Source organism: Engystomops pustulosus, chromosome 5 (assembly GCF_040894005.1).
Source record: "Engystomops pustulosus chromosome 5, aEngPut4.maternal, whole genome shotgun sequence".
NCBI lineage: Eukaryota > Metazoa > Chordata > Amphibia > Anura > Leptodactylidae > Engystomops > Engystomops pustulosus.
In genome coordinates this window covers 111,905,439-111,977,527 of record NC_092415.1, presented here as the reverse complement: position 1 = coordinate 111,977,527, position 72,089 = coordinate 111,905,439, and the positions used below count along the sequence as shown (strand labels likewise).

The 72,089-nt window shown below is 40.8% G+C and overlaps 1 long non-coding RNA gene across 1 annotated transcript; it reads left to right on the top strand.

Moving 5' to 3' along the window:
• The first annotated feature begins 23,509 nt into the window (after positions 1-23,509).
• On the top strand, positions 23,510-61,949 carry LOC140134172 (uncharacterized). The gene is made up of 3 exons (XR_011856092.1): positions 23,510-23,565; positions 61,175-61,233; positions 61,307-61,949. It is a non-coding gene; the product is annotated as an uncharacterized lncRNA (long non-coding RNA).
• The last annotated feature ends 10,140 nt before the right edge of the window (positions 61,950-72,089 follow it).

Sequence of the window (72,089 nt, the reverse complement as noted above, 5' to 3'; positions counted from 1 at the left end):
CTTCCTTAGGAGATCAGCCTATATAGGAAATGTCTGGGAAGAATAAACAAAACAAAAAATGTATCTGTCAGTGGGGTACAGGACAGGAGGTTGATTTACACAAACTGCTGAAAATAAGGTAGAAAGGCAGGTGTGAGACAGGAACATTTTTCTTACTGACCTATAGTATAGCGATTACTTTTATCATCTACACTATGTTAAAGGTTTAGTTACAGAGGGGATTGGGTTTTTCTTTTCCTTTTTTTTTTCTCCTTCCTCTTTTACTCTTTGGTAGATGTTATCCCTAATCACATGGAATGAGAGTAAAAAAGCGTATAGTATTTGATATTGTACAATCATATTTACCAGCTATAGTATGCTTGGTTGAAACCCACTTGAGCAAAGCAACAGTGAAACTGATGCAAAGAAAATGGGCTGGGGCAGCATACCATTCAGTTTTCTCATCCTACTCTAGGGGAGTAAGTGTGTATATTCATAAAAAAATTGATTTTGAAATATATTCCTCAGAGGGCAGATATGTTTTTTGCACGGTAGATTTTATGGTGTAATATGCACCCTTATTTTTGTGTATACCCCCCCCCCCTTTTTTCTTTAAACGTATTGGTGAAGGCAATGTTTTTCTTGGCTTCTAAGAGAACATGCCCCGTTTATGTGTGCGGCGATTATAACTGCACTATGGACTCGGAGTTAGATCGAGTAAACCTGAATAAGATACCAGGTTTAACACAAAATAATGGGTCCCCACTAGCCAAGTTCTGCCAAGAGACAGGGTGGATAGACATTTGGCGGCATTTATATGGGGACAAACGAGGATACTCCTGCATCTCGAGATCACATACGGTGATGTCGAGAATTGACCTAGCATTTGCCTCCCGGGATTCAGTCGACCACGTTAAACAAATGAAATATCAAGTAGCCAGCCACTCGGATCACTCCATGATGATTACAGAAATAGAGCTTCAGTGTAAGTTGGATAGCTGGAGAAGGCCCTTTAGACTAAATCCCCACTGGATGTCAATTATTACTACAAGGGACGAAAATTTTATTAATGAATTACTAGAATTTTGGCAACACAACGTTGATACAGCAAATATCGGCACTGTGTGGGATAACCTGAAGGGGGTATTAATAAAACTAAAGCCTCTTATAAAAAAAAAAGGAGTTGGGATTAAAAAGAAACATCCAACATCTAGAACTCCTACATCGTGAGCAACCCACACCATACAATAGCCAACAACTACATACACTGAAACAGGAATATGCAGAATTCTTAACACATAAAGCACAACAAGCAATATTTTTTAGGGGCAAGAACCAATTTTGTACGTCGGGTAAGCCAGGTAAATTTCTTTCGGAGCTCATTTCGGAACAGGGTAAGGGTAACAGGATTCAACAGATTCAGGACACATCGGGCGATATAGTAGCCGATGAGGGACAGATTAGACACACCTTCGAGAGATACTATGCAGTCCTGTATAGATCTCAAGATGGAGTTGGAGAAGCGGATGTCAATAGATATCTTGATGGAATCAAACTCCCTAAATTAACGGAGGAACAGACACAGATATTAGAGTTCCCACTGACGGTCGAAGAACTAAAACTGGCAGTGCGTTCCATTCAGGGAAACACCAGCCCAGGATCTGATGGACTCCCTTTTGAAATATACAGAAGATATGGTGACGTCCTCCTCCCCATGTTAATGGGAGTCTTGAACAAAGCAAGGGACGAGAACGCTCTCACGAGTTCAATGAGGGAAGCAATAATTATCTTGATACCGAAGAAAAACAAAAACCCGTTATACTGCGATTCCTACAGACCCAAATCATTGCTAAGTACCGACATCAAAATTCTGGCGAAAACCTTAGCCCTCAGACTACAGAGAGTGATAGGTGATAGGGATACATCAAGATCAAAGTGGGTTCATGCCGGGGAGGTCGGCAGTCAATAACTTCGACAGGCTGTTTATAAACATTCAACGACGTGGTCTGGGGGGTGACCACTCCATCCTGTCATTGGATGCCTCAAAGGCCTTTGATAGGGTGGAGTGGTCGTTCCTACGGGGCCTAATGGGAAGATTTGGTTTTGGTGAGGTTTTTTTGTCATGGACAAAATTATTATACAGTAATCCCACCGCCAGAATCGATGTCAATGGCAGATGGTCCGAGCAGATCAGGTTAGAGAGGGGCACAAGACAAGGGTGCCCCCTCTCCCCTATGCTGTTCAATCTATTTCTGGAGCCGCTTGCGTCACTTATCAGGGAAGATAAGAACATATGAGGCTTTGGTAGTGGGGATAATTATTCTATACAAAATTATAGTGGACAAAATTATATTATACGCAGATGACATTCTACTGTGTTTGAAGAGTCTTGAAGTCTCTGTCCCTGAGGTGATACGAGTGGTTCAGGAATTTGGCGGGAAATCCGGGCTGGCTATCAACTGGGATAAGACCATGCTTCTCCCCCTGGGCGACATCTCCCCAACAAGACATGGGCCTATAAATGGAATGAAACAAGAAATGGAATATCTAGGGCTCAAGGTCTCATCTAAGATAGAGGATTACGCTAGGCTTAATGTTGTCCCAGTTATCAACAAACTAAGGGGCAAAGTATCGATATGGACTAAACTGCCATTGTCCAGAGCAGACAGGGTGGGTCTTCTTAAAATTATCATGTTACCACAGTTGTTGTATGTGTTGTCGGCCTCCCCGGTATGGATTCATGATAAGTTTTTTCATTTAATCGAAAGACTGATAAACGAATTATATACAAATAATGAAACGCGTCTAGCCATAAAACACAGGATCGTGACCCAACCGATAGCCACTCACGGAGAGAGCACCCGTAAACGACTTTAAAGAGACTTGCAAACGAAATATCTCTTGCCACAAACTCCTAGGGATGGACGCATCCCGCTGCTTGTAACAAAACACTCACCACGACCTCAGGACAAAGAAGTTATAAAGCTGCAGAAACTCTGTCATCTGACGCAAGATCCACGCCAAAACAGGCGCCTTGAACGCCATTACGCAACATACGTGGCGGTGAAGACGACATTGTTCATACAACCTTCTATTATCCTCCGATACGGAGAAACCGGGGTTTGTGACGAGAACAAGCCAGAACCAACGAACCGTGAGTGCCTGTCCACATAACGCTAATTGCAACATATCATTGGGCCAATCCCACTTTTTTTTTTTTTTAGCCACATATACTGCAGATATAGGGCCCTATATCCTGCCAGTTGCAAAAGATACCTCCTGGATATCCACTTTTTTACCATATGCATATGAACGTTTTTATATAAAAATATTTTTTCTCTTATACCTCACAATATAAGTAAAATACTTATCCTTAAACCATTTTTTTTTTTTTTTTTAAACTTTATTTTAAACCAGTTGTTTTTTGTTATAAAGACCAAACTTTTATGTACAGACGTCTGTAGGTCAGTTTTTGCATTATCTTTGTATTTATTTGTATATAATTAGATTACATAAATTAAAATTTTCATATTAAGAAATCTGGCACCGGCCCTTATTAGTGCCCACCTATACACCAATTTCACAAACCAACAATTTTCTCTTTTCCCTTTTCTGGTGTTTAAGGGTTAAGGTGGTAGCACATAAGAACGGTTTTATAAGTCTGATAAGTGCCACTAAACATTTTTTCCATTGATAAACAAATTAATATGGGGACGTAAGCATGTAAGAATAAAGTTAGACTATCTACACAAAAAATATAACGAAGGGGGTTTTTCTATCCCCAATTTTAGACTCTATTTTCTAGCATCTAAAATATGCTTCTTGTCTAGATGAAAGGATACCAACGTGATGAATGAAATAATAGGTAAAGTTAGGGGATCAGGACAATGGATGGAAGTATTAGAGTCAGGTCAGTTGGGCACCAGCGAATTTCGAAAACCCCCCCTTTGTAACATGCTTAATGAGACATGGAGAACATTAAGGAAAGTAGGGCAAATAAAAGGAGCGATAGAACCCACCCCCTTATGGCATAATTTAAACATTAGAGAGTTTTGGAAAGCATGCGACACAGGGAATTTTTGGTGTACTTTGGGGATTAATAAGGTGGCACAAATATTCATAAATGGTAAGCCGATACCATTTGTAGACTTACAAAGGGACTACGGGATTGATAATAAATACTACTTACACTATATACAAATTATGGATGCATATAGGGGATCCACGAGTAAAGCTCTTCACAATTGAGGAAGACACTTTGATAGATAAGATATGGGTTAATTGGACGGGTGAATACACTATATCTAAATTATATAATATATTAAATAGTGAAAATACACGGAACATGAAATTTAAAGCACAAAGGCACTGGGAATCAGAAGTGGGGGACATGACCAATGAGCAATAGCACTGGGCCTTTCACAATATCAACCATGCCTCTATAAACATGAATCATAGAATGGTGTACTTTAACTATCTCCATCGTCTATATTACACACCCCGGAAAATAGCTAAAATGGGGAAACAAGACACTGCACGCTGCTGGCGATGCGGCGCCGCTGATGCAGGGTTTCATCATATGGTATGGAGCTGTCCGCAGATCCACCCTTTTTGGGTGGAGGTACATAAAAAAATAGAATACCGAGTGGACACTTCTATAGAAGCTTCTGCAGAGATATTACTGCTTAACGCGCTCAGTTGCAAACTACGTCCAGATCTGAGGAAACCTCAAATAGAGGCGATATGCAGACTCTCCCTAACAGCAAAGGTCATTTTGGCAAAAAACTGGATAAAGACGACTCCACCAACTATACAACAATGAGAGGCCTTATGTCGTAAAGTGGAACAATACGAGAAAACATATCATGCCCGTAGGGAGAAAAGTTCAGCCAGGGACAAGTCTTGGCTATTCCAAATAAAACCAATATAGAGGTTTTTTTTTTTTCCTCTCCTCTCTTTTCTTTTCTTTCCTCTCCCCTCGGCAATAATTTGGGAGAATCGGGAGGGGGGCGGGGGTTGGGGACGGAGGGAAAAAAGGAAAATAATGGATATGTATGAAATGTACAGCTCTGATTGTAAGTGAAAATGCAATTATAACTATGAAATTAATAACTGTACATGTACAACAAATTGGATTGTATATTTTTACTATGAATTTCAATAAAAGAAAAAGTTTATTAAATAAAAAAAAATAAAAAAAGGTTTAGTTACACTATAAAGGGGTTGTCCACTTTAAGCACATTCCATCAAATAATTGATATTGTTTTTGTAATGAAAAGTTATAACAATAATTCTACACAGGTTTTCTAGATATCTGCTTGCTGTCATGCAACAGGATGCTTCATTGTTTAATATCAGTTCATAGTCATGTTGTCATGATGTCACACAGGTGCATGGCTTGTTATATCATACAGTGTAATCAAAGCTGTGTGATGCCAACGAGCAGCTCACTTGTGTGATATCACATAATCATGGACCATTGTTTATCTAAAGGAAGTAAACAATGAAGTTTCCTGTTGCATGACAGTAAGCAGAGATCTAGAAAACCGTGAAGAATTGATAAAGAAATTATATTGGATAGCTGTATAACTTTTCATTAGACTTCATTAATTAATCACTTTCATTAATTATTTGCTGTAACATACTTAACCCCTTACCAACATGTGACCTAATAGTAGGTCACACATCAGCTCCCTCTGTATAGAGCGGGCTCACGGGTTGTGCCCTCTCCATACAAGGTGGGCATTTGCTACAGCACACACCCACTGGTAACACCCACAGTTGGGTTTACCAAAATTACTTATGCAACATTCCTGCCAATGCAAAGGCAAGGTGGTAGTTGTGAATAGCGCCCTCTCCATGTCAGGATCTGTTAAGGAGACTTATCACCTTTCTAGGAGGTCTCTTAGTACTGGATAACTTTGTAATTGCAGCTGTAGCCACTGACTGTTAAGGCAGGAGTTAACAATGCCAAATGGTATTATCCAATAGTGTTTCTTGTAATATTGTAAAGCAAGCTGAAAGCTGATTGGAGAGTGCTGCTACCTGATCAAGGGAGTATATAAACCCCTGGATGGCAGGAGTACATGGTCAGACCTCATGAGAAGAGTGAGAGACTCCATCTTGGAGCCATGTCAGCTCCAGTAAACAGAAGAGAGAACAGCAAATTTCAGCGCTGCAACAGACAGTGTTCTAATAACAGGAAACAGAGGTGCCTCAGGCCACTGCCTAGCACCCAGGGCAAGTACAGAGACTTCAGCCCCAGAGCAGAGAACCACCATCTAGTCTCAGCTCCCTCTCTACCAGCCAAGCTTAAAGCTACTACCAGGCAGTGTACAACCTTCTTGTGGACCAGCTCTCCATGACTTTTCCAGCTTGCTGAATGCTACCGTTTGGCCATTGCCTGCTGTTGAAAGTTGAATAAAGAACTGTAAGTTGATTTGCACAACATTGCTTCTGTGTAATCCCTAGATAAGGCTGCTTACCATCACTGGCTCCCCATCCATCACCCAGGGATTCATCCTACAGACACGTCAGGGGGTTGCCCTAGGGAGAAACCATTGCATCAGCCTCTCCCTCCATATTTCTTGCACACACCACCTGCTGGAGACCTGCCAGGCTGCAGCTCTCCAGTCCACAAACCAACCACCACAAGAAAAGGCTAGGCCCTAATGGGGCATGTTGCACTTATATTTGCCAAATATCAGAACAGTGAGAGAGATTTTTAAGGCATTTAAATTACATTTTGCTAAGTCAAAAGCTTACATAAACTACAGTTACCAGCCCTTTAACCCCTAGCCACCAAAGACAGTTTCAGCTTTCTGTCCAAGCCCTACTTTAAGAATCTGATATATATTGCTATAAGTATTTGTAACTTTAACATATCCATTTGATTTTGTAACCATTTTTGCCACATAGAGTACTTCAGGCTAGTTGATAAAATTTGGGTAATATCTTTTGTGTTTATATCTCTTGTTTAGTTGTAAAAAAAATATATTTGGCAACATTTTCTGAAAATTCTCAATTTTGAAAGTTCCAGGAAGTTAGTTATCAAGTTATTTGAGTTGCATGACTAACATTTACCGAATATCTAATTTTTGTTGGAATAGTTTTTTTTATGAGAGTCCTCTCATTTTTCTAGGATGTTATGGGGCTTAGAACCTGCTAAACTTTCAAGTAACTACTAAACGCCTAAATAATTGTAAAACCCCATAAATTATCCCATTTTGGAAACCAAGTCCCTCAATGTATGTAAAACTGCTTTTAAGACTGCTTTTAAGAGTTTTACAGTGGTTAAAAGGACATGGAGGTGCAATTTAGAAATTATATCTTTTACAATTCATCAATTTTGGCCCAAAAATGACACATTCAAATGGCAAAAATCTGAAATGACTCCAAAATATGCCATTACATGGCTGTAAACTTCTGTATGGGCACAGGTCGGAGCACAGAATGAAAGAAGCCCAATTCAGAGCAGATTTTCATTGTCACATTGTAAGGGCTAAAAAATTTTACATTTTTGGTAATGCAGACAAATTCTATAGAGATTTTTTTGTCTCTTTCTTGATGGAGGTAAAAAATATAATAAATTCTTGTTTAGAATTTTTAGCTTTTTTGATGTTTACTGTACCTAGAATAATATGGTTATCTATATTGTATGGGTTACTACAATTTTGGCAATACCTCATTTATACTGTATAGTTTTTATTTTTTCCCAATTTAAGTAAATAAAAACATTAAGAAAGTTTTTTTCCATCAACATATTTTCTGAGGCATAACTTTTTAATTATGTTTCATTTTGCAAGAAGAAGTTAAACAATTTGGGATAGCCCATATGATGCTGTCATGTCTTTGGAAGTTTACTAACAACATAAGAGTTTGAGACACAAATGTGGATTTATTTTAAGGCACACCTGAAACTCATTGATTATTTGTGTAATACCATGAGAAAATCTTAATAAATCAGCCAAAATATCAGAAAGAGATTTGTGACCAAGTCTGTGTGGTCCTTGAGTGCAATTTCCAGATACCTGAATGTGCATTGTACATCTGTACAAACAATGCACAATTACAAAGAAGATAGGAATCATCATATTGCTCAAGAAGGAGATGGGTTCTGTGTCCCTGAGACGAATGTGCTTTAGTCCAAAATGTGCATATCAACCCAAGAACAAAAGCAAAAGACCCCTGTGAAGATGCTGGCTGAAGCTCACAATAGTGAGTCATTATCCATAGTTAAACAAGTACTTTATTGACAAGGGCTGAAAGGCTGCCCTGCCAGGAAGAAGTCATTACTCCAAAAGAAACAGAAAAAAGTCAGATTAATGTCTGGAAATACACACAGGAAGAAAGACTTTCATTTTTGGAGATGTGGTTTTACAAAACTAAATTTGAACTGTTTGGCCATAATGACCATTGTTAAGTTTGGAAGAAAAATCAATAAAGTCTGAGAACACCATCTGAACTTAAAAACATGGGAGTGTCAGCATCATGTAGTGGGGTTGTCTTGCTGCAAGAGGGACAGGTTTACTCCACAAAGTAGATATCAACAAAGGAAAGAACATTGTATGGTAATACTGAAGCAACATCTTAAGACATCAGACAGGAAGTTAATACTTGGGCGCAAATAGGTGCTGCTGGCTTCTCCCAAGCTCTCGTGCTGGAATATGTATCATCACTTCTTATAACATCATATTCAGCTATTCCTGAAGTGTGTGGTTACTTCCTGGTATACATATGAATCAGAACAGCACGTTCACATGCTTGAGACATCACTCAAGCTCCTTTGCAAGAACACTGTGCCTATCACATGAATCAGAACAGAATGTTTGTAATTGGCCGACAAGAAAGATGTGATGAGTCACTCCACGTCCTATTTTCTTGCACCCTACTACTAGTATATCTCTCTAGTATCTTTAGCTGTTCTACATGGTTTTCCATGGTGACCCAAGCATGACAAATGGAGATTAGCCTGGAGGGACAAGGTAAAGCCTCTGCTAGCAGCTAAACACCTGCAGATAGCAGATTAGAATAAATTAGAGATTTGTTAATTTTTGCTTAGTGTACAGTTAGGCAAAAGTTTTTGCAGTAGTCATCACAAAGTCCTGATCTAAATTCTATTGAAGTACTGGCACATAATTTCTACCTATTGTGGGAAGCTTGTGGGAGGATATACAAAACAATTGACCCAAGTTAAAAAGTTTAACCACTTCAAGACCAAGATTTTTTTTTTGTGTGTGACTTTAAAGGGGTTTTCCCACTAACAAAACTTTGGCCCTATCATTGACACCCCCCCAGATCAGGGAAACGAGGGGTATCAAGGGGTCCCATGTACCTCCGTTGGACCCTTCCTCGCTCCGTTTGACTAATGGAGCAGACAGCCGTGCATGACCATTCTATTACACATTTACTTACACATTTCCAAAAGATAAAAAGAGAAAACCCATCTTAAAATTTGTTATGCAATTTCTCCCTACAGAGACACCCCACATGTTGATGTTATGTGTATAGGCACACAGCGAGGCGCCAAAGGGAAGGAGCGCCCTGCTGCTGCTAGTTTTGTCCTACAGACATTGCCACCATTTTGTAGGTTATAAAATTTTTAGTTTTTCTGTGGGTTTTCTTTTGTGGGTTGCGATATATTTTTCAGGTGAAACCCTTTTGGGGTTGGAATCCCCTATTGTTGAAAACATAAAAGCATAACTGTAAAGTTATAATGAGTTTACCAAATCAGTATATGCAATTCCCTCTTTGAAAACAAACAGAACAATGCCAACTTTGTGCTGCTCACCCTTTCCTTTCCAAAGTTATGGCATTTTCTGTTCTAAAAGTGCTTGAGAAGTGAAGTGGGTGGAGACTAATGTCTGTCTGTCTATGCTCTCAAGCTGAGACCCGTTAACTTGCCCACAGATCCCATGGTGCCTTGTATTCTCTCTGATAAAGGGGGGTTTGGGAATTGGGTTTTTGCTCAGTTCCTCTAGGCTTCAGTGGTTCTGTCCAGCCCCTTAGTCTGTGCTATTTACCATAAACAACTACTTCAGTCCTTCATATATCACAGGAATAACATACAACCCTCACATATACTTATATACAAAAAGACTTTACTAACAACATACATGTGACAAAGTAACTACATAAAATACAATACAAAATACATAGAGAACACAACAACACACAAACCTTCTTCTCCTGACCCCTCCTGGACACCCATTAATGTGTATGTATATACAATATATTCTAACACTATAGCAGCACCTGGATGTACCCTGAAGCAGGAGTCACATCCAGTACCTGACCATATACATGTACATATAGAGACTCATGCACAATAGCATCTATATATTTACTACACGTGCAGGGCACTGATCCACGTGTGAATGGGCTACGGCTACCGGTTGTACATGTAGTTACACTAATATATACACACTCATTGTAGACACTTAGTTATGTATATATGGTAAAACACAGAACACCTGGGATATCTATAGGTACACATATAAAGTCTACTATATTATAATAAGTACTATGTTATAATTACTCTTATAAAGTTATATACATACACAGAAAGCACACACAATATATGACCTGGTTCCTTAGTTAAGTGCTGCTCGTCCAGGGGGGCCAGGAAGCAAGAGAGATTGATTTCTGGTTCTTCCATCTTAAATATCCCTATGTGTAGTCCCTTCACACCCCCTTATAACTCCACCCTAAGACCCTCTCAGGATAGACCCCAGTGGGTGAAGGGAATCTCACACCTGGTTCATGGTGGCTTCTTACTGTTCAAAGCCTTCTGATATGTTAATGACCCAATGGCTTCAGTACACACACATCTCACCACAGAATATCAGTGCCTGCTATCAGTATGTACTGTATCCATTTACACTATATGTAATATATATAATAATAGAGCAGAGGGTCCAGTTATGAAGAATGTTCCCCTGTAACACTCTCTCAAAGTAATTTAGCATTAAATCCATTTAGTTTCCCACAAGTAAATCCACTGATCACTGCACAGTGCAAATACAGAATGCATATTGACCACAATGACCAGCTTGGAAGCTTCCATCACATGTAAGAGCAGGGAACATATAATATGTGATAGACATAATTAGTACATGAAGTCTCTGCCTGTGCTGTTTGACCACTATGGGTTAATAGTTAATCTTCACAGAGCTGATACCACCCCAATGATGATAAGGTGTGGGAAGGTAGCAGCATGAGGAGAGAGAGAAAGTTCTGACTGGGAAGGAAGGACTGATAGGGAACAGGGAGATCTTGTACCTCACTATTCTGTACAGGAGCCATCTGCATTCACACATTGAGCCTGCTTCATGCACAGAGCTCTGTCAAATGTCCTTCTTCTTTGTGAGCAGGGAACATCAGCTCTTCCCTTCCCATGAAACCATAGATTTGTTTATCTGATGTTCATACTATGGACTCCAGGGCTTTTCAGCAGAGGGAGAGGAAGCAGCAAATACAGCTCTAAGGTTATCTGAGGGCTATAGCAAAGAAACTGCTTTATAGGCAAAGTTGTTTTACATCCCACGAGCTATTGATGGAAAAAAAACCTTTACAGTTACTCATTAAATTTTTGATTTTTTACTTTTTTTTTGTGTTCACCATATAGCCTAATAAACATCTTATTTTTATTTTATGGGTCAATACGATTACAGGGAAATTTTACTTGAATATTTTTCTTACGTTTTACTAAATTTCTCAAAATAAAACCTAATATGGAGAGGAAAAAGTCCATAGTTTTTGCATCACCATCTTCCAAGTAGCATAGCATTTTTTTGTCTACGAAGCTGTTTGATGGAGACTTTTTTTGCGGGACATATAGTATTTTGCAACCGTATCAATCTGGAGTGATATGTTTTTTGATCACTTTTTATTGCATTTTTTGTGGGATGAAATAGGCATTTAATTGTGCGTTTATTTTGCAGGTTTAATACGGATGCGGTGATGCTACATGTATGGGAATTGTTGTATGATTTTGACCTTTATTGTTCACCTACTCTAAGCAGGCTTACAGAACAGGGGCCGGCTGTCTGAGGCCTGCAGTTCTAACGTCTTGTCCATTTTGTTTGGATAGTACTGTGTGTTGCGGGGGATGTGTAGGACCGGTCTGGAGACCTTTGCACACATCTATTTGTTAATAAAAGTGTTTTTTTTCTTTGCAACACTCTTCATAGTTTACCATGGTAGTGGTTCTGTCTAGTTGACGGTGCTCATTACCAAGGGTTGGCTTTATTGTTCACCTTTTTTTTTTGGCACATTCACACTAGTGCCAATACCATTACCTCAGTACCCACTGCCACCAGGGGGTGCCGGGAAGAGCCGAGTACAAACCAGTACCTGAACGTTTATAGATGGTCCAGTAGCGGAGAGGCTGCAGGCTGTTATTGTTGCCCTAAACTAGCCTCCTAACAGTCTCCCCACTCAGTAATTGCAGGCTGCTATTTTCTTGTATCTTGCGGATTTTAAAAACAGGGGGACACCACACATTTTTTTTCCCATTTCCAGATGAAAAAAAGCTGAGTGAAGATCCCCCTATTAATAGAGGGAAAAAAATGGGAAAAAATGGCTTGAGTTACCCCCTGTTTTCCAAATCAGCCAGATACAAAAAAGCAGCAACAGCAGACTGTCATTAATAAGCTGGGATAACCCACTTTCACAGCGCAACAACCCTACTACATGACCATCTATAGACAGTCAGGTACTGATTTTTACCCATCTCTTCTCAGCACCCCTGGTGGCGGTGGGTACCGGGGTAATGGTATTGGCATTAGTAATGAGCACTGAACTAAACAGCACCACTACTATGGCAAACTATAAAGAGTGTTGAAGAAAAAAAAACACACTTTTATTAACAAATAAAATTTTTTATTGAAACAAAAAGGCAGACACACTCTCGTTGACCATTTTATTTATTAATAAAATGCTGGTTATCATCGTAATCCTTCAAATCCGAAGTAGTCCACAGCAGGCATGGTCCTGGCAGACAAAAAAACAAACACACACAAAAAATGTCTCGTTGCTATAGGGCAGTGATGGCGAACCTTTTAGAGAGCGAGTGCCCAAACAACATCCAAAATCAACTTATTTACTGTGAAGTGCCAACATGGCATTTTAAGAAGTAGCTCATTGTTACCTGTTCTTTTAATCTTTTCATTGGCCGCCCGGAGGCCACCAATACAGTTGAAAGAAGGAGGGCAAATTCAGACTATCATTGTAGCTTCTCTCCAGGGTCTCCCTGTACAGGAAGAATGGTGGGTCCAACAGGATGACCTCCAAAGATCTTCTATCAAAACCTTTAAATTTTTCGTGCAGTTCCAAACAGTCAATGAATTGTCACTTTAAAATAGCGCTGAGAGCAGTTGTTTGGGACTTCAGGAATATTCTGTGGATTTGGTCCTGTTTGGTGAACTCTGTCCCGGGGCAATGGCATGAGTGCCCACAGAAAGTGCTCTGAGTGCCACCTCTGGCACTAGGGAATGTTTGCAGTAGGTAAGAGGTTAACTACACTGCACTATTCTTAATAAATGTGCCCAAATGTGTACACAGCTCCCCAGACTTTTGCTACACATCCCCGTAACACACAACACTATCCAAACAAAAAAATGCCTCGGACAGTCAGCTCATGCTCTGTAAGCCTGCTTAGAGTATGTGTATTTTAATGGCACCATAAGCGCTAGTTTAAAAAAAACAAACGCTGAAACAAAAAAACAAGCAAACACAAGGAAAAGAAAAACAGATGGGTAGATAGATGCAACGCAAAGGAGAAAACCAAGCTTGCGGCGGAAAAACAGCAGCGCCAAACTCCCCCCTCCCCCCCGCACGCAAAAATAGGAGCAAGTAAAAAAATTTCAATAAAGAAAATGTAAAAGTTTATTTGGAATTTTCTGTTACTGAGAAAAACCATGTATATGTGTCTTTTTATATAGTCAATGTCAACTTCTGGTTTGAACTGTAGTACAGGTTGTTTGTTAAAAAGCTATAAGCCATTAAGATAATAACTTGCCATATTTATTCTGGAGAACATTTTGTCTTGGTTTTCAGATTGGTTCAGTTCGATAGTAAAGTTTTAATTTTCACAATTTTGCATTCCAACTTATAGGTATGCTTCCCTGTATCTGTTATTTAAAGCAATACTTGAAATAAAAGAAGAAAAGACTTGAAGCTACAACTTTACAGTGTGGTCTACTTGCATTTCTTATGTTTTATTAATGCAGTCATAGATAGTATGGTATAACACATTGATGTTCAATAAATGCAAAATCTACAAGTAAAAAGTGTGAAATATTCCATGGGGATCAAATATCACTTTTACCATTTCCCCAATTTCTTAGTTGCTGTATCAATTGCTCAGGAAATGTAAGTGGTTGAACTAAATTCCTGAGAAGGATGTAGTCTGAAATTGACTGTTAATAGACATCTCTTTATTCAAACACCATTGCAAAGAGAAAGCCCTGTTTATGGTGGTGTTTTTACTTTGCCTACTCTCATGAATACAAAATGAATAATGCACAAAGACAGAAGGTTTTACTTTTTCTGGTGGGAATACTTCAGAAAAAAGCATGTCTTTGAGAGTAAAAGGAGACCTTTTGTAGGCTGTAAAGCGTGTGGCAAATGGTAGGTTGAGTTTATAGTTCCCTTCCATGCAATTCTGTCAGGTCCCTGTGTTTTGAAGCAGCCAAGATATGACCTTGGTGGGAAAGGTTAGAAAGAGGTCATGCGGAATGGTCTGCTTCAAGCTTCTCAATAGCCTGCCTCCTATTTACAACACCTTTTGACAGCGTTAAGTAGATATCTTTCTAACTGTTCAGTCAGCAAAACAAACTAAACAGAAGACTGTGAGGTGTAAAGAACTGCGTATGTTGCTCTTTTCATGGAATAATAGAAAAACGTTCCATTATTCTTAGTTTCAACTAAGCATAAAGAAACACTTTAGAACTAAGAATCTGTATCTTAAAACTATGACCAGTTAAGCAACAAATAAGATACATTAAAAAAAAACATATTGAAAAAGAAAAAGGAAAGTATAACCAGGAAATGCACGCCATCAATGAGAAGGGTAAAAATAAATAAATGCATAGACAGATAGATAGACAGATAGACAATGGCAATTCCTCAATGGCAAGTCCTGTCTGCTAGGGCATGGACACTAAAGTTTGATATTTAAGTTTCAAGATACATAAAATTTAACTTTTTATATCACAGATATATATTGTGGAACAAATTAGATCTGTTCTGCTCATTTCATTTCCCAAGTTCTTTTGTATTAAGACTACTTGCCATTTAAAAGGAGCTCAGTGGTTTCTAATTATTTAAGAGATTGTCTCATTACCCAAATACATGTTATGTTCTGTATAATGAAAGGTTTTTCCAATGCACTTTATGCATCAATTCCCCATTTTTATCTCTTCTGTCAATCAGTATAGGAACAATTTTTGTTTTCTTCCAGAGGATAGAATCTGTCCATGGTCATGTCATGTCATACAGGAGTATGGCTCGTTATATCACACAGTGTAATCAGAGCTGTGTGTTATAATGAGCCATGCACCTGTGTGATGTGACATGGCCAGGGACAGATTCTATCCACTGGAACAAAACAATAATTGTTCCTATACTGATTGACAGAAAACAGAAACCACGGATTGATACAGAAAAAAAATATTGGACTATATAACTTTTATAACTGGACAACCCGCTAAATTCAAAGAAAAAATTCTATAAGTACTGTTAGCAGAAGAGGTTGTACAGTGGTAACAGTTGAAATTGTCAATGAGTCCTGTAGAACCTATGCCAAGCAATCAAATAAAAAGAGAAAAATGTAGATGTTTATGATTATAATACAATAGAAATTATATCTAATTTGCTTTAGTTTCATAGGAGTTTGATTTCATTAAGGTAATCAAGGAATCTTGTGAATTTTTGGACACTTCAAGTGTTTTTTAGTAGGCTCGGCCACTCTTTAACATAAATTGCCTATGTGCCTTTACTGCCTTAATAATATTCCCTGAATGTTCATCAGTTGATTCATCATTTCTGATGCTTCCTTGTGCTGTGTGCAGATGCTTTGTGCACACTGTACGATCTTTGTTTACATGTAACTGCACTGATAAATAGGAGGGACCTAAAGCAGAAGATGATGACTCATCCTGCTCCCCCCTCTCCCTGTTTATGTAAGTGAGACAACTAAGGAAAAAAATATACTGGAGGCTGCAATTAGGACAGACTGAAGGAGAGAGAAACACAAAATTGTGTATATGGGGAGAACAGGGAAAGACAGGGAATGTCTTTTCTACAAAAAAAAAAAACATTTTGAATGAAACCTATCCATGGAGTTTTCATTTCGTTGTTACATTCAAGATTTTCTTTCTTTATTCTTTTATACACTCACCCGCCACTTTATTAGGTACACCTGTCCAACTGCTCGTTAACACTTAATTTCTAATCAGCCAATCACATGGCGGCAACTCAGTGCATTTAGGCATGCAGACATGGTCAAGACAATCTCCTGCAGTTCAAACCGAGCATCAGTATGGGGAAGAAAGGTGATTTGAGTGTCTTTGAACGTGGCATGGTTGTTGGTGCCAGAAGGGCTGGTCTGAGTATTTCAGAAACTGCTGATCTACTGGGATTTTCACACACAACCATCTCTAGGGTTTACAGAGAATGGTCCGAAAAAGAAAAAACATCCAGTGAGCGGCAGTTCTGTGGGTGGAAATGCCTTGTTGATGCCAGAGGTCAGAGGAGAATCGGCAGACTGGTTCGAGCTAATAGAAAGGCAACAGTGACTCAAATCGCCACCCGTTACAACCAAGGTAGGCAGAAGAGCATCTCTGAACGCACAGTACGTCGAACTTTAAGGCAGATGGGCTACAGCAGCAGAAGACCACACCGGGTGCCACTCCTTTCAGCTAATAACAGGAAACTGAGGCTACAATTTGCACAAGCTCATCGAAATTGGACAGTAGAAGATTGGAAAAACGTTGCCTGGTCTGATGAGTCTCGATTTCTGCTGCGACATTCGGATGGTTGGGTCAGAATTTGGCGTCAACAACATGAAAGCATGGATCCATCCTGCCTTGTATCAACGGTTTAGGCTGATGGTGGTGGTGTCATGGTGTGGGGAATATTTTCTTGGCACTCTTTGGGCCCCTTGGTACCAATTGAGCATCATTGCAACGCCACAGCCTACCTGAGTATTGTTGCTGACCATGTCCATCCCTTTATGACCACAATGTACCCAACATCTGATGGCTACTTTCAGCAGGATAATGCGCCATGTCGTAAAGCTGGAATCATCTCAGACTGGTTTCTTGAACATGACAATGAGTTCACTGTACTCAAATGGCCTCCATAGTCACCAGATCTCAATCCAATAGAGCATCTTTGGGATGTGGTGGAATGGGAGATTCGCATCATGGATGTGCAGCCGACAAATCTGCGGCAACTGTGTGATGCCATCAAGTAAATATGGACCAAAATCTCTGAGGAATGCTTCCAGCACCTTGTTGAATCTATGCCATGAAGAATTGAGGCAGTTCTGAAGGCAAAAGGGGGTCCAACCCATTACTAGCATGGTGTACCTAATAAAGTGGCCAGTGAGTGTAAATGTTTGTGAAATGTAGATTTATGTATTTAAGTGCCCTTTAGCTAAAATTGGTTTCCCTTACATCCACATACGTAAATTAACTTTATGTTATGTTCTCTGGCATCAGAGGGGGCATGTACTGCTCTGCTGGCCCTCCCATATACTCCTTTCCATGTACAATGCCTCTTCTCAGCATGCCATGTGACCAGGGTGACATCATCACAAGTCCTTTAGTCTCCTAACATTAACAAACTATACATCACACATATATCTGAACAAGGGATTCTACTTCTCCCCATCCTCCATGGAGGCATGCTGTAATTTCATGTGATCATTTACATACATCAGGTAGATGTTGCAGATCTAACTGGACCTTAGATGATGTCATCCTGGTCACATGACATTAAGTGCCCAATGATGTAACAGAGAGCTCTCTCAATGTTCCATACAACAGAATATCATTGCACTCAGACCTGTCAATCAGAAGCAGGGAGGCAGGGCACTGCACATACATCTTAATATGCATTACTCAGTTAGTGTGAATGACTCACATCAGGTGAGTTTCATATAAGTTACAAACTGATTTTTGTAACATCATCAATAATGTTCCCAAAGAGCCCTATATTATACCATCAATCAAAGCTCTTTGCATCCTTTAATAGTTGTGAATCACCTTGTTCTGTTTATCAAAAGAAACAAAAACATCTAAAGATACTCACCTGCGCTCCTCATACAGCATACAGTGGTTTCCCTCTTGCCAAATATTTACAGCGCATCATAGAAGCTGCAGAGTGGGTAATATTTTAAATGGTCGTTGAGCAAAACAAATATGCTTTTAAATGGACATGCAGTGCTGTTATTATGTGAAATAACTTAAAAAAATAAATTAATGAAAATTTTTTGGCTTAGAAAAGATTAGGGACCTCTCTAATATACCATTTATACCGGCCCAAGCATAAGCCAAGGCCCCTAATTTTACCACCAAAAACTGGGAAAACCTATTTCCCAACCTATAAGCTGAGGGTGGGAAATGCATTGGTCACAGCCTCCCAGTATATAGACAGGCCTCTGTAGTATATAGCCAGCCATACCCCTGTAGTATACAGCCAGCCAGCTTTCAATAGTATACAGCCAGCACTCTTTAGTATAGAGCCAGCTAGCCCCCTGCAGTATACAGCCAGCCCCTTTTATCAGCCAGCCAGCCACCTTTATCAGCCAGCCAGCCCCCTTTAGTAGCCAGTCCCCAGTTTGCCCAATACTTGGCGCGGCTCCTCCTCTGATTTCTCTGCCATGCTCCGGCCCACGAGGCTCCTCTTCTGTCTTCTGCCTCTGCCGGACGGCGTACACTATGATGCTGCCACTGATGATGTCATAGTATGCACCAGCTGGCAGAGTGCATAGCCGCATCTCTGCCAGCTGTTACAGCAGAGAGAAGAGGAACCGGGGGGACCAGAGCATCACGGTGAAGACAGAAGAGGAGCCACGCCGACATTGGGGAGCCACGACGAACATCGGGATCACTCGAAGGTGAGTATGTAAGTTTTTTTTTTTTTAATTGACTCGTCTATAAGCCAAGGTGAAGTTTTTCAGCACATTTTTTTGTGCTAAAAAACCTCGGCGTATACTCGAGTATATAAAAATTATTATGCTGTTCATTATGGAACACTCTTGTTCTTAAATTTAGTTAATATGCTTACATATTTGTTATGTACATTATTAATATGTGACTATTATTGTTTTGCATAGTATAAGTGTAAGAATAGAATGTTTCTATACTGTAATGGATAACCCCCTTATTAAAATATCCTTATCATTTCTGCATAATCCTTTCAGTCATTAAACTAACTAATTAAATCCTATTTGCATGCAGTGTTTTGTAGACAAATGTATATTAGCTTTTTATCAATCTAGCTGAATAAATGTTAACCATTTCCAGTTAAAAGCTTTTCTTTTAGATCCACTCAAGTGAAAACAACATTAAGACTAGCACATACACTGGTAACATTCAGAAGATTAATGGACTCCAGCCTGCATAAAGACTTTGTGATGTGTATTAGCATTATAGATTTTAATTTGAAATGATGTCCGTATTTTCTTAGCTGCATTGTACAGCAAAGGCTGCCATCTGCTTATAATAATGAGTCTAACATACCCTGTAAATGTGATTTGCTGCTTCTTTTACTAAGATAATGGTCTGGGTATTGATCCAACTTTAGGTGCAGTTGTGGCTATTTTGTTTACACATTTTATTCTTTTGTTGTATACCACAAATTAATTCAGTGCTTTGGGATGGATCTTTTTCATGCTAGAGGCAGTCTTGAATTACCTTGTGACTTACTATGTGTCAACTCTATGGTGGTATGTTCACTGTGCTCCACTGGTAAATTATATGTTAAATGATATATTTTACTGGACATTTAAATTACCAGCTTACAAGCTTTTATTCCAAGCATTGAGTTTCATTATTCTGCACCAGTTATTTTTACCTGTACAACAGATACAGTATGTAACATAGAAACATATTAAGACCACAATTACCAATATCCTAGTTTCTGCTTGCGGATCAAAATATAATTATATCTTGAATGGAAGTTAAAACATATTGTTAAAGGGATTCCCTGGCTGTGATATACACAAACATTCATTTGCTACAAATTCCATATTTCCTTGTATCACAGTAAACAAGGTTGAAAAAGAGACACAGGTCCATGTCCAACCTATAAATCCTAAAGGTTTGAGCCAGAGGATGGTAAAATCCTCCCCCTGCAAAAAAAAGTTGTGCCAACAGCAGAGAGAAATTCCCTTCTGACGACAAATATGGCATTCAGGATAAGTCAACATCAACTCAAAACTCAGTGTCAACATCATATTTACAAATTATTTTATTTCTACAACTGTTTTTTTTTTTTTGCTTTTAAAAAAGGCATCCAGGCACCTCATGAGCATTTACTTAATCAGCCATTACATTATCCATCTGACTGCTCTCACTGCTCTATGACACTGTTAGAACCACCACTCCTCTCGACAGGTTTTGCAACAACTACAGTTCAATATATATTATTTTTATATGCTAGACCAAAAATTGGACACAAGATTGCCTGACTAATGATTTGTCTCCATTCTGCCTCCCAATAGTACTAGGACACAAATTATTCACATAGACTTTCATCATATTTGAAAAACTATGGCCTTAGTCCTTTCATTTTCTTTTGGATTTGTTTCGTAGAATACATTGTCATCTGTTGTTTGGTTTTATATACATACAGTAAACACAAAAGTTTAATTTCCTATAAAAAAAAAAATTTGGTTTGAATTAGTAATGACCTGAAGCACAGAGTAATTGCAGCCATAAACAATTTTCTTCTTTAATCTGGGCAATGTCATTTAGGATGATGAGAAGTTATCACATGGAGTTTATATTATTGTTGGGAGGTCTTTAAGGGATCCTGTCACCCCAACTCCCATTTTTTACCATGCACATGTTCCAAAAGTCCATAACATGACAAATTCATAGTTGCTTTTGTCATGTTGGTGAGTAGTGTAGGTTCGTTTTAATCATATAATGTATTTTCCCTAGCTCCCTGACAAGCTCTGCAGGAATTCAAAATAAAACAGACATCCGCTCCTTTATCTTTTCCCCTTCCCATAAGCTCCAGGTCCTCCCTCTGATCTCATGGATGGGTGGCAACTAAGAGGCAGATGTCCCTTCCTTGGATCATATCTGATGCCCATCCAAATCTAGAGTACGGTGAATGCTATAAAATCTAATGATTTTTCATCAAATACCCTCACAAAAAATGTTCTAAAAAGGGATCAAAAAAGTGACAGGCCTGAAAATGATATAACTGAAAAGAACAACAAAGCACAACAAAAGTTATGCCTCAGAAAAAATGTTAATACTAAAACAAATTTGATGTTCTCCAATATTGCTTGTACAGTAAAATTGACAAGGATAAAAGAACTGTAAAAGAAAAAAGTGCTAAAACTCATAGACAAAAAGTAATAGATGATTTTCTTTGTGTCCATCTGTATCTCATCCCACAAGAAATATTGCCAAAAAACTTTAATTTTATAGCCCATGTAATCATTCAAATATGCTCTGTATAGCACTTCTTACCTTTAATACCCATACAGCAGGTTGCCACCACATATGGGGTATTGGTAAACTCAGGTGAAATTGGTAATAAAACCTTGCAGAGCTTTTCATCATTTAATCCATTGTGAATGTGTAATTTTTGGTCTAAATGATTATATTTTCCAAAAATGTATAATTTCCAAAACGCACTTCCATGCTGTTTAAATCCCTGCGAAACATTTATGAGTTAACAGACTTTGAAAAAGTAGTTTTCCATATGTTGAGGTGTTTATTTTCTACAATGGGATTATTTATGTGTTCAAGATCACTTGAAAGCTGGATTGTCCCTCAAAACTTGAGTCTTGGTAATTTTCATGAAAATGATTTTAAAAAACACATTTAAAGGGGTTTTCCCACAAAGGTGAGTTAGACCCTATGCAAGGGATAGGGCCTAACTTGCTGATCAGTGAGGGTCTGCTTCATTAGCCTGAGGAGCGGCCAGGGGTCGGCCGGACCCCTCGCCCTCGCGATCCATGGGGGTCTCAGCACTGAGACCTCCACTGATCAGCAAGTTAGGCACTATCCCGTGGATTGGGCCTAACTTACCTTCGTCGGAAAACCCCTCTAAAGGTCTAGTTAGCCTAAATACTAGAAAAATGAGAGGACACATTAAAAAAACCATACCAACATAAAGCAGACATTCAGAAGTGTTAGTAATCAATATATTTGGGTGGTCCGACTAGAAAGCAAAACACTTTCAAAATGGAGATTTTTTCAGAATTTTGGCCAAACTTCAGTTTCTTTTCATAAGGGAACACAAAACTTATCACTCAAATATTTCAACTAACATGAAGTACACTGTGTCATGATAAAACAATTTCAATATCACCTGTTAAATATGATGTTAAAGTTTTCCAAAGTTATAACTAACTATTTTCTGGACTATAAGACGCACTTTTTAGCAAGAAAAAATCTTGCTAAAAAGTGCCTGCGTCTTATAGTCCGGAGGTCAGCACTGCCAGACCCTCCTGACCCCTGTAAGGGAGATCGGGTGCTGCCCAGAACTGCACCCGATCTCCCAGAGAAAAGCCTCCGCACTGCTCTTACCTCTCCCCGAAGTCCTACTGTACGGGACCTGCGGTGATGTCAGAATCGTGTGACGGATCACATGCTTCTTACATCACTGCAGGTCTCATACTCTCATGCTGCGCTGGGACAGGGTGAGAAGAAGGGGAATGGGGGAAGTATGTGTGTGTGTATGTGTGTGGTTCTGTGTATGTGTGTGGTTGTGTGTGTGTGTGTATAGGTGAGCTGTGTGTGTGTATAGGTGAGCTGAGTGAGTGTGTATAGGTGAGCTGAGTGAGTGTGTATAGGTGAGCTGTGTGTGTGTATAGGTGAGCTGAGTGAGTGTATAGGTGAACTGTGTGTATGTAGGTGAGCAGTGTGTGTGTGTATAGGTGAGCTGTGTGTGTGTGTATAGGTGAGCTGAGTGAGTGTGCGTATAGGTGAGCTGAGTGAGTGTGCGTATAGGTGAGCTGAGTGAGTGTGCTTATAGGTGAGCTGAGTGAGTGTGCGTATAGGTGAGCTGAGTGAGTGTGCGTATAGGTGAGCTGAGTGAGTGTGCGTATAGGTGAGCTGAGTGAGTGTGCGTATAGGTGAGCTGAGTGAGTGTGCGTATAGGTGAGCTGAGTGAGTGTGCGCATAGGTGAGCTGAGTGAGTGTGCGTATAGGTGAGCTGAGTGAGAGTGCGTATAGGTGAGCTGTGTGTGTAAATGTATGTCTGTGTGCGCTGTGCTTTAGTGCAACCGACAGAAATATTTTAATTGGTGTAAAACATATTTTTCCTTTTTTTGGAAGCCTAAATCTGGGGTGCGTCCTATAGTAAGAAGCGTCTTATAGTCCGAAAAATACGGTAATTATCGTGACACATGTCAAATTCTACATCTTCTGATCAGGGAGGTCCAAAACATTATGCTCAAGTTAACATAAAGCCACATACAGTATTTATCATGAGTTAAGAATATGTGCTATAATAGTGTTTACAGCAATTAATATGGGTTATGAGAAACCGTGAAAGGTTAAAATTCACTGCACACCCAAGTTATGGTTTGGCTCTACTGCTAAATTAGAAAACTTTATACAGGCAGCCCCCTACTTAAGGACACCCGACTTACAGACAACCCATAGTTACAGACAGACCCCTCTAACCTCTGGTGAAGCTCTTGGAATGCTTTACTATAGTCCCAGACTGAAATAATCAGCTGTAAGGTGTCTGTAATGAAGATTATTGATAATCCTTGGTCCCATTACAGCAAAAAATGTTTAAACTCCAATTGTCAATGGGGCCAAAAATTTTTTGTCTGGATCTACAATTATAAAATATACAGTTTCGACTTACATACAAATTCAACTTAAGAACAAACCTTCGGACCCTATCTTGTACGTAACCCGGGGACTGCCTGTAATTACATTAAATATGATGCCAGATTACCGTTTCCACATAATAAGACGAGTAAAGAAATGTTAAGACCAGTTGTTCTGTTGAAAGCATCTAGGGATACCAAACTTGACACGGATACATTTGTGTGTACAGATGTCTCTTACTGTAGGTCAATACAAGAAATTATATAGGAAAAGGCAACATTTCATGGTGACATTTAAATGAACAAAGGTCAATGCAAAGGGGCTTTTATTTTTGGTGGTTCTTATATGCCATGTGGTGACCAAAGACCTCTGCTGATAATCTCCAAGTCTTGCTTGGAGTTGTTTCAAACATTGTCTGCATTTAAACAGAAAAAGTATCAAAATGATTTTTATTTAAAACTGAAGAACTATGTATATTTTCTATGTAGAATTTTTTAGAACTCATTTTATAGTTTATGACAAAGCAACATGCAGATAATGTATTCAGATTCTGGTATATTTGTTTTGTTCTATGATAATATACAATATCTCACAATAAGAAACCCCTCAAATTTTTCATTGATATTTTATTACATGTTTTAATGTGATACCGCTGGACATATGGCACTTTGTTAAAATGTAAAGTAGTTAGAGTACAGCTTGTATAAGCTTGTAAATTTGGTTTACCCTAAAAATAACTTTTAATATTTAAACCGATGGTAACAAAAGTGGGCACATTCAAAGTAAAAAGGCAGTATTGTGCCTAAATAGCTAATGAAACTGAGGGCAAAGGTGCTGGACTGACCAAGCACGTCTCCAGAACTAAACCTATTGTGTGTCTGGGGCATCCTTAAACAGAAGGTAGAAGAGTGCAACATCTCTATCATCCACCAGCCCTGTGAGTGCTCTGCAAGCTAAAAGAGGAGTAGTAAACCCTGCCCCTCTACTGTGCGGAATATATAATCTTCGGCACAAAAGGCGGTAGATAGGGGTGATGTTAGGAGGGGAAAATAATCTCAATTCCTGGTCAGTTCGCAAGGAATTGTGATTATGTCAAGGCTTCTATGTCAGAAAACTGGCATATAATCCTTGTTAAATTTCCCTCTTTCACAAAGTTATGTGAAATTGCCTCTTTTTCCGTGGTTTTACACATACTACTTGTACTCAAAAGTGGGTTATAATCCTTGATTTATCAATATATAGGGAAATTTCTAAGCAAAAGGATTTTACCTGTTTCGATCTTCCAAACAAATCTGCCATTACCTATGTGTCATACCGCTGACAACATGACAACATGCTGACAGCCATTAGGTTGATATGAATCAAAACTTTTGCTTTTCAAATCAGAAAGTAAAATAAACCTGTTTTGTTTGCAAACATGTGAAAATCCATATGCTCTTCACATTTGAACAAATAATCTTTAGGAATCATTTTTAACTTCAGGGGGGAAACACATTTTATATAAAAAGAAAGTGATCTGCAAAGTTTGCCATTGGAGAGGAAAGAATAAAGAAGAATAAAAGCATTCCATTACATAACTGCCATTTGTTATTTGCAAAGTAATAATGATACTCATAACATTTCCAAGTTGTTTCTAACTTTGAAATCATCGGTAAACTATCAGCAGCATCCAAATGATTGCCATAAATGCATGGATATTTATTAACATGACGTCACAAACAACCTATTTATTTTAGAAAAGCATTAGAGATGAGCGAACACTAAAATGCTCGGGTACTCGTTATTCGAGACGAACTTTTCCCGATGCTCGAGTGCTCGTCTCGAATAACGAACCCCATTGAAGTCAATGGGAGACTCGAGCATTTTTCAAGGGGACCAAGGCTCTGCACAGGGAAGCTTGGCCAAACACCTGGGAACCTCAGAAAAGGATGGAAACACCACGGAAATGGACAGGAAACAGCATGGATGGATGCATGGGCAGCATGCATGGATGCCTCTGAGGCTGCCTAATCGCACCATTATGCCAAAATTATGGGCAACAGCATGGCCATGACAGAGTGACAGAATGAAGCTAGATAGCATCTAAAACATCCAATAATTGACCCTGACACTATAGGGGACGGCATGCAGAGGCAGCGGCAGCAGGCTAGAGAGTGTCATGGCGACATACCCTAAATGGACTCAGGCTTCAAACCAATGGGTGGCAGAGAGGAACCAAAGGAGGTGAGCAAGAAGCGCTCAAATAATATCGGTACATGATAAAAGTTTGCCAGTATATTTTGTGGATTACACAGCAGGGTGGCGACAAAGTTAACATGGAAGCCATGAAAACAACCCAAAATTCTGCCTGACACAGCTCGTTTGATAAGGGGACCATGTATGGAGGCAGTGAACTAGTAGTAGATTAAAGGTGCTGCAGTTAAAACTATGTTAGTTGGATCTTGGCATGGAGCTGGCGCTCCGCTGCCAGGCGAGCTTTCGCCAATCCAAGCCCCTGTCTATAGGCTACTCCCCAAACAGCACTTCTAAGAACCTTTTGTATAAGATCAAGTGTAGTAGCGTTCTTATAAGTTTAGGATATGGCGGGTGAGGGGAATGTAAACAGATGCGCAAGAAGCGCTGAAATAATATCCCTAAATGGTAAAAGTTTGCAAGTATATTTTGTGGATTACACAGCAGGGTGGCGACAAAGTTAACAACTTTGATGTGGAATGCCCTGTAATAGCTCTTGGGCGGTGTGCCTTTTATCGCCTAGGCTCAGCAGTTTCAGCACCGCCTGCTGTCGCTTAGCGACGGCACTGCTGCTGTGCCTAGAGCTACCGACTGATGGCGCCATGCCCACGGATGGTAATTCGGAGGAGGAGGAGGTGGAGGAGGGGTGGGAGGAGGTATAGTAGGCCTTTGAGACCTGGACCGAGGTAGGCCCCGCAATTCTCTGCGTCGGCAGTATATGACCAGCCCCAGGGTCAGACTCGGTCCCAGCCTGCACCAAGTTAAGTGTAGTAGCGTTCTTATAAGTTTGGGATATGGCGGGTGAGGGGAATGTAAACAGATGCGCAAGAAGCGCATGATGCGCATGGAGCTGGCGTTCCGCTGCCAGGCGAGCTTTCGCCAATCCAAGCCCCTGTCTCTAGGCTACTCCCCAAACAGCACTTCTAAGAACCTTTTGTATAAGATCAAGTGTAGTAGCGTTCTTATAAGTTTAGGATATGCCGGGTGAGGGGAATGTAAACAGATGCGCAAGAAGCGCTGAAATAATATCCCTAAATGGTAAAAGTTTGCCAGTATATTTTGTGGATAACACAGCAGGGTGGCGACAAAGTTAACAACTTTGATGTGGAATCCATGAAAACAACCCAAATTTCTGCCTGACACACCTCGTTTGATAAAGGGACGATGTATGGAGGCAGCTATATGGACGACTTTTGGAGGTAGCAATGGAGACAACGTGTGGAGGCTGCTATGGAGACAATTTAATTTGGATAGTGCCTGTATGTGGCAGTCCCAAACATTTTTCAAACCAGAGGAGCAGGTAGGTGGCCCTCCAGTAAAATGGGATAGATTGAGTGCCTGTATGTGGCAGTCCCAAAAATGTTTCAAACCAGAGGAGCAGGTAGGTGGCCCTCCAGTAAAATGGAATAGATTGAGTGCCTGTATGTGGCAGTCCCAAAAATTCTTCAAACCAGAGGAGCAGGTAGGTGGCCCTCCAGTAAAATGGAATAGATTGAGTGCCTGTATGTGGCAGTCCCAAAAATTGTTCAAACCAGAGGAGCAGGTAGGTGGCCCTGCAGTAAAATGGAATAGATTGAGTGCCTGTATGTGGCAGTCCCAAAAATTGTTCAAACCAGAGGAGCAGGTAGGTGGCCCTCCAGTAAAATGGAATAGATTAAGTGCCTGTATGTGGCAGTCCCAAAAATGTTTCAAACCAGAGGAGCAGGTAGGTGGCCCTCCAGTAAAATGGAATAGATTGAGTGCCTGTATGTGGCAGTCCCAAAAATTGTTCAAACCAGAGGAGCAGGTAGGTGGCCCTGCAGTAAAATGGAATAGATTGAGTGCCTGTATGTGGCAGTCCCAAAAATGTTTCAAACCAGAGGAGCAGGTAGGTGGCCCTCCAGTAAAATGGAATAGATTGAGTGCCTGTATGTGGCAGTCCCAAAAATTGTTCAAACCAGAGGAGCAGGTAGGTGGCCCTGCAGTAAAATGGAATAGATTGAGTGCCTGTATGTGGCAGTCCCAAAAATGTTTCAAACCAGAGGAGCAGGTAGGTGGCCCTCCAGTAAAATGGAATAGATTGAGTGCCTGTATGTGGCAGTCCCAAAAATTGTTCAAACCAGAGGAGCAGGTAGGTGGCCCTGCAGTAAAATGGAATAGATTGAGTGCCTGTATGTGGCAGTCCCAAAAATGTTTCAAACCAGAGGAGCAGGTAGGTGGCCCTCCAGTAAAATGGAATAGATTGAGTGCCTGTATGTGGCAGTCCCAAAAATTTTTTAAAACAGAGGACCGGGTAGGTGGCCCTCCAGAAAAATGGAATAGATTGAGTGCCTGTATGTGGCACTCACAAAAATTGTTTCAAACAGAGGACCGGGTAGGTGGCCCTCCAGAAAAATTAAATGCATGAAGTACTATAGCAAGAGCCAGTGGGCCCTGTCAAAAAATAGCCATTTTCCTCTGCTTTACTGTACAAAGAGGAGGAGAAGGAGGAAAATGAGGAGGAGGAGGAGGAGTGGATCAATTATTCAGGTTGAGCTTCCTTCACCTGGTGGAGATTGGAAATTCTGAGAAATCCAGCCTTTATTCATTTTAATAAGCGTCAGCCTGTCAGCGCTGTCAGTCGACAGGCGTGTACGCTTATCGGTGATGATGCCACCAGCTGCACTGAAAACCCGCTCGGACAAGACGCTAGCGGCAGGGCAGGCAAGAACCTCCAAGGCGTACAGCGCCAGTTCGTGCCACATGTCCAGCTTTGAAACCCAGTAGTTGTAGGGAGCTGTGTGATCATTTAGGACAATGGTATGGACAGCTACGTACTCCCTCACCATCTTTCTGTAAAGATCAGCCCTACTCTGCCGAGACTGGGGACAGGTGACAGTGTCTTGCTGGGGTGACATAAAGCTGGCAAAAGCCTTGTAAAGCGTACCCTTGCCAGTGCTGGACAAGCTGCCTGCTCGCCTACTCTCCCTCGCTACTTGTCCCGCAGAACTACGCACTCTGCCGCTAGCGCTGTCAGAAGGGAAATACTGTTTCAGCTTGTGCACCAGGGCCTGCTGGTATTCATGCATTCTCACACTCCTTTCCTCTCCAGGGATGAGAGTGGGAAGATTTTGCTTGTACCGTGGGTCCAGGAGAGTGAACACCCAGTAATCGGTGCTGGAATAAATTCTTTGAACGCGAGGGTCACGGGATAGGCAGCCTAGCATGAAATCTGCCATATGCGCCAGAGTACCAACGCGTAAGAATTCACTCCCCTCACTGGCCTGACTGTCCATTTCCTCCTCCTCCAACTCCTCCAACTCCTCTTCTTCTGCCCATACACGCTGAACAGTGAAGGACTCAACAATGGTCCCCTCTTGTGTCTCGCCAACATTCTCCTCCTCTTCCTCCTCATCCTCCTCCACCTCCACCTCCTCCGATATGCGCTGAGAAACAGACCTCAGGGTGCTTTGGCTATCAACAAGGGAATATTCTTCCCCCGTCTCTTGTGACGAGCGCAAAGCTTCCGACTTCATGCTGACCAGAGAGTTTTTCAACAGGCCAAGCAGCGGGATGGTGAGGCTGATGATGGCGGCATCGCCACTGACCATCTGTGTTGACTCCTCAAAGTTACTCAGCACCTGACAGATATCAGACATCCACGTCCACTCCTCATTGTAGACTTGAGGAAGCTGACTGACCTGACTACCAGTTCTGGTGGAAGTTGACATCTGGCAGTCTACAATCGCTCTGCGCTGCTGGTAAACTCTGGATAACATGGTCAGTGTTGAATTCCACCTCGTGGGCACGTCGCACAACAGTCGGTGAGCGGGCAGTTGGAGGCGGCGCTGCGCTGCCCTGAGAGTGGCAGCATCTGGGCTGGACTTCCTGAAATGCGCACAGATGCGGCGCACCTTCGTGAGCAAATCAGACAGATTGGGGTATGTCTTGAGGAAACGCTGCACTATCAGATTTAACACATGGGCCAGGCATGGCACATGTGTCAGTCTGCCGAGTTGCAGAGCCGCCACCAGGTTACGGCCGTTGTCACACACAACCATTCCCGGCTTGAGGTTCAGCGGTGCCAGCCACAGATCAGTCTGCGCCGTGATGCCCTGTAATAGCTCTTGGGCGGTGTGCCTTTTGTCGCCTAGGCTCAGCAGTTTGAGCACCGCCTGCTGTCGCTTAGCGACGGCACTGCTGCTGTGCCTAGAGCTACCGACTGATGGCGCCGTGCCCACGGATGGTAGTTCGGAGGAGGAGGTGGAGGAGGGGTGGGAGGAGGAGGCATAGTAGGCCTGAAACACCTGGACCGAGGTAGGCCCCGCAATCCTCGGCGTCGGCAGTATATGAGCAGCCCCAGGGTCAGACTCGGTCCCAGCCTCCACCAAGTTAACCCAATGTGCCGTCAGCGATATATAGTGGCCCTGCCCGGCAGCACTCGTCCACGTGTCCGTGGTCAGGTGGACCTTGTCAGAAACGGCGTTGGTCAGGGCACGGATGATGTTGTCTGACACGTGCTGGTGCAGGGCTGGGACGGCACATCGGGAAAAGTAGTGGCGGCTGGGGACCGAATACCGAGGGGCGGCCGCCGCCATGAGGTTGCGAAAGGCCTCGGTCTCTACTAGCCTATAGGGCAGCATCTCCAGGCTAAGCAATCTGGAGATGTGCACATTAAGGGCTTGGGCGTGCGGGTGGGTTGCACTATATTTGCGTTTCCGCTCCAGCGTCTGGGGTATGGAGAGCTGAACGCTGGTGGATGCTGTGGAGGATCGTGGAGGCGACGATGGGGTTTTTGTGCCAGGGTCCTGGGCAGGGGGCTGACTAGCAGCTGACACAGGGGAAGGAGCAGTGGTGTGCACGGCCGGAGGTGAACGGGCTTGTTGCCACTGAGTGGGGTGCTTAGCATTCATATGCCTGCGCATACTGGTGGTAGTTAAGCTAGTAGTGGTGGAACCCCTGCTGAGCCTGGTTTGGCAAATGTTGCACACCACAGTCCGTCGGTCATCCGGTGTTTCCTTAAAGAACCTCCACACTTCTGAAGATCTAGCCCTCGCCGCAAGAGCCCTCACCACGGGAGCTTCACTAGTTGACAGTGGCGCTGATGCACCAGCTCTGGCCCTGCCTCTCCGTCTGGCCCCACCACTGCCTCTTCCAACCTGTTCAGGTCGAGGACTCTCCTCCGTCTCAGAAGGACTGTGTTCACCCGGCCTCTCAACCCAGCTTGGGTCTGTCACCTCATCATCCTCCGATCCCTCAGTCTGCTCCCCCCTCGGACTTCCTGCCCTGACAACAACTTCCCCACTGTCTGACAACCGTGTCTCCTCATCGTCGGACACCTCTTTACACACTTCCACTACGTCAAGAAGGTCATCATCACCCACAGACTGTGACTGGTGGAAAACCTGGGCATCGGAAAATTGCTCAGCAGCAACCGGACAAGTGGTTTGTGACTGTGGGAAGGGTCCAGAAAACAGTTCCTCAGAGTATGCCGGTTCAAATGCCAAATTTTCCTGGGAGGGGGCAGACTGGGGGGGAGGAGGCTGAGGTGCAGGAGCTGGAGGAGTGGCGATTTCGGTGACATGGGTGGACTGCGTGGAAGACTGACTGGTGGTGGACAAATTGCTCGAAGCATTGTCAGCAATCCACGACATCACCTGTTCGCACTGTTCTGGCCTCAACAGTGCTCTACCACGAGTCCCAGTAACTTCAGACATGAACCTAGGGAGTGTAGCTCTGCGGCGTTCCCCTGCTCCCTCATCAGCAGGTGGTGTCTCACCCCGCCCAGGACCACGGCCTCTGACCCCTGCAGTAGTTGGACGCCCACGTCCCCGCCCTCGTCCTCTACCCCTAGCCCTCGGGTTAAACATTTTTAAAATGAGAGTTATAACTTTTTTTTTTTTTTTACTTCTTTTTGTTTTTTTTTGTGTTTTTTTGTGTTTTTTTTTTTTTTTGTGTTTTTTGTTTTTTTTTGAGTTTTTAAAACCAAACAATCCTATCCTATTGCTATGGCTATTTTCTAGCCAAGTATCAAAGGAAGCACACTACTATGCCAGATGAGATGACACTGAGTTAGTGCCTAATAGAAATCCAACCCCTACTGAATTTTGCCACTTCGGCCTTTGCTATGGATATGTGCGTCACTAAGCGCAGAACACAGCGGTCGCAAGTCTCACTACAAATTGCTCAGAATTGGCAAGTACATGCACTGCAGAAACTACAGCCACCAGCAGATCAACCAGAAATCAAATATATAGAACGCTACTGTAGGCTTCAAGAAGCTGTTTGTATTCTCCTATGGCTATTTTCTAGCCAAGTATCAAAGGAAGCACACTACTATGCCAGATGAGATGACACTGAGTTATTGCCTAATAGAAATCCAACCCCTACTGAATTTTGCCACTTCGGCCTTTGCTATGGATATGTGCGCCACTAAGCGCAGAACACAGCGGTCGCAAGTCTCACTACAAATTGCTCAGAATTGGCAAGTACATGCACTGCAGAAACTACAGCCACCAGCAGATCAACCAGAAATCAAATATATAGAACGCTACTGTAGGCTTCAAGAAGCTGTTTGTATTCTCCTATGGCTATTTTCTAGCCAAGTATCAAAGGAAGCACACTACTATGCCAGATGAGATGACACTGAGTTATTGCCTAATAGAAATCCAACCCCTACTGAATTTTGCCACTTCGGCCTTTGCTATGGATATGTGCGCCACTAAGCGCAGAACACAGCGGTCGCAAGTCTCACTACAAATTGCTCAGAATTGGCAAGTACATGCACTGCAGAAACTACAGCCACCAGCAGATCAACCAGAAATCAAATATATAGAACGCTACTGTAGGCTTCAAGAAGCTGTTTGTATTCTCCTATGGCTATTTTCTAGCCAAGTATCAAAGGAAGCACACTACTATGCCAGATGAGATGACACTGAGTTATTGCCTAATAGAAATCCAACCCCTACTGAATTTTGCCACTTCGGCCTTTGCTATGGATATGTGCGCCACTAAGCGCAGAACACAGCGGTCGCAAGTCTCACTACAAATTGCTCAGAATTGGCAAGTACATGCACTGCAGAAACTACAGCCACCAGCAGATCAACCAGAAATCAAATATATAGAACGCTACTGTAGGCTTCAAGAAGCTGTTTGTATTCTCCTATGGCTATTTTCTAGCCAAGTATCAAAGGAAGCACACTACTATGCCAGATGAGATGACACTGAGTTATTGCCTAATAGAAATCCAACCCCTACTGAATTTTGCCACTTCGGCCTTTGCTATGGATATGTGCGCCACTAAGCGCAGAACACAGCGGTCGCAAGTCTCACTACAAATTGCTCAGAATTGGCAAGTACATGCACTGCAGAAACTACAGCCACCAGCAGATCAACCAGAAATCAAATATATAGAACGCTACTGTAGGCTTCAAGAAGCTGTTTGTATTCTCCTATGGCTATTTTCTAGCCAAGTATCAAAGGAAGCACACTACTATGCCAGATGAGATGACACTGAGTTATTGCCTAATAGAAATCCAACCCCTACTGAATTTTGCCACTTCGGCCTTTGCTATGGATATGTGCGCCACTAAGCGCAGAACACAGCGGTCGCAAGTCTCACTACAAATTGCTCAGAATTGGCAAGTACATGCACTGCAGAAACTACAGCCACCAGCAGATCAACCAGAAATCAAATATATAGAACGCTACTGTAGGCTTCAAGAAGCTGTTTGTATTCTCCTATGGCTATTTTCTAGCCAAGTATCAAAGGAAGCACACTACTATGCCAGATGAGATGACACTGAGTTATTGCCTAATAGAAATCCAACCCCTACTGAATTTTCCCACTTCGGTCTTTGCTATGGATATGTGTGCCACTAAGAGCTAAACACAACGGTAGCAAGTCCCCCTGCTAATTCCTCACAAAATGGTAAAAGATGCAAATTAAAATAAAAAAAGTAGAACGTTATTGTAGCCCTAAGAAGGGCTGTTGGGTTCTTTGAGAATCACTCCTGCCTAACAGTAAGCTAATAGAACACCCTAACGCTTTCCCTGACCAGCAGCAGCTCTCTCCCTAGCGGCATCCAGAGACAGAATGATCCGAGCAGCGCGGCCAGCGGCTAGTCTATCCCAGGGTCACCTGATCTGGCCAGCCAACCACTGCTATCGACGTGTAAGGGTACCACGTCATGCTGGGTGGAGTGCAGAGTCTCCTGGCTTGTGATTGGCTCTGTTTCTGGCCGCCAAAAAGCAAAACGGCGGGAGCTGCCATTTTCTCGAGCGGGCGAAGTATTCGTCCGAGTAACGAGCAGTTTCGAGTACCCTAATGCTCGACCGAGCATCAAGCTCGGACGAGCATGTTCGCTCATCTCTAAAAAGCATCTTTTATTAATGTCAATAGTAAATGGTAAGTGGATGAGTTATGGCATTGTGAGACCTCAAACAAAATGTAATAAACAATGAGATATTTACACCGGGTATGAAAAGTATACAGAACCCTTTAAATTTTTCACACTTTGTTTTATTGCAGCCAAATGGTAAGATCAAAAAAGTATTCAGACCCTTTGCTGTGACACTCATTTTTAACTCACATGCTGTTCAATTATTTCTGATCATCCTTGAGATGATTATACTCCTTCATTGGGGTCCAGTTGTGTTTAAATAAACTGCACTGACTGGTGGAGGGCTGCAGTGATCTTGGGGATCTTCTTTACTTCTCTCACCAAGACTCTTGTCCCACAATTTCTTAGTTTGGCTGGATGGCCAGGTGAAGAAAAAATTGTAGTCATTTCAAAATTCTTCCATTTAAGGATTATGGAGGCCACTGTGCTCTTATGAACCTTGAGTGCTGCAGAAAGTCTTTTTTAACCCTGGCCAGATCTGTGCCACAATTTTGTCTCTGAGCTCCTTGGGCAGTTTCTTCGACCTCATGATTCTCATGTGCTATGACATGCACTGTGATGTCTTATATAGACAGATTTGTGCTATTTCTAGAACCATCTAAAAGATGATCAGAAGGAAATCAACAGCATGTGAGGTAATTATGAATGTCATAGCCAAAATAAAAAAGTATTTGTTAAAAGTAGAAAATACAGGCAGTCCCTGGGTTACATACAAGATAGGGTTCGTAAGTTTGTTCTTAAGTTGATTTTGCATGTAAGTCGAAACTGTATGTTTTATAATTGTAGTTCTAGAGAGTTTTTTTCTGCCCCAGTGACAATTGGAGTTTCAAATTTTTTTTGCTGCAGTGGGATTAAGGATTATCAATAAAGCTTAATTAAAGTCACTTTACTGCTGATGATTGCAATCTAGGACTATAGTAAAGCATTCAGAGAGCTTCACCAGAGGCCACAGTGGGCAGAGGGGACCGTCTGTAACTAGGAGTCGTGTGTAAGTCAGGTGTCCTTAAGTAGGGGACCACCTGTATTTCCATACAGCAGAAATGGATAAACATGTAAAAACCGAATGCCCAAAATGCAACCCAAAGCTAACATTTATGAAAAAGTTCCCATAGGAGTATTTAAGTAGCAATTTATTGCTAACTTATTTCTCCCTACTTTGCAATGGGAAATGTGGTTGTTCAACTGGTCCCTCGTGTCTGGAACTAATGTGCTGTATCCCCGCACCGGCCCACTCCATGGCCTTGGTGTGGTGGTGATGTTTGGGGGTAAAGTGTCACAATTTCTGGCTGCGCAATTTCTATACTAGAAGAAGTATAAATCTCCCCATGTAGTCCACATTTCAGTTGGTATTTGCTGATATTAAATTAAAATTTTCTTAGCAATCAGTGGTCTGTTACTGGCATAATACAGCCAGAATGCTATCACCCCTTCACTCTCACTCCTCTGCCTCACAAACCCTCTACTCTAGCAGTCTGCAGTCCACAGGCTAAAGTAGGACACGACAAGAAGAGGTAACTTATTTGAGTTGTTTTTGTGACATAAACTCACAGTACAACAAGTTCTTGCTTATAAAGACAGTTACAACAAAATAATCCCAAGTCTTCAACTTGCCATCACTGTGCTTGATGGTTATTTGATGAGGCCTTTGTGTTGATATGCTGGGCTTGGTTTCCCAAAGTGGGGCACTATGGGGAGTCTGTCACCAGCTTTTATAGCACTAAACTAACCATACCCTCAAGTAAGGTATAAAATATATTTCATATCAGTCTTTCTTGCCCTTTTGCTTATTTTTTGTCTAATAAGTCACTTTTAGAGGTTGGAGGAGTATATCACCTCAGTTGACCCTTTTTTTGGATTCTAAAGCGGCTACAACCATGGCTTTCAATTTGCTTTGATTGTAGCCTTGTAAATCGGTAATGAAAATCTCTTGCAGGTCTGCCCTTTTGCATTTTATTTGATATTGTAATGTAGCACTGATGAATAAGACTGGCTTTAACTGGTTTACTCAGTTTGTTATGCTAGGTTAATACAAGGAACAGCCCTTTTGTGTGTTAACTAAATAAGTAACTAACAGAAAGTAGGTCATATTAACTAGTGCTACATCTGTGTTTGTGTCATTTGCTTTACACATTACTAGGGCAGTAAACTGTTCCAAGCTTTGCATCACAATATATAGACCACTATTTTATAGTGACCCAAAATGCAGGGAGTTCTGAAAAAATCCTGCATATGCAGTTTCACTATGTTTATAGATTTGTGATATTGTATATTCTTCTGATGTATGAATTTCCAAAGATTGCATGACTAAAAACAATATAGTAATAAGACAATTTCATAAAAATAAATATTTTTCATTGAATGTGTTTTATGCACTCTCTTATAATAGTTTGGTCCTCATGTATCTCTTATTTTAATGTTTGATATCACACAATAGATATTTTTGTATCTTAATACTATGTAATGTATATGTTTGAGATTGCAAAAATAGCAACACTTGAAAAGAGATAATTGACTTAAAATGGGTTACATAATATAATTAAATGACAGAATTTAAAACTTCCAATCCATGTGGATTTGATTTGAATATGACGAAAATTGGTTTCCTATACCATTTAGTGTAGCAAACCAAACTGTGTGTCCTGAAATGTGATCCCTCCTCTCTATAAAACTAATGTTCAATATATTTCAGTGCAGAAAAGCCAGCAAGAGGTTAACTGAGTGGTGAACTTTTTAGTGTGGGGTCATCTATTGTTGATTTCAGCCACATGTTTAAACTTGGCATTTGTCTTGATTCTTTGCTTTACAATGATAAATATTAGCAAACAAGGACCTCATGCGCCACCTCTGAAATAGTCAAGAGTTGTTTTTAGCAGTGTTACACAGCAAATATATTTACCAATTGCAAATTAGGTGAAGGAAACTATTTTGTAAGTGCATTGATGACTTGAATTGTGACTGCTATTACCACCTCATTTCTTGTGAAACAATAGAAGGATCTGACACTGTCTATTCAGTCTGTCAAGCAAAGCAAGAAAAATGTGATGTCCTTAGTGATTATTTTCTTAGATGCTAAATCAATTAGCTTATTATCACTGCAATTACATTACTAATGTTAACAGATGCTATGTTTAGACAACCAGTTAACATGTTAAGGGAGTGTTTAGTTTTATTCCCTAAAGATTATTATTTAAAAGTGGTTATTTATCTTTCAATAAATATAAAGTCATATGTTTCTAAGTCTTTTTTATTTCTTAAAATAAGAGAATAAAAATGGAAACAATTGAATGAGTCATCTTATTTACACTTGACCAAATATATCTAAAAACATATTGTTGACATCTCAACATTTTTTCATTGTAAAAAGATAGTACAAGAATTCTTATGATGTATTTATGGCTTTATAATCATTAATTCCTATTTTCCATATTAAAATCACATGATTTCTGAGCTGTACTGTTAATTGTAATATTATACTTTGGATACAGGAATATGGGGTAAGATAAAATATATTAATTCAATGTTATATATAAGGATTATTATGATGTTGCAAAGATACATAGTTTATACTGTAATTAGATTAGACTTAAATCCTTAATGAAATGATTTAATAGAATTTGATATTGAGTTCTGCACAACACACATAAGATAGTAAGAAACATTTATCATAAAACTGATCAAGTTTATTTTTAATTTGCTAAGTTTTAGTTGTATACATTCCATTTGTGGTTAATACAGACATTTTATGTAATTACAATTATAAGCTATATAAGTCTAGTTTCTATTATACACAATGGTCCATTCCAATATGATCAAAGATTAGATATCCTTCTGACAATGGCTAGTAGATGATAGAGAGGAGGCAAACACTGCATTCCAGGGAAATTACAAATACAACATATCTTGTTTGTACAAAAGGAGCGAGCGTAACGGCATGACGTAGCACGCAGCACGTCACGCGGCACAGCCGCCCTCTACACCTCCCGCACCCCACGCTGACCTGGCTGTCTTAGGAGAGGAAGGATCCGGACCCCCCCGTGTCGCCTTGCAGCGGTAGCGGCACTGCCGTGCACACCGATACCTTCTGTGCCCGGCACCCACCACTGAAGGAGGAGGCTGCCGGTTTGTGGCGCATTTTGTGGCGCATCTTTCTGGCGCTTAGGCGCCGAAGTGACGGGGAACCCGCAGGGCACTGTACCCTGACCTGGTGGGTCTGAGAAGACGAGCGGGGTGTACACGATGCCCGATGCCGGATGCGTGCTGACCCGGAGGAGGGCGTTCTGAGCCCGCTGCTGAGGCGGAGAGGCTGGAGGGCTATCCAGGGTGTCGGCGCGACCGGAGACAAAGGTGGCAAGAAGCTCTTCGTGTGTGGTCCCTGCTCTGTATGCTCGAGACAACTGCATCTAGAAGCAGCCCGTGTGACGGGTGAAATGCTCCACTTCTTGTCGGATCGTCTGGTTGGGTGAGATGTGTCTGGCCCTAACTTTTTTTCTTTCCTCTCCCATGTATCAAGCGGGCTATACCCAGTACTATCTTTGACTTCCTCCTAACCATTATAACACCTGCATGATTTTGGCCTGCTATCTCTCTGCTGCTTCCCTGCTATTTCGCCTGATATATGCCAGCCATTAGTATCCTTGCTTCTAACTTTTCTAACAGTGCTAAGCAGCAAGCTATATATTTGTGACCTGCTAAAGAATGCTGAAGTTAAGCTAATAACTACAACGTGGTAATTGTGACATTTTGTGCTATACGAACTCTGCACATAGAACTTTCTAAACAATTGGTCACTATACTGGGGCGAACGGTCCCTGTTTATGAATATGCCTGCTTTTTCGAATTTACCTATCCGTCTTGCAGAATATGGTGTGCTGCTTTTTTCTTCTTATACTGCTTACTAATTTTCAGGGGCCAGCATCTCCGTTACCGCACTAATCTTACATTGATTATTGTCAAGTGTGAAGTATATGTTGTGGCACCATTAAGCTATCTGTTTACTGCTTCCCTGCTATTTCGCCTGACACATGCCAGCCATTGGTATCCTTGCTTCTAACTTTTCTAACAGTGCTAAGCAGCAAGCCATATATCTGTGACCTGCTAAAGAATGCTGAAGATATGCTAACTACTACAACGTGGTATCGGTGTCATTTTGTGCTATACGAACTTTGCACACAGAACTTTTTAAACAATTGGTCATTATACTGGGGCGAACGGTCCCTGTTTATGATTATGCCTGCTTTCTAGAATTTACTTATCCGTCTTGCAGAATATGGTGTGCTGCTTTTCTCCTCTTACACTGTTTGCTAATTTTCAGGGGCCAGCATCTCCGTTACCGCACTAATGTTACATTGATTATTGTCATGTGTGAGGTATATGTTGTGGCACCACTAAGCTGTTAGATTTGGGCCCTTGGTTTCGCTCTTTGCTCAGTGGTAGCATTTCTTGGTATAGGGGAGATTCCTCTGGTAACCAGAGATGCCTCCCAAAAATAGCTCAAGGAAGTCCTTGGGGGCAGCTTCCCCCAAGGAGAAAGAGAAAGGAGGGGCTAAAGGAGATAACTCCACAAAGCTAGATAAATTATGGAAGTCCCCCCCAGTTAAAACACGTACAGGCTCGACTTTACAAAAAAATCCTGAAAATGAGGCTTTAGACCCCAAAAATAAATCACAAGGCACAAGAACAGCTACGGTAGAGGGAGAGGAACAGGAGGTAGACGAACCAAATATGGCGGGAGAAAATGAAAACGTAATGTTAAAAGAGATCTTAGACTCCATAAAAGCATGCAATACAGCTATATTGGGCCTTACAGATCAGGTTGGCGCCCTGAGAGGAGACGTCTCTCTCCTGAGAGATGAGCTGAATAGTGTAAGAGAAAAACAAAAAACTGCAGAAGTCAAAATCACTAATATTGAGAAGGAGGTGGGTACTCTAAAAAAAATCACCTCTCGTCTTGAGGTAGAGAATAAGGCCCTTAAAGGGAAAATAGCAGATATGGAGGATCGCTCAAGAAGAGCCAATCTAAGATTAATAGGGGTTCCAGAAAAAGCGGAGGGGGAGAACCCCGTAAGTTACATTAAAGAATGGTTCTTGAAGGAAATAGGGAAGGAGCATCTCTCCCAATATTTTGACATTGAACGGGCACACAGAATCCCGGCAGGACCCTATATCCCGGGGAATACCCCTCGCACTCTTATCTGCAAAACGCTACTTTCGAGAGATCGGGATATGATTTTGAAACGAGCACGTGAGTTAAAAGATCTATCAATCCAAGGGTCTAAGGTTGCAATATACCCGGACTTCTCTAAGGACACCCTCCAGAAGAGGAAGAGTTTTCTGGAGGTGAAAAAAAGGTTGAGAGACAAGGGAATCATTTATTCATTAATGTTCCCGGCCAAACTGAAAATTATTTACAAAGGACAGTCCCAGTTTTTTACTACGCCAGAGCAAGCTTCAGACTGGTTAGACCTTAAGGGACTATAAAGTTGGATGTCGAGGCCATTATGGGTTGTCTCAGGTCAGCAACGGGGGGAAGGGGGGTGAGGGGGGGCGGGAAAGTGGCTGAAGTAGGTAGAGTTGTACTACGGTAGAACAGTTGGGGGGTATGGGGGGGGGGTGAACCGATGCTGGAGATGTTGTTTGGTCGTAGGGTGGCCCTACCTTTTCTCTTCTTGTCTAGCGTGTAGATATAAATGGGTACCAGGTTTATAGTATGGAATATAAGAGGTCTAAAAGATCGCTTGAAACGCTGTATTATTTTCGACTATATTGTTAAACAACTTCCAGCGATTGTTATTTTACTGGAGACACATCTTGATAAGGAAACTCTGAAGCTTGTGGAAAAGAGGTGGGCCAGTCAGACGTACAACTCAGTTTTTTCAACCTTTTCTAGAGGGGTTTCTATTCTGGTGCATAGATCAGTCGACTTCCAAATATTGGAAGCCAGGTGTGACCCCGATGGAAGATATGTATTTCTACTAGGTATTCTAGATGGCATTAAATGCGTTGTGGCAGGAGTATACATACCCCCCCCCTTCAGATATGATGTATTGATATGTCTATTGCGTTTTATGGAGAAGGTGGGTGAATGCCCGGCTCTGGTCCTTGGTGACTTTAACGCCGTAATGTCAGAAAAACTTGACCGCCTGGGGAAAAAAAACCCGGCAAGTATTGAGAAGGGAGATACCCCCTTTGCTAGGTTCTGCCATGAAGTGGGTTGGAGAGATGTGTGGAGATTTTTAAAGGGGGAACAACAGATTTTTTCATGTTATAATCGCTCCCATAACTCCTTCTCCAGGATTGACTTAGCGTTGGCTAATGATCTTGCCATAGACCGGGTGGGGAAAATCCGGTATGATAACCGGTCCATCTCCGATCACTCCCCGCTGGTTTTGGAGTTGTCCGGATCTCCGAAACGTGGCTGTAAATTTTGGAAGCTTAATGCGCATTGGTTAGTCTTACTGACAGATGAGGATAAAATCAAGGAAATGCTATGTAGCTTTATTGATACGAATAGATCTGGGGCTTCCCTTGGGTTAATGTGGGACACCTTGAAATCCTTTCTTAGAGGGATATTAAACTCAGAAATCATATACCTGCGCAAGCAATGGGCCAGAAAGGAGAGGATACTAAAAAAGGAGGTAAAAGATAAAGAGAAGGCCTTGCTAGAGTGTGGTTCGAGTGAGCTGCGCGAAAGCTTTATTAAGGCACAAGAGGAATATAATAGTCTTATGGCAGACAAGGCGATCCAGAAATTATTCTTTCTGGACCAGAGGGCACATTGTGAGAGTGGGGTACCCTCCAAGGGACTTTTGCAGAAAATTAAAAAACAACAGGAGGAAAATAGAATAACGGCCATTAAAAATAATTTCGGGGGTATAACTACTAACGCTGAGGAGATTAGGGATACTTTTCTAAAATTCTTTCAAGGTATTTACGCGTCAGATTTGGAGGTGTCAAGAGGGGACATAAGACATTTTTTAGACAAGATACAATTCCCTTCCCTGTCAGGGGATGGGATAGACACGCTATCGCGCCCTATAACGAGTTCAGAGCTGGAGGAGTCTCTGGCATCCTCCAGGCGTAATTCTGCCCCGGGCCTCGATGGGCTTCCCTTAGAAATCTATAGCAGATTCGGCTCTATTCTGTTACCGCTTATGATGGAGATCTGGGATTCGGCGCTAAAGGAGGGTAGGTTGCCTGATTCGTGGTATGAGGCAAGTATAGTCCTGATTCAAAAAAAAAATAAAGATCCATTGGAAGCGGAATCCTATAGACCGATCTCGCTTATTAACGCAGATGCTAAATTGATGGCCAAATTACTGTCAAATAGATTAAAAGAGTTTGCTCCCACACTTATACATGAAGACCAATGCGGTTTTCTGACCGGTCGTCAGAGTAAGACCAACATCAGACGGCTTTTTGCAGGTTTGCAGATGGGCCGGGGTGGGTCGCGCTCCATCCTGTCACTAGATGCTTCTAAGGCCTTTGACAGGGTGGAGTGGGACTTTCTTTGGGAGGTCTTGCATAGATTTGGGTTGGGTTCTCCGTTTGTGGACTGGATCAGACTCTTTTATAAGTCCCCAAGGGTCTGTATCAGGGTCAATAACGATTTCTCCCCCTTTTTTACACTGTCTAGGGGTACTAGGCAGGGATGCCCCCTGTCCCCGTTGTTATTTGCATTCTATATAGAACCTCTGGCAATAAAACTTAGGGCAGACAGGGAGATAGAGGGGGGAGGAATAGCTGGACCCGAGGATAAGATAATGTTATACGCGGATGATGTCCTTCTATCTCTTAAAGATACAGAAATATCGGTCCCAAAAGCCCTGAAGGTCATCCAGGAATTCGGTAGATACTCGGGCTTCCAGATTAACTCTCATAAGTCAATTCTGGTCCCGTTAGACGATGACCCCCATCCCAGTTATTTGCAGTTCGATCTGAAGGTCTCCTCCTTTTGTGACTATCTTGGTTTGAAGATCACGGCCAAAGTAGATGATTATATCATTCTGAATCTTGTTCCTTTACTAACAAAAATAAAAAATAAGGTGAACACATGGAACACGCTGCCATTAAACCGAGCAGAGAGAGTTATACTTATTAAGAGTGTATTGCTCCCTCAATTATTATATGTATTATCTAACTCTCCTTGTTGGATAGGGAAGAGATGGTTTGGGTTCATCCGTGCGATTTTAAATAAACTACTATGGGGGAGAAAAAGGGTGCGCATTAAACAAGAAACTTTAATGCTTAATAAGGAAAGGGGAGGTCTGTCGCTCCCTTCTTTTTATCACTATTTTCTAGCGGCTCAGACTCAATTTATTTTGGAAAACAGACAGTCTAACATATTTTATGCGATTATTTCACAGTTGGAACGAAGTTTTGACTCAATTCTGGCTCTATTGGAGTCAGGACAATTGAAACGCCTTAATGCTAAAAGATTCCCCCTGGCACGGTTATTGGAGTATACTTGGAGAGATCTTAGGAGTTTATTTGGTATTAAGGGAGGATTTGAGTTTACCCCTTTATGGGGCAACCTTAATTTTCCGGAGCTGGCTAAAATGGATGACGTCGGGTTCTGGGAAAGAAAGGGGATTAAGTCTCTGGAACAGTTGGAGGAAGATGGGACATTGCCCTCTTTTCAGGATTGGTGTCTTAGGGATACTTTGGAGGAAAGGGATTTTTTTAGGTACTGCCAAATTGCGCATGCATATAGGAAAGAATTACATCACGATAGGTTCACGAGACACTTAGGGAGTAAATTTATGGAATTATTAGAATTAGACGTATCACGATTGAATTTATCTTTTATTTATGGTCGACTTAGGTTTACTATAGACCAGAAGTTTAGCCATGTTACCCAATCGAAATGGTCAAACCAGGTCGGCTTTATCACGGCAGCACAATGGCGAGATATTTATAAGAATGTGGTTAGATCAACGATTAATTTAAATCACAGATGCACACAACTACACATATTATATAGAATTTATTATACACCAGATTTAATGTTTAAAATTGGCTTAATTAATAACTCTAATTGTAGGAGGTGTAATTGTTCCCAAGCTGATATCCTACATGTTTTATGGGCCTGCCCGAAGATCAACTGCTATTGGGAGGAGATATTCACGAGCATAGAGGCCCAGATACAATCGGCGATCCCGCGTGCTGCCACCTTTGGGGTTTTGGGCCTGCTCCCGATCCCTTTAGGGGATAGATTAAAAAGTGGTTTGGCATTGAAGACCATCTTCCTTGCAAGACTAGTGTTAGTTAAACACTGGTTGGATGAGAAGCCCCCAACAGTGAATGAATGGATTAATTTGGTCAAGCGTATAAAAACATACGAATGTGCATACGAGAAACGTTATAGGAAGGGCAACAAGCTTAAAGATATCTGGAATCAGTGGAGTCTATAGAGGTTTGCTCTATACTCCACGATATAATTAGTGGGTCCACTCAGCGTCTCCAGCATCGGTAGAGGGTGGGGAGGGAGGGGTGGTTTGGGGGGGGTCTATCCCTATGGAGAAATGGCATGCCTTGCGATAAGATGACGGCTCTTAATAGAAGGGAGCCTATGCATATATGGTTTTTTGCAATATGACATGTAGTGATTTAAGTATAAAATATGTATCGATTCAATGTATTACGGATTTGGATACCGCAAAAAAATGTCATGTAGTATTTTGTCTTGTTTAAAAAGCAAATAAAAAAAAAAAATATTCAAAAAAAAAAAAAATAAATAAAAAAAACAAAAGGACAACTGATATAACAATACATATATCTTCCTAGTTTTTCTGTTAGAAGGAGCAGCAGTCTCTTCCTTTTTAGTAATCCTAAGAATAGGTAGCCCTATGTGGTTCATCTGAGATCATGGGGAGCGTCGATCAAAACAAAGATGGCAGCAGCATTTAAAGGGTTTGCAAACATGCAATATGCAGCAAACCCCATGTCTGTGTGATGAGGGCTCAACCTTTAGAGTGTTAAGGAGTTGAAATAAAATCTATCATTATTGGCCAGGGGCCTGCATACACATAACTGCATAAAATTTGCATTTATTTTAAATGTAGTATAAATTAACTGGTGACATACTAACAGAGACATATACTCTCAATATCCAGAGCAATGAATGGAAAGAATAGAGTTTCAAAGACACAATAATTTAAAGCCATGATTACTTCAATGTTCAAGTTTATCAAGACACTTGCAACTAGGGATGAGCAGAACATTTCAGGTTCTCAAACTCAAAGGACCCATTCCTGAAAGTTTAGGTTAGGGGACCTGAACCCAAACATTTACATGCACCATTAAGACCTGTGATTGGCAGCAGTGGCTTCAATATAGAAGGGGTGCATGTGTGCTGCCATCTTCCTTAGGATCATAACTCCTGATGAGTAACTACCATCATCAAGGAGCACTGATCCAAGGAAAAATAGCAGAGGTGTTTAAACAGTATTAAGACCTGTGATCAGCACCAGTGGCTACAAATTATAAGGGGTGCATGCGTGCTACCATCTTCCTTAGGATTGTAATGCTTTAAGAGTCATACCCGTCATCAAAGAACACCTTAAACCATCACACGGCCAAGGAATCTAATTAAGGACCTGGTGTCCCAACTTTATTATAGCTATTGTACTTTAGTTTACATTTTTTTTTTTGCATTACTTCTCTGTTCGTGGTGTGTAAGATCTGTGTCCTTCAGAAAGCCTGTTAAATCATGTCTGATGAAGGGATCGTAGCTGTCCTGAAAGCTTGCTTGTAACATCTTATATTTCAGTAAGCCATTTAAAGGTATCACAATCTCAAGAAGGTTACTTTATTTGACCTATCAAAAGCAATAGAAATTTCAACGAACACCAATGGTAGGAAAAATGGCAGCAACATTTAAACACTCACGATCAGAGCCAGCACCAATTACAGGTTACAGGTGGGGGGTTGAGCTTGGACACCAGGTCTGGCAACCCGAATCCCCAATATGTCTTGGACCAGTTAAGATCTGCTCATCCTTATTTGCAAAATTATCTGCCATCATAAGACACTTCATAAACCAGAACTCCTATACCTAGCAGAGTACCATATGGAATAAGAAGTGAATAGCAGAAAGGTTTCTTCACTGGTCAGTATATTAATTGATTGCCTGTAGTTGACATGAATGCCACTTTATTTTATTTTTATGGAGTGTACTATCTTCTTTCATCTATAATGTAATTATATGATGGACAGTGTAAATTATATTTACCAACATTAAATAGATGCCCTCATTAATTTTTCATTAGGTAGTCTGAAGGCACCATGCTGAATCATTGCATCTGTGTTTTCTGAATTTTTTTTTTTTTTAACTCTAGAAAGTGAAGACTGAGCACAAATATTCGAAACAGTTGGATCTTAAAAATTATTTAGTCTTTGCTTGCATTTCATATTATGTGTATGTCTATCCATACTCTCTTTCATAATAAAGTTTTATTTTTCATATATGCAATACAATTACCTTATTAAAAGGTATCTAGAATTTAAGCTCTTTTTTGTTAATCACCCAATGACCTTTATATGTATAGTGTTAATGTAGACATGAATCCTATTGTTTACCCTTCTTACGACAGTAAAGAAAAGCTATTTTCTGTTTCCTGCTACTGTTTTGTTTTCTATATGGCTATACAACCACTGCTCCTTCTTGGGCATTTTAATTAAAAACAATGGACTCTAGAAGCATAAAGCATATCACTTTTACTGAATTGTACTTTAGCAATATCTTTTGAAATTGATGGGAAGTAGCTCCACTTGAGGAGGAAATGGCTGGCTTGTTAATTCCTGACAGCAAACTGTGTTTGGTATATGGAGCATTTAGGAACAATGTAAGCCTTTTGTCTAGAACCATGCTGTTGTATTCTTCAACCATCTTCTGCTGTCTATGGCTGAGCAAGTATCTACACATACCTAACAGAGCAGAAAGAAGCTCCCCCTGTTGTATAATTTCTCACATTTAATTACCTGATTTTTCATCCTTGGGTCAGAATGTGAAATAACAATAACACTATGCTCCATGTAGCCTTGGAATAGCATTGATTGTTTCTAATAGAGCCACTGGTGACAAGCATGATAGTCATATCCATTGTTTACATCGGATATTAGACTATTCAGACAAGGTAGAAAGTTCCTGGTCTGTTTATTTTCAATAGAACACAATAGAATCTCAACCCTGTCATCCAAAGCACCACAAAATTCAAATCTTCATTTACACTCTACGCGATCTTTAGATACAATGCTTTTTTAAATGTCAAAATGATGCTTGAATTTAAAAACCAAGAGGTTTTAACCCCTTATCACCGACACTAGTTTTCAGCTCAATGACCAGACTCGATTTTTCAAATCTGACATGTCTCACGATAATTGGTTATAACTTCGGAACGCTTTAACATATCTGGGTGATTTTGAGAATGTTTTCTCGTGACACATTATACTTCATGTTAGTTATAAAATTTAAGTGATAAGTTTTGCGTTTCGTTCTGAAAAAAAGTGAAAAAAAAGTGGCAAAAGTTTGTAAAAAATCTTCATTTTCCAAGTTTGAAATGTTCTGGTTTCCAGACAGGAAGTAAAACTACCCAAAAAGTTTGATAATTAACATTTACAGAATATCTGCTTTATGTTGGGATGATATTTTATGCTTCCGGTCATTTTTCTAGGATGTTATGAGGTGCAGAACTTTAGGTGCGATTTTTCTTATTTTCATGAAAATTGCCATAACTCACATTTTGAGGGACAACTCAGCTTTCAAGTGACTTTGAGAGGCCTAAATAATAGTAAAACCCCATAAATTACCCCACTATAGAAATTTCACCCCTCAACATATGTAAAACAACTTCTATTAAGTCCATTAACCCTTTAAGTGTTTCACATGGGTTAAAAAATATGGACCTGCGATTTAGAAACTAGAATTTTTTTGGAAATACATTCATTTAGGCCAAAACTGACATTTTCAGAATAAATTAAATGATGAAACGCACTGCAACGCTTGATGCCCAATTCCTCCCGAGTGTACTGTTACCCCATATGTGGTGGTAAACTGCTGTACAGGCGCACGGCCGAGTATAGAATGAATGGAGGCGCCATTCACAGCAGATTTGTATTGTCACATTGTACGACCTATACATTTTTATTTTTTTTGGTAATGCGATCATATGAGGGCTTATTTTTTATGGGATGAGATACAATGTATAAATAATTTATTTTGGGAGTCTAAAGCTTATTCATGAGATTTTATTAACTATTTCAAGGGGGACACAAACAAAATCATCAATTTTTATTTTGGATTGTTAGCATTTTTTTCCCCCCGCTCACCGTAACGTAAAAATAATATTTTATCTTTATTCTCTGGTTCACTACGATTGCGGTGATACCTCATTTATATAGTTTTTCTTATTTTTGCTCAATTTTCCTGAGCAAAACCAATATTGGAGAAAATCGCATTGTTTTTACTATTGACAACTTTTCAGGGCCATAACTTCTGTATTTTTCTGTTGTCAGATCTGGTTGAGGGCTTATTTTTTGCGAAAACAGTCGTATCATATTAGGTACCGTAACTTTTTTTGATCACTTTTTAGAACATTTTTTGTGATGGTGTTTGATGAAAAATTGTATATTATGGGAAGTTTTTCGAGTTTTTTTTTTACGTAGTTCACCGAGTGGGTTCAATATTGATTTAGATTTATTGTACAGATTAATATGGACGCGGTGATACCAAATATGTACGTGTTTTTGTGTTTTATTTACTTTATTTGCATTTTATGTGTTACTGGGGAGATTATGGGACTTTTATTTTATTTATTTATTTAATTATATTATAAAAAGATTTAATTTTTTTTTTTTTACTTTTTTACATTTTCTACTTCTTGGCTTGAATAAGCGATCATCCGATCGCTTATTCAAGCCTTTACACTGCAATACACTTTACACTGCGCATGCTCAGTTACTTACAGCCGGGTCCTGCCAGGAAGGCAGGACCCGGTGAGAAGAGGAGCCGACAGCCCCGGGTCACTCGTCGGAACCCGGGGCAGCGGCAGGAGGGATCGGATCCCCCGGTAAGCACACCGGGGGGGTCCGATCCACGGGGGACACACTTGCACGCCGCGGTCATGCTTGACCGCGGCGTGCAAGGGGTTAAACACCCGGGATCGGAGTTTTTCCGATCCCGGGTGTTAGTGCCGGGTCTGGGCTGTGATATCACAGCCCGACACCAGCACCAGCGAGACCCGGTGTCCCGAAAACTTCTTCTGATGCGCCGCCGTAGAAAGGCGTCGCATCAGAAGAAGTACCCTTAATGACCGCCGTAAAAACCCGATAGGGCGGTCATTAAGGGGTTAATATAAATAAATAATAATACACTAACTGAAAATACATGTATAGTTTTGACTATGATTACTTCTTAGTGGCTTTATTCTGAAACAAAATATTGAAGTAATACACGTAATAAACAACAGCAGTAGGCACTAGGTCTGTCTTGTGATACATAGGGGGAGATTTATCATTAGACCAATGTAGCTTCTTGGCATATAATTGTAACAATTTTTTGTGTAAACATCGTTTTTGCATTTTTTTTTACCAAGAAAAAACAAATTTAAAGTCACGCAATGGTGGAAAAAATACACTGCGGAGTGGACAACACCATGCAACACCACATTTATCAACTGAGAATTTTCAAAAGAATGCAAATTTTGAAGTTTTTGCCCAATTTTTTGTTTGAGGTATCTGAGAATTTTCTGTGCAAAAAAATGGAGCAGATGTTATACATGTGTGTGGCTAGTGAGGTCTATTCGCATAGAACACACACACAGCTGATACTCACACCAGAAGGCATTTAACACTGCACATGCAATGGACTATAAGTCGACTGTTGGAAACCTACCAGTCTAACACATAGACATCTGCACAAAATCCTGCCTATTTAAAAATCTCCCCCATAGAGTGTTTCTAGCGAAAAAAGAAAAGAACCGCTGTATAAAATGTAAGGGACTCTGTATGAAGCCATACATGGTTGTAGTTGTCATATCATAGCTTTCCACAACTTGTTGGTTGGAAATGGGATTTTTAGTTATAATGTGTCAGCAAAAAGAGTGTACAGTAATAGTACACATGCTGTGTATTCAAAACCTGAATTGTAAACATTTGTACCCGAATATCTTTTGAGTAACCTGTAAATTGAATTTCTATAAATGCCATCCACTTTGCTGTGACTGCAACCTGCCTGTAATCCAACCTTAAGTCTACTTCCTATACATATTTTTTTGGAAAAGTCTCACTTATAAACATTTTTGTGGTTTTGATATGTTTTTACATTTGTTTTTAAACAGATTTTTTTGGTATAAAAACCTAAAATCTTACAAAACCAGAAGACTATGCAAGGTTTTTAAGATAAGGCAAATTTCTCAATGTTTTAGCATTGAGCTTACTTTTAGTGCACTCCTCTCTGTCATTACCCATTACCACTAACACTATATTAATATTTATATATAGTAGCATCATCACTTTACAAATGCTTTACGGTATGTCTGCTATGAAGTAGGCTATATGAAGGGTTCACACATTGAAATTTGGTATATGATAGAGATAGCACTCCTTAACCAACTGATTTGAAACTTCAAGTGTAGTTGAAGAGATAGCTATTGCCCAAAGACATGCTTGGTATATCAGGGGAATGGCATCAGTGAACAGTGTCCTAAAAAATGACCATTTGAAACCATAGTATGCTTTTTCAAATTTTACTTCATTTTAGTATATACATGTATTTACATCAATTCATATTCATTTTCATTCGTCTTCTATACATTTTCTTAGATACAAAACATTTTTGCTTTTTTCTTGCGGCTAGTAAGTAAATATCCGTGTGAGTGTGCTAACTAATAGTAAAGTTGAAAGGTTCACCTCTTTTGGCGTTCAGCAGTATCTTCACACTACTCACTTCTTTGCAGACCCCAGGGCTGAGACTAACATTTCTCTGACTGTTGGACAGAGTAGTATCGTCCACCTGTTGTGACGTTTCGAGGGGCACGCCCCCTTCCTCAGACGTATGCGATACGTGTCTCCAAGGTATTTAAAACCCTGTTGGCCGGAAGTTGTTGTGTTATGTACTACAAGTTTTAAAACTGCAAGAAATAGCTAGATGTATATATAGGTTTGTTACTAGATGTTAAATATATACGGTCTAAATGGAGTCGTGATAAAATATATAAAATACGTCTATTTTGATATTATTGCACAACCTTTTTATATATTATTTCTAAAATACATTATTTCAAAAATACATTATAATTGCATTCTTCATTTAGACCTTTTGGACTCCAAACGATTAATCCAATATACCTCTCTTCTTAGTAAACGTATTTTGATTTGTTCACTATCACTGCCTTCCACCTCTTCGATTATCATCCACCTGAGATCTGAAACTTGACCACTTCCAAGAAAGTGGTCATTAAAGGGGTTATCCGGGTTTAAATTTTTTTTTATGGCCGGGCTGGGGAGGGCTAGTTAAACATAATAAACATGGACTTACCTCCTCCGGTGCTGCCGATGTCCCGCGCCGCGGTCACTTCGATCCGTGCCCCTGTAATCAAACAGGGGCACGGAAGCCGCGCACAGGGAGCTTCCGGTCCGCGATGTGGACGGCTCCTCCCATGCGTCCATATCTCTCAGCGTTGTAAGCGCTGGGAGATGGTGCGCATGGGAGCTTCCGGACGGCCGGAAGCTCCCTGTGCGCCCCTGTAATGAAACCGGCGCACAGAGAAGACCGGCCGCGGCGCGGGACATCGGCAGCACCGGAGGAGGTAAGTACATGTTTATTATGTTTAAATAGCCCTCCCCAGCCCGGACATAAAAAATTTTTTAAACCCGGATAACCCCTTTAAGTGTCAGATCTCAGGTGGATGATAATCGAAGAGGTGGAAAGCAGTGATAGTGAACAAATCAAAATACGTTTACTAAGAAGTATAAGAGGTATATTGGATTAATCGTTTGGAGTCTCTATGTCCAAAAGGTCTAAATGAAGAATGCAATTATAATGTATTTTTGAAATAATGTATTTTAGAAACAATATATAAAAAGGTTGTGCAATAATATCAAAATAGACGTACTTTATATATTTTATCACGACTCCATTTAGACCGTATATTTTTAACATCTAGTAACAAACCTATATATACATCTAGCTATTTCTTGCAGTTTTAAAACTTGTAGTACATAACACAACAACTTCCGGCCAACAGGGTTTTAAATACCTTGGAGACACGCATCGCATACGTCTGAGGAAGGGGGCGTGCCCCTCGAAACGTCACAACAGGTGGACGATACTACTCTGTCCAACAGTCAGAGAAATGTTAGTCTCAGCACTGGGGTCTCCGAAAAAGTGAGTAGTGTGAAGATACTGCTGAACGCCAAAAGAGGTGAACCTTTCAACTTTACTATTAGTTAGCACACTCACACGGATATTTACTTACTAGCCGCAAGAAAAAAGCAAAAATGTTTTGTATCTAAGAAAATGTATAGAAGACGAATGAAAATGAATATGAATTGATGTAAATACATGTATATACTAAAATGAAGTAAAATTTGAAAAAGCATACTATGGTTTCAAATGGTCATTTTATAGGACACTGTTCACTGATGCGATTTTTTGGAGGATATGGAGATCCTGCCTAGTCCTTGACCAATGGTAAAATTTATACCTCTGTTTACTATTATCAATACCTTTATCCTACTATATATCAGGGGAATGCACATCATCTGTAGAAATGATTAATACAAAGTCAAGTAAGTACATTGTATCTGTAGTCAGAGTAGATCAATCTACTATGTTCATTACTTGTGCAAATTATTCTGGATATAGCACAAATTACATGTACATGTTAAGCGTCTACACCATTGATTACATACAAGCTTTCGATTCTGAAATTTCAACACAAACACAAACACATGAATATATCTATATACATACATACACACTAAAAATTCTGAGTGAATAATATGTGACCCAATTATTTGACTTTCACAAAAGCTAATTTTGATCTTTTTAATCTTTATAAAGACAGAATATCTGTTTGCAGTATTTGAATTCGATGAGCAGTGAAGTGTTCTAGAGCAGGTTGTAAGAGCACAGGATCTAACAAATAGTGCTGAATGGGATGAAGGATTCATTTAACCCTACTGTAAAGGGATTGTTTTTAAGTGGCTTAAATAGAAAATCCTAAGCCCCCTTTGTTGTTCAAAGCCAAAGACCTTTTAAAATAAAGCTAACAAGGTTTAAGCCATTTGGTATTTCCTTCTCAAAGACATTATATTTTACCTTTATATTTTACCTTATTCTTAACACTTTATCACCACAATCTAAATGGAGAAATCACATGGGCTAGACTTAGGTCATTTGCTTTGAGTATATACATTAAATAAGAAAATACCTCTGCTCATTTGCCAGTGGCCTTTGCAAGTCAACTAATTAGGTGATTAAGTCATTAGAAGGATATGTGCACCTCAATAGGTTTGGCTCAGTTATTGAAATCAAAGGAGATAAAGACAAGATACTTTTTTATTCTACCACATTGAAAAGTTAATTAATCCATTAACTTTGTCCTGGCAGCACTTTCCTATAGTGTGGTAGAAAATGAAGGAAGATAGCCTTTCAAAAAGCCTTTGAAACATACTAGTATGACAAATGGTCCTTTCTTTGGCACATTATACAAAGGAGGATAATTTTAACCATTGTGGGTAAAACTAGGACAAGAAATCATCAAAACTGGAATTAATGTAGTAAAGCTTAGGGATTTAGATTAATATCTATACACACAGTAATTGAAATTCCCAAGAAATTGAATATAGAATTTCATAGCATAGGTGAATGACAAATATCTATTTTATTGAGGCATGTTAATTTGTTGCACTTTCCACAAGGTCTGGTTTCACTGAAAAAAAAAATCGGAGTTTTTTTGCCATCTTTACATACAGTCCCATGGATCTTGTAAAGTATTCCAAACCTAATTTCTATGGAATTGTAAAGAATCATAGATATTGACCATAAGAGAGCAATCCAATGATCTATAGGTTTTTTTTTTTAGTTTTTGTCTTTTTTGAGGTATGCCTTTTAAAAGGCTACTAAAATATTTTTAAGAATTCTTTACTCTCATTGAAGAACAGCATAGCCAAACCCTTGCCATAAGGAAATTTCTATTTTCAGTAGACAATCAGAAAGTCCTTTCAAAGTGTTAGAGATTTTTATCTAGGGCCTAACCGCCCTTAGCAGTTGTACAGGCGACTTATATATATTTCATGGTTGTCCTGGTACCAGGAACTTGAACATAAAACCAAGACACGTTAGTCTCTTAGTGTATGTAAAGATCTTCTCCCTCGTTTAATATCTCAAATGCATAATATCACAGACAGAGAGTCATCATTGGGGGGCGTGACAAGGAGATAAGGTGCTTGGATGCTATAGGCTTAGTTTAAATGTGCTACAACCGCCCTCTAATACATTCTACAAAAAGTTAATTAATTGTGCTAGGTTCTCAGGGACCTTGTACACAGATAAACGGTATTGTTTATACTAATTTCCTGAGAAGAAAGAGATAAATTGTCTCCGAATGGAGGACAGACTGGCTTCTCATTAAATGTCAAAGGGAATTAGCTGACAAGCTAACGAGCAAACACGTTACATAAAATGAAGTTTGAATTATGACATTAACTGGACAGTGCTTTGACCCCCAGCGTGACCCCTGGCTAATACTTAAAATGGTGGACAGTAATCAAGATGTCGTCCAAAACCAGTACGATCTCCTTAACATAAGGAACAGACAATGTAGTCAAACATTTGAGGTTTAATGTTAAAAAAACACATTTTTTAATGTAGATAATGCACACCTCATATCCGATACCTCTAAATGTCTGGTAAAGAACAAACCATGCCGAGATGAAGACCCCTTTCACAATTGCATTTTTCACACGTGTTTTCTGTGCGTGCTTTTGACGCGCAGAACTTGCATTTCAATCAATGGGTCTTTTCAGACTTGCATTTTTTTTTAACGCACGTTTAAATCTCAGCATGCTCTTCTTTTGCAAGTCATGCGTATGAAAAACGCACCATACAAGTCTATGAAGACGCAGCAAAAACGCATTTCACTCTGAGACACATGCAAGTCTAATGCAAGTTCAATGCGTTTTTCACTCATCAGTTGCCATAGAAAAGATAGAGCTCAGCCCTGAGTCCTTTCACGCGCGTTATCTGTGTGTGAAAAATGCATTGAAATTGCATTGAAAATGCGTGTGAAAAACTGAGACACTGAACAAACTCTGACTGAAAACTGATTAAACTCTGATGCAAAATGTCCGTTTTTCACTGACCAAACCCTGATCGCACCCTGATCAAACTCTGACGTGATCTGCAACGCAAATGTGGAAGGGGCCTAACCCCTTAACATCGAGGCCCTTTTTCATTTTTGTGTTTCCATTTTTTACTCCCCACCTTAAGTTTTTCATTTTTCCATGTAAAGAGCTGTGTGAGGGCTTGTTTTCTGCATAGCAAATTGCACTTTTTTCATACGTTTACAAAAATTAAAACCTGTACATTTTTTTTTTCATTTTTCTTTTATATATCTTCTGGCGCTAATAACTTTTTGAGACTTCAGTGTACAGAGCTGTGGGTGGTGTACTTTTTTGCGACTTTTGATGAGGTTATCAATGCTACAAGTTTGAGGACTATACAGCCTATTAATCACTTTTTATTGAATTTATATTTTTCAAAATGACAAAAAAGTGGTATTTTCAATTTTGTGAGCTATTTTACGTTACAGGGTTAAATGCTGTGAAAAACTGTTATTATATTTTGATAGATCTGACATTCTGGGATGTGGCGATTTGGTGACATGTTTATTTTTAGGTTTTTTTATATTTATTTTTTAACATTTTTAAATATTTTTGAGACCCGAGGTTGTCTGATTGCAGCAATATGCAGCAAATGCCCACCTAGTATCGAAAGAGCTCAGTCTGTGAGCCGTCTCCATACCCCCGCAGCAGGCATTGTCAATGCTAAATATCTGAATTGTTACTATATATGAATAGGCCTTTGTCCCATAGATTTACAATTAAAAGCCATTAGAGTCATGAATGCCATTGAGGCTCAGTTCACCCTACCATTTAGATTTGTTTCTGGTTTAACTTAAAAAAGTAAGAAACTGATATTGGACAGATCTATTAAAAACCGCATTGAAGTCGATTTTTTAATGTTATCTGTTTCATGTCTCTTAATGTCATCATTTTTTTCATTTTTTTTAATTCTAAGTACTTTTTTCAGCTAAAAAAAAATGGATGATGGCTAACTGACCATAACAGATGACACCAAGTTATCTTTTACATTTTAGTCAAGGGGGACAGATAGTAAGTGTCATTTTTTACAGTTTTTTTAGATGAGGAAATAGACAGATATTGATACATTGAAATAGTTAATATATACTGTAGATAGAAAAATAGATGATGGAAAGATTATAGAAAATGTGAGGTATAGGGAGGCAGGCAGAAAGAACTGAGAGATCAATAGATAGATAAGTAGATTGAAAAGCGATATTGATACGTAGGTAGAAATGAGATATCTTTAAATGACATCTATGAGCAATAGACATAGATTTGAGGGAAGCTATGGATCGATGTCTTGAAAATGAAAGTAAAGTGTCTGTTCCTGCAACACTGTCATCTGTTATGTTCAGTTGTATTACCGCTTATTTACTATCCGTTATCTTTTTGTAACAGAGGTAAATAAACGGAAATCCTGACAGTAGTGTAAACTTAGCCATAGCACTTTATTTTAGATTGCAGCTCAGCAAAATGAAAAAATACACAAATAAAATAATATATTTTTAAACATTTTAAAGACAATACTTATGTCTCTTGTGTTTATAAGCTGGGACTATACCGTTTCCCAAACTTGGAAGAAAAAGTATCATAAAAAAAGTATTGTACCCACTACAAATGTACTGGTACAATTTTATGCCATTTTCCATCCATTAAAATGTTAATAAAATGTGATAAAAAAATAACTCACCCTGCAAAAATTTACACCATACACAGCTCTATTAACAAAAGTGTACAGATGACAAAATATCACACGTGTATGGGTGTCAAAATATGGCAATGAAATTACTTTATATTTAGCATGTTTGTAAGGATGGCTGGGACTCAGGAATACAAAAAAGACAGTGAGTTCTAAGCTAAGCCCCCCCCCCAAAGTGAGTATTAACCCCTTAACGCTGAAGCCACTTTTCACCTTCCTGACACGGCCCATTTTTTCAAATCTGCCCTGTGTCACTATAAATGGTTATAACTTCGGAACGCTTTAACATATACAAGTGATTTTAAAATTGTTTTCTCGTGACGCTTTGTACTTCATGCTAGTTGAAAAATGTTGGTGTTATGTGTTGCATTTATTTATGAGAAAATCAGATGTTTGGTGAAAATTTGGAAAAATTCTTGATTTTTGAACTTCAAAATGTTCTACTTTTTCCATACATAGTCATAACCGCAAAAAAATGTAATAACTAACATTCACTAAATGTCTAATTTATGCCTCCATGTTTTTTTATGCATACTCTTATTTTTGTAGTATGTTATGGGGCTTTGAACGTCAGGTGCGATTTTTCACATTTTCATAAAAAACGCAAAATCCTGCTATTCAGGGACCTGCTCAGGTTTCAAATCACTTTGAGAGACCTAAATAAAAGTAAAACCCCATAAATTACCCCATTATAAAAACTACACCCCTCAACGTACGCAAAACAACTTTTATGAAGTTTATTAACCCTTTAATTGTTTTACAGGGGTTAAAACAAAATCGGATACAATTTTGAAAGTAAACTTTTTTGGCTAAATGAATGTGTTTTTCAAAAAATGTACAAATTCTCAGTGGATAAAATACCAAAACGCTCCACAAAATTTGATACCCAATCCCTCCCGCGTATAACAATAATGGTGGTAACCTGCTGTATGGGCACACGCCAGGGCATCGAAGGGAAGCTGCGCCATTCAGAGCAGATTATGCATTGTCACTTTTTATTGGCTATACAATCTTTATTTTTTGGGCAATTTGGACATATAAGGGCTTATTTTTTGTGACATGAGATGCACTTTACAAATAATTCATTTTCGTGGGTAATTAGCTTATTGATGAGATTTTATTAACTCTTGAATGTATGGGTGAAAAGAAAATTGTCAATTTTGGTTTACTTTTTTTTCGTATTTTTTGGGGGTTGTACATTGTTCACTTAAAATACTATATTGTCTTTATTCTATAGGTCACTACGATTATGGTGATACCTCATTTATACAGTTTTTCATTTATTTTTACAATTTTACTGGATAAAAACTAATATAGAGGAAATCTCATTTGTTTTTGCATCGCCATCTTTTCGGAGACGTAACTTTAATATTTTTTGGTTGACAGAGCTAGTTTAGGGCTTATTTTTTACGTGTTGAGTTGTACTTTTCAGTGGTACCATTTTGGTGCACATAACTTTTTTTGATCACTTTTTAGAACATTTTTGTGTAGAGATTTTATGAAAAATGTACATTTTTGGCGTGTTTTACGGGTTTTGTTTTTACGGCGTTCACCGAGCGGGTCCAATAATGTTTCTGAGTTATTGTACGGATTGTTACGGACGCGGTGATACCAAATATGTGGGGTTTTTTGGCGATTTTGTGTTTTTTTCACTTTATTGCATGTGTATAGGGAATATTTGTGTTTAGGGGACTTTAACTTTATTTAATTAATTCTTTTTATTAAAAAATAATTTTATGTACTGTTTTTAACATTTTTTATTAACTTTTACAGGTTAGCTTGAACAAGTGATCCACTGATCACTTGTTCAAGCTCTTCTTCACATTACACAGTGTAATACAGATGTATTACACTGTGTAATGTAACACACTGAGCATGCTGCGCATGCTCAGTGTGTTACAGCCGGGTCCTGCCAGAAGGCACGGACCCGGCTCACAGAAGAGGATCGCGCAGCCCCGGGCACCGGCAGTCCCGGGGCTGCGATCGGAGCAGCGGACCCCCCCGGTAAGCGCCGCGGGGGGGTCCGATTCTTCTCAAATGCCCCTAGCACGCTGCGGTCAGCGCGACCGCGACGTGTCAGGGGTTAACACCCGCTATCGGAGAAATCTCCGATCGCGGGTGTTAGAGGCGGGTGTCGGCTATAATATATAGCCGACACCCGCAGCTTCTGGCGCGGGCTCCGTTCTGGAGCCGGCGCCAGAAGCATGACGTACTATTACCGCATTTTGCGGGAACCCACCTCCCGCCATGCAGTAATAGTACGTCAAATGTCGGGAAGGGGTTAATGACCTGTGACAATCCGTTAATAGGTCTCTGTGCAGATCCAGAACTAGACAAACAAACCAAAAAACAGAATAAGGCCCCTTTCACACTTGTGTTGAAGATCACGTCAGAGTCTGATCAGAGAGCAATCAGGGTTTGGTCAGTGAAAAACTGACATTTCATCAGAGTTCAGTCAGAGTTTTTTCAGTGTCAGTTTTTCACGCACATTTTCAATGCGTTTCAATTTCAGGACTCAGGACTGAGCTCTATCTTTTCTAAGGCAATTGTTGCGTGAAAAAACCCATTGCACTTGCATTGGACTTGCAAGTGTCTCAGAGTGCAATGCGTTTTTGATGCATTTCCATAGACTTGTATGGTGCGTTTTTTACGCTCGTTACGGGCGTTAAAAAAACATGCGTGTGTGCATGAAGAAGAATGCAAAAAACCCATTGAGTGCAATGCAATCTCTGCGCATCAAAAGCATGCACAGAACACATGTGTAACACACGCATGAAAGGTGCCTTAGGCCCCTTCCACACTAGCGAGTGTGATGCGATGAACTCGCATCACACTCGCAACGCAAGCTGCCGGGAACGCACGGCCCGAACGCTGCACCGCGGGAGTGAACTGACATGCTGAGTTCACTCCCGCGGTGCAGCGTTCGGGCCGTGCGTTCCCGGCAGCTTGCGTTGCGAGTGTGATGCGAGTTCATCGCATCACACTCGCTAGTGTGGAAGGGGCCTAAGATGGAGTAGAGGAACCAAGTCAGCAACTGTGGTAGCAAACAATGATAAAATCTAGATCTTAAAAGTAGTAAGAGGTTCAAGCCAGAGGTTAGGTACCAAAAGGGAATCAGAGAAACGAACAGAACAAGTATGAATGAAGCCAGGGAGAAAATTGACCAACAGCCGATGTAGTGAGTGGTAAATAATTATAGAGAGGAAAGGCCAAGCCCCATGTGTAAGGAGTTGTAATCACAGATACACAGAGTTAACCCTCGCTAGAGAAAGGCATATTTCAGAGGGTGTGGCAGAAATGAGATCAGCTAGCCACTAAAGCCCAGTTCAGACTGGCAGACAAGTGAAAAATAGATAAATCAATGTCTCTTCAACCTACAAGTGTGGATCGAGGAAGATGGTGACGCAGATGTGACAATATTTGTGATGTCTTTGGTGAGAATCTTTCCCTTTGTCCACATCTTGTTTCCCCTTATTTATTTTACTATGTATCTTTTTCAGGTACCATGTTAAAAAGTACACATTGTCTTAATGCCTCACACTGTAAATACATTTGACAAGTAAGTAAAATGATGTTATTCACATATTACAAATCCACAGAAAGATGCTGAAGATCAATCATCTTTTTTCTAGGAATGGATGACAAGCTACAAAAAACATTGTTGTGTGAAAAGTGCCAGCTAACATGATCAAGCTTTAGGCAGAAGTTGATACTGGCAAGACAGAAGCTCACCTGTAGACGTGTCTGTGAAGTGCTGAGAAATCTGGAATATATAAAGAATTAGTTTCAAAGGCACAAATGTGCATTATCTCATCAGTGTTCAACATCCACAATCCTAGCCACAAAAACAAAGAGCGAGAGAAAAGACCAAACCTCAGAACATCGAAACGACTCACAATATAGGTCTTCACATAATCCGGTCATCCCTTGCTGATTATATGAATTCATACACTTGGGGTGTCATCACTGCTTAGATATGTAGTGGTCTAACCTGTGTAATGTATGTTCAGTGCTGTCAACCCATTTGTATTCCTGCCAAGTAATTAAACATGTTGGGTATATCATATTAGATATGCAGATTTACAAGAAGTAGAGTAATCTATAAACTGCCATTACTTCTAGGCTTCATTATGTAATTTATCATTAGTCTGCATTCTTAAATATCTGTGATCTAAAAATCTGACATACTGAGTATTATTGTTTTTTGTTTGGAAAAATAAATTTTGGTAGATCTGGTCTTAAATCACTCTGATTTTGAAAATTCACTTGCTTCTCTGTAGTCATTAATTAATTAATTTTTTTAAATATTTTTGTATTAAAGAATAAAATGCATCTTTATTCTTTTGTATCTCAGCAAAACCATATTTGCAGTGGAAATACATAATTTATTATGGTACACTTTTTTATTTGAATTATTTTGAATAAATTGACACATTAGAATCTGTTTTGTGATGTTCATCTGAGGTTTTATTTATCTGATTTTAAGGTATTCTAAGAATGTACGAGATCATAATGGGTAAAATATGTGTACTTTTTAAAGTATATTAGTTACATGCATATTATACTTTTTTAAATCTAATTGCACTATAAAGATAATATCCCTCCTCTAACTAGTATACTGTATATGGAAATTTAATTTGTCATCAAAAGGTGATGAAAAACCATTTGCAGATCTATATTACACTATATTTCAAAAGGGGCATATGGAGGTACAGAAGGGATATAGTGGGTCTAATATTGTTTTATAATCGTCAGAATTGGGTCATAATTAGAGATGAGCGAGCACTAAAATGCTTTTCCCGATGCTCAAGTGCTCGTCTCGAAAAACGAGCCCCATAGAAGTCAATGGGAGACTCGAGCATTTTTCAAGGGGACCAAGAGTCTGCACAGGGAAGCTTGGCCAAACACCTAGAAACCTCAGAAAATGATGGAAACACCACGGAAATGGACAGGAAACAGCAGGGGCAGCATGCATGGATGCCTCTGAGGCTGCTTAATCGCACCATTATGCCAAAATTATGGGCAACAGCATGGCCTTGACAGAGTGACCGAATGAGGCTAGATAGCATCTAAAACATCCAATAATTGACCCTGACACTATAGGGGACGGCATCCAGAGGCAGCGGCAGCAGCGGCAGGCTAGAGAGTGTCTTGGCGACATACCCTAAATGGAAGGTAGATACATAATGGAACTCGGCCCATCTGTCGCCGCCATGCTGGAGACCTGAAGTTTCAATCATAGAAGCAATATGGATGAATATGGTGAAACACCTGAAAATTCTGCCTGACACAGCTCGTTTGATAAGGGGATGATGTGCTGTATATCCTCTCGTGCTCCAGCGTCTGGGGTATAGAGAGTTGAAAGTTGCGCATGGAGACATTGGTGGACGCTGTGGAGGATCGTGGAGGCAAAATGGACAGGAAACAGCAGGGGCAGTATGCATGGATGCCTCTGAGACTGCCTAATCTTAGGATGCAGCTGGCGGTCCGCTGCCAGGCTAGCTTTCACCTGTCCAAGCCCCTGTCTCTTGGCTCCTTCCCACCCAAAATGGGCATGGGGGCCAGAAGCGTTTACTTTGAAAAAATTATAATTTTCAAAGCAGGCGGGGTCGTTTGAATATTTCACCTAGGAATAATGGAATAGCATAGCAGTTCTATTTTTAATTGTTTTTTCGTAAATGGTTCCATGATTAAGAGCAACAGTATGGGGCATCCATATTGCGCTGCTATGATTGCAACTTCAGGTCTCCAGCATGGCGGAGACAGATGGGCCGAGTTCCATTATGTATCTGGTGAAACACCCGAAAATTCTGCTTGACACAGCAAGTTTGATAAGGGGACGATGTATGGAGGCTGTAAAGTAGTAGTAGATTAAAGGTGCTGCAGTTAAAACTATGTTAGTTGGATCTTGGGATGGAGCTGGCGCTCCGCTGCCAGGCAAGCTTTCGCCTGTCCAAGCCCCTGTCTCTCGGCTCCTCCCCAAACAGCACTTCTAAGAACCTTTTGTATAAGATCAAGTGTAGTAGTGTTCTTATAAGTTTGGGTTATGGCGGGTGAGGGGAATGTAAACCAGTGGCGTAACAACAGCCGTAGCAGCCGTAGCGGTTGCTACAGGGCCCGTGCTGCTAGGGGGCCCGGGATGGACGTGAACCGTGTTGTCCGCCCACTCTCCCGCCCCCCCTGACAGTCGGCAACAAATCCTCCCCGCCGACATGTGCCCCTGCCCGCCTGCCGGCACATCCTGCCACCTACCCACCAGCAAGTCTTCCCGCCCACCAGCATTCTTCCTGTCCGCCCGCCTCTACAATCCCCTTCCTGCCCACCTGCATGGCCGCCCACCTGCCTCCACATTCTCCTAGTCAACCACCCGCCTCCACGATCCCCTACCCCCCTCCACGATCACCTTCCCGCCTCCACGATCACCTGCCCGCCCACCGGTATGTCTTCTCGACCCCCTACATGTCCCCCTTCCCGCCCACCAGCATGTTCCCCCACCCCGCCGGCACATTTCCCTACCTGCCTGTCGGTGCGTCCTTCCGGCCGGCTCTATCAGACGCCCGCCGTCGCGTCTCCCTACTCGCCCACCGCCCGACTACAGCCATGTGGCCTGCCCCTGCCTCACCCCCGCTCACCCCTGGCAGGACTTCACTACTAAAACGAACTTCATGGGACTCTCCACCACCCCTGAAAGCACCGCCCGCCAGGACCATAAAGTAAGTTAATAATTTTATCTGTGTATATATATATGCCTATGTGTGTGTATATATATATATATATATATATGCCTATGTGTGTGTATATATGCATATGCCTATGTGTGTGTATATATATATGCCTATGTGTGTGTTTATATGAATATGCCTATGTGTGTGTATATATATATGCCTATGTGTGTGTATATATGCATATGCCTATATGTGTGTGTATATATATATGGCTATGTGTGTGTATATATATATATGCCTATGTGTGTGTATATATGCATATAGCTATGTGTGTGTATATATGCATATGCCTGTGTGTGTGTATATATATATATGCCTATGTGTGTGTATATATGCATATGCGTGTGTGTGTGTGTGTGTGTGTGTGTGTGTGTGTGTGTGTGTGTGTGTGTGTGTGTGTGTGTGTGTGTGTGTGTGTGTGTATATATATATATATATATATATATATAGGGAAAGTCCAAAACAGCACATCAAAGAAATAGCAGTGGTGGGTGCAGGCACTCAGAACCAGGCTTTAGGTCCTCCAGAGGTAGGTAATTGAAAATAGGCAGCACTCCAAGGTATTCAGTGAAAAAGTGGTGTTCTTTATTCCATGTTAGAGTACATTAAAGTACATAAGCAGCGACGTTTCGGCTCCAGGGAGCCTTTTTCAAGCCAAGTGAAGACAGTGGAGCTCATATATATACCAAACAGAGTGATCACATGATTAAGTAGCCCCGCCCCCTAATTTGCATATCCCGTCTAAATTTACAAACATGATAGGCATTAAATATCCACAAAATCATCAATAAATATATACATAGTGAAAGTGCATGTGCTGTGGTACAGTACATACCATTGATTTTACAAATATCATCAAGATTGTGTATTATAAAGTGCTAAGTGCAGTGTTACAATCAAAAACAATGACAAAAGATACCAGGATCTCACCATCCCATCCACGCGCTGCAGAGGGAAAAACCAGCCTGTGAGCGCGCCGATAGCCTCCGTGCGTTATACGCACATATGGAACGCAAGCCAAAGGAGGTGTAATGCGCATGACCGGAAATGCTGTTATACCGTTGTCTAGGAGACCAACGTCACTAATGCTCTGCTGTCACTCATATTACTAGAACCAGTCAGTGTAATGCAAAGCGGTACATTGTAAATTATATGCGTGTGTAACGCTGAATAGATTAGGGTCAATGGCACAAAAAGAGGGCATATATAGTTATACAGTCGGCACTTTTAGTGTCCGAGGGGCCAACAATGGCCAATGAAAGAGGAGGTAACGGGTCAGGTCCCTGCGTATTCAGGAGACAGAACCCACGGGCATCTAATCCACCCTGCAGCATCCAATTAGCTTGTCAGGGGATACGGATCCGGTGCCACTACTACCCATGTTAACCCTACACAGGAAAGCCACTCCCTTGGCACATAATATGACCACTGGGTACATTAACTGGTACCGTGGGTACCTTGATTTATTAAGGGAAATTGTACAAGAGTAGACAACAAGGTGAAGCAACAAATCCAAAAAAGGCAAAAAACGAAAAAGTAGCAAAATTTAAAGTAGATGGCAGCATATGGTGGTGTCGGATGGTGAGGAGACTCCCGGTATTGGCTTCAATACATTCATATATTCATGTCATCTGGAAAAATAAAAGAAAGACATTTTAGTAATATTACTCAAGTGTCGTAAAAATATTTAGACATTCATTAGAGGTGTTATCACTTTGTGTCAACACATCCTATAGGATATCATAAAGGTCTCCAGGCTAGAGCATTGTCACATACATTTCAAATACCGGTCAACTTAAAATCAACATTGAGACCTTTTGGTCTAAGGGTGTCAAGGACATATATCCATTCTAACTCCTTCTTTTTCAAAATGCGTTCTCTGTCCCCTCCTCTACGCAATGGGGGTACATAATCGATCAATTGGAATCGTAAGTCCTTCTCTGTGTGGCCTGCCTCAATAAAGTGTTTCGGCACGGGTAAATCTCTCCTACCGCTACGTATTGTGTAGCGGTGTTGGTTGAATCTAGTTTTAAATTCGAGAGTAGTCTCTCCAATATAGATGAACCCACAAGGGCAGCTCAGTTTATAGATCACATAGCAGCTATCGCAGTTAAGGTAGTGTTTTATTTTATACTCAACATCATTGTGAAGGAACATCGCACCTTTATCCATTTGTTTGCAGTTGATACAACTGCGACAAGGATAAGAACTAGAGATGAGCGAACATGCTCGTCCGAGCTTGATGCTCGTTCGAGCATTAGCGTACTCGAAACTGCTCGTTGCTCGGACGAATACTTCGCCCGCTCGAGAAAATGGCAGCTCCCGCCGTTTTGCATTTTGGCGGCCAGAAACAGAGCCAATCACAAGCCAGGAGACTCTGCACTCCACCCAGCATGACGTGGTACCCTTACACGTCGATAGCAGTGGTTGGCTGGCCAGATCAGGTGACCCTGGGATAGACTAGCCGCTGCCCGCGCTGCTCGGATCATTCTGTGTCTGGATGCCGCTAGGGAGAGAGCTGCTGCTGGTCAGGGAAAGCGTTAGGGTGTTCTATTAGCTTACTGTTAGGCAGGAGTGATTCTCCAAGAACCCAACAGCCCTTCTTAGGGCTACAATAACGTTCTACTTTTTTTTTTTTTTATTTGCATCTAGTACCATTTTGTGAGGAATTAGCAGGGGGACTTGCTACCGTTGTGTTTAGCTCTTAGTGGCACACATATCCACCTCAAACACCAAAGTGGGAAAATTTAGTAGGGGTTGGATTTCAATTAGGCACAGTCTGCCATTTGTCCTTTTTTATTTTACGTTTATTTTGTTTAATAACTCAGTGTCATCTCATCTGGCATAGTAGTGTGCTTTCATACTTGGCTAGAAAATAGCCATAGGAGAATCCAAACGGCTTACGCCTACAGTAGCGTTATATATTTGATTTCTGGTTGATCTGCTGGTGGCTGTACTTGCTGCAGTGCATCTACTAGCCAATTGTCAGCAATTTGTAGTGAGACTTGCGACCGCTGTGTTTTGCGCTTAGTGACGCACATATCCATTGCAAAGACCGAAGTGGGAAAATTTAGTAGGGGTTGGATTTCAATTAGGCACAGTCTGCCATTTGTCCTTTTTTATTTTACGTTTATTTTGTTTAATAACTCAGCGTCATCTCATCTGGCATAGTAGTGTGCTTTCATACTTGGCTAGAAAATAGCCATAGGAGAATCCAAACGGCTTACGCCTACAGTAGCGTTATATATTTGATTTCTGGTTGATCTGCTGGTGGCTGTACTTGCTGCAGTGCATCTACTAGCCAATTGTCAGCAATTTGTAGTGAGACTTGCGACCGCTGTGTTTTGCGCTTAGTGACGCACATATCCATTGCAAAGACCGAAGTGGGAAAATTTAGTAGGGGTTGGATTTCAATTAGGCACAGTCTGCCATTTGTCCTTTTTTATTTTACGTTTATTTTGTTTAATAACTCAGCGTCATCTCATCTGGCATAGTAGTGTGCTTTCATACTTGGCTAGAAAATAGCCATAGGAGAATCCAAACGGCTTACGCCTACAGTAGCGTTATATATTTGATTTCTGGTTGATCTGCTGGTGGCTGTACTTGCTGCAGTGCATCTACTAGCCAATTGTCAGCAATTTGTAGTGAGACTTGCGACCGCTGTGTTTTGCGCTTAGTGACGCACATATCCATTGCAAAGACCGAAGTGGGAAAATTTAGTAGGGGTTGGATTTCAATTAGGCACAGTCTGCCATTTGTCCTTTTTTATTTTACGTTTATTTTGTTTAATAACTCAGCGTCATCTCATCTGGCATAGTAGTGTGCTTTCATACTTGGCTAGAAAATAGCCATAGGAGAATCCAAACGGCTTACGCCTACAGTAGCGTTATATATTTGATTTCTGGTTGATCTGCTGGTGGCTGTACTTGCTGCAGTGCATCTACTAGCCAATTGTCAGCAATTTGTAGTGAGACTTGCGACCGCTGTGTTTTGCGCTTAGTGACGCACATATCCATTGCAAAGACCGAAGTGGGAAAATTTAGTAGGGGTTGGATTTCAATTAGGCACAGTCTGCCATTTGTCCTTTTTTATTTTACGTTTATTTTGTTTAATAACTCAGCGTCATCTCATCTGGCATAGTAGTGTGCTTTCATACTTGGCTAGAAAATAGCCATAGGAGAATCCAAACGGCTTACGCCTACAGTAGCGTTATATATTTGATTTCTGGTTGATCTGCTGGTGGCTGTACTTGCTGCAGTGCATCTACTAGCCAATTGTGAGCAATTTGTAGTGAGACTTGCGACCGCTGTGTTTTGCGCTTAGTGACGCACATATCCATTGCAAAGACCGAAGTGGGAAAATTTAGTAGGGGTTGGATTTCAATTAGGCACAGTCTGCCATTTGTCCTTTTTTATTTTACGTTTATTTTGTTTAATAACTCAGCGTCATCTCATCTGGCATAGTAGTGTGCTTTCATACTTGGCTAGAAAATAGCCATAGGAGAATCCAAACGGCTTACGCCTACAGTAGCGTTATATATTTGATTTCTGGTTGATCTGCTGGTGGCTGTACTTGCTGCAGTGCATCTACTAGCCAATTGTCAGCAATTTGTAGTGAGACTTGCGACCGCTGTGTTTTGCGCTTAGTGACGCACATATCCATTGCAAAGACCGAAGTGGGAAAATTTAGTAGGGGTTGGATTTCAATTAGGCACAGTCTGCCATTTGTCCTTTTTTATTTTACGTTTATTTTGTTTAATAACTCAGCGTCATCTCATCTGGCATAGTAGTGTGCTTTCATACTTGGCTAGAAAATAGCCATAGGAGAATCCAAACGGCTTACGCCTACAGTAGCGTTATATATTTGATTTCTGGTTGATCTGCTGGTGGCTGTACTTGCTGCAGTGCATCTACTAGCCAATTGTGAGCAATTTGTAGTGAGACTTGCGACCGCTGTGTTTTGCGCTTAGTGACGCACATATCCATTGCAAAGACCGAAGTGGGAAAATTTAGTAGGGGTTGGATTTCAATTAGGCACAGTCTGCCATTTGTCCTTTTTTATTTTACGTTTATTTTGTTTAATAACTCAGCGTCATCTCATCTGGCATAGTAGTGTGCTTTCATACTTGGCTAGAAAATAGCCATAGGAGAATCCAAACGGCTTACGCCTACAGTAGCGTTATATATTTGATTTCTGGTTGATCTGCTGGTGGCTGTACTTGCTGCAGTGCATCTACTAGCCAATTGTCAGCAATTTGTAGTGAGACTTGCGACCGCTGTGTTTTGCGCTTAGTGACGCACATATCCATTGCAAAGACCGAAGTGGGAAAATTTAGTAGGGGTTGGATTTCAATTAGGCACAGTCTGCCATTTGTCCTTTTTTATTTTACGTTTATTTTGTTTAATAACTCAGCGTCATCTCATCTGGCATAGTAGTGTGCTTTCATACTTGGCTAGAAAATAGCCATAGGAGAATCCAAACGGCTTACGCCTACAGTAGCATTATATATTTGATTTCTGGTTGATCTGCTGGTGGCTGTACTTGCTGCAGTGCATCTACTAGCCAATTGTGAGCAATTTGTAGTGAGACTTGCGACCGCTGTGTTTTGCGCTTAGTGACGCACATATCCATTGCAAAGACCGAAGTGGGAAAATTTAGTAGGGGTTGGATTTCAATTAGGCACAGTCTGCCATTTGTCCTTTTTTATTTTACGTTTATTTTGTTTAATAACTCAGCGTCATCTCATCTGGCATAGTAGTGTGCTTTCATACTTGGCTAGAAAATAGCCATAGGAGAATCCAAACGGCTTACGCCTACAGTAGCGTTATATATTTGATTTCTGGTTGATCTGCTGGTGGCTGTACTTGCTGCAGTGCATCTACTAGCCAATTGTCAGCAATTTGTAGTGAGACTTGCGACCGCTGTGTTTTGCGCTTAGTGACGCACATATCCATTGCAAAGACCGAAGTGGGAAAATTTAGTAGGGGTTGGATTTCAATTAGGCACAGTCTGCCATTTGTCCTTTTTTATTTTACGTTTATTTTGTTTAATAACTCAGCGTCATCTCATCTGGCATAGTAGTGTGCTTTCATACTTGGCTAGAAAATAGCCATAGGAGAATCCAAACGGCTTACGCCTACAGTAGCGTTATATATTTGATTTCTGGTTGATCTGCTGGTGGCTGTACTTGCTGCAGTGCATCTACTAGCCAATTGTGAGCAATTTGTAGTGAGACTTGCGACCGCTGTGTTTTGCGCTTAGTGACGCACATATCCATTGCAAAGACCGAAGTGGGAAAATTTAGTAGGGGTTGGATTTCAATTAGGCACAGTCTGCCATTTGTCCTTTTTTATTTTACGTTTATTTTGTTTAATAACTCAGCGTCATCTCATCTGGCATAGTAGTGTGCTTTCATACTTGGCTAGAAAATAGCCATAGGAGAATCCAAACGGCTTACGCCTACAGTAGCGTTATATATTTGATTTCTGGTTGATCTGCTGGTGGCTGTACTTGCTGCAGTGCATCTACTAGCCAATTGTCAGCAATTTGTAGTGAGACTTGCGACCGCTGTGTTTTGCGCTTAGTGACGCACATATCCATTGCAAAGACCGAAGTGGGAAAATTTAGTAGGGGTTGGATTTCAATTAGGCACAGTCTGCCATTTGTCCTTTTTTATTTTACGTTTATTTTGTTTAATAACTCGGTGTCATCTCATCTGGCATAGTAGTGTGCTTTCATACTTGGCTAGAAAATAGCCATAGCAATAGGATAGCATTGTTTGGTTTTAAAAACTCAAAAACACAAAAAAAAAAAAAAAACACAAAAAAAAGTTAAAAAAAAATTAAAGCTATAACTCTCATTTTAAAAATGTTTAACCCGAGGGCTAGGGGTAGAGGACGAGGGCGGGGACGTGGGCGTCCAACTACTGCAGGGGTCAGAGGCCGTGGTCCTGGCCGGGGTGAGACACCACCTGCTTATGAGGGAGCAGGGGAACGCCGCAGAGCTACACTCCCTAGGTTCATGTCTGAAGTTACTGGGACTCGTGGTAGAGCACTGTTGAGGCCAGAACAGTGCGAACAGGTGATGTCGTGGATTGCTGACAATGCTTCGAGCAATTTGTCCACCAGTCAGTCTTCCACGCAGTCCACCCATGTCACCGAAATCGCCACTCCTCCAGCTCCTGCACCTCAGCCTCCTCCCCCCCAGTCTGCCCCCTCCCAGGAAAATTTGGCATTTGAACCGGCATACTCTGAGGAACTGTTTTCTGGACCCTTCCCACAGTCACAAACCACTTGTCCGGTTGCTGCTGAGCAATTTTCCGATGCCCAGGTTTTCCACCAGTCACAGTCTGTGGGTGATGATGACCTTCTTGACGTAGTGGAAGTGTGTAAAGAGGTGTCCGACGATGAGGAGACACGGTTGTCAGACAGTGGGGAAGTTGTTGTCAGGGCAGGAAGTCCGAGGGGGGAGCAGACTGAGGGATCGGAGGATGATGAGGTGACAGACCCAAGCTGGGTTGAGAGGTCGGGTGAACACAGTGCTTCTGAGACGGAGGAGAGTCCTCGACCAGAACAGGTTGGAAGAGGCAGTGGTGGGGCCAGACGGAGAGGCAGGGCCAGAGCTGGTGCATCAGCGCCAAATGTGTCAACTAGTGAAGCTCCCGTGGCGAGGGCTCTTGCGGCGAGGGCTA